The sequence below is a fragment of the Felis catus genome, chromosome B2, assembly GCF_018350175.1.
Source record: "Felis catus isolate Fca126 chromosome B2, F.catus_Fca126_mat1.0, whole genome shotgun sequence".
In the NCBI taxonomy this organism is placed as follows: domain Eukaryota; kingdom Metazoa; phylum Chordata; class Mammalia; order Carnivora; family Felidae; genus Felis; species Felis catus.
Window position 1 is genome coordinate 76749564 of NC_058372.1, and position 72089 is coordinate 76821652.

The 72089-nt window shown below is 39.5% G+C and overlaps 1 protein-coding gene, 2 long non-coding RNA genes, 2 other non-coding genes and 1 pseudogene across 8 annotated transcripts in view; 2 read left to right on the plus strand and 4 right to left on the minus strand.

The window, feature by feature from the left end:
* Positions 1 to 1783, minus strand: part of SYNCRIP (synaptotagmin binding cytoplasmic RNA interacting protein) — a 31832-nt gene extending 30049 nt beyond the window's left edge. Inside the window, exon 1 of one of the 3 annotated variants that reach the window (XM_045057809.1) lies at positions 1763 to 1783. The gene's annotated coding sequence lies outside the window, so the exon portion shown is untranslated. Of the gene's footprint in view, positions 1 to 807; positions 1011 to 1762 lie in introns of those variants that run through there. The other 2 variants (XM_023254165.2, XM_023254166.2) reach the window with 2 other exon arrangements.
* Positions 1784 to 6236: 4453 nt separating this feature from the next.
* Positions 6237 to 6351, plus strand: LOC111560646 (annotated as a pseudogene).
* A 28728-nt stretch (positions 6352 to 35079) lies between these two features.
* LOC102902588 lies at positions 35080 to 41517 on the minus strand. Of its 2 annotated transcripts, XR_440315.5 has the most exons (7): positions 41375 to 41480; positions 40775 to 40824; positions 40601 to 40679; positions 40436 to 40501; positions 40058 to 40127; positions 38780 to 39842; positions 35080 to 35094 (listed from the first exon to the last, which is right to left on the minus strand). It is a non-coding gene; the product is annotated as an uncharacterized LOC102902588 (long non-coding RNA). The 2 variants fall into 2 exon arrangements; XR_890328.4 differs by lacking the exons at positions 35080 to 35094; positions 40775 to 40824 and having other exon boundaries at positions 39440 to 39842; positions 40601 to 40718; positions 41375 to 41517.
* LOC111560694 lies at positions 39935 to 40004 on the minus strand. The gene has a single exon (XR_002742688.1). It is a non-coding gene; the product is annotated as a small nucleolar RNA SNORD50 (small nucleolar RNA).
* On the minus strand, positions 40252 to 40319 carry LOC111560695. Its single transcript, XR_002742689.1, has one exon. It is a non-coding gene; the product is annotated as a small nucleolar RNA SNORD50 (small nucleolar RNA).
* Positions 41518 to 41528: 11 nt separating the features above from the next.
* Positions 41529 to 47252, plus strand: LOC123385455. Its single transcript, XR_006597980.1, has 3 exons — positions 41529 to 42188; positions 43153 to 43246; positions 47041 to 47252. It is a non-coding gene; the product is annotated as an uncharacterized LOC123385455 (long non-coding RNA).
* The last annotated feature ends 24837 nt before the right edge of the window (positions 47253 to 72089 follow it).

Below are 72089 nucleotides of genomic sequence, written 5' to 3' on the forward strand. Positions count from 1 at the left end.
ACACGTGCTCTGCGCCTTCAAATGTCCTACAACTTCCTCCAACGGAAACCCACCGAGTCCCAGGCCAAGACGACCATCACCGACTCCCAACGTCAACCTGAAGCCAAGATCGGAGCCCCCAGAAAGCAGCAGCAGCACAACCTCGCCCCTCCACACCGAGGCCGCGGCGGCGCCAGGCCACAGGCTCTCCCCGCCCCCCCCCCCCCCCCAGCGCCGCCGTTTCCGCCGTGACACATGGCTCTCTCCGCCCCGGGCGCCGGCGACCCCCGGCCGCCCGCCCGCACCGCCGAGACCTGAGCCGCGGCGCATGGTGCAAGCCCCCACCCCTCTCCCGTCCGTGCAGTGACTGCGGCGCCGGAGCCAGCTGTCCCACCCCCAGACAGAGGCCAGTAACCCGGCGGAGTGAGGGCGTTCCGCGAACTGCCTAACGCCCGCCGGACCGCGAGCACCACCCAAGCTCGCCGCGCGGCTGCGGGACGGGACCAGCGCCTCTCCGCCCACTCCCGCGCCGCGGTGACGGCCACGACAGCACCAACTCCGCCGCCGCTCGCGGTCCGCGCGGGCCATGGGGCCGCCTCCTCCCTGGAGCGCCGCAGACAAAGCCCGAACGGCGGCAGCACATGGAGAATAGAAGGAAGTGGCGGCGCGGGCTGCGGCCTACTCTCAAGCAGCCCCAGTCAACGTGCTCCTCTCCCCCTTGGAATCCATTTTCCAGAAAAGCCGGGTTCTCCCCACACCTCCCTCGCCCAGCTCACTCCACAATGTCACGGTGCTCCCCTCCCAGACCCGGGTCCTGGCGGTCGTTACCTCCCCGTTGGGCTGCGGCGGAAGAATCCTGTCCGAGGAGATCGGGTTGCGGGAAACGCGTGCTCGCTGCTCCCTGTGTCCGGCGCGAGTGGAGCTGTTGTAAAATGGCGGCCGAAGCTCACGCCGCTGGCAGCAAACCCGATCCAGTTCCACTCGCCTCCGAGCGCGCTCCCGGTGCGCGCGCGCGCGCCCGCGTGACCCCCCCCCCTTTCCCTCCCCTCCCTCGCGCGTCCGCTTCTCTCACTCCCTCTGCCCCTGCCCTCCTCCAGCTCCTCCTTCTCCCCCTACCACCACCACCACCGCCACCGCCACCGCCACCACCACCACCAGCAGCCTCCGTCCGCCTCCTTCTCTCGGTCTTTCTTCTTCCCCTCCCTGCTCCTTTGCCCCACCACTCCCAGTCCCGTCCGCGGCCGCTCAGGCACGAGTGACCGCCTTTCCCCTCCTCGCTCAAACGCTCGCTCACACCCTCCCTCGCTCGCTCTCTCGACTCCGTCCCCCAGTCCCAGCCGAGTCGGCTCCTCTCTTTCTCTCTCCCGCGCTGACGTGACGACGTAGCCTACGCCTCGGGACGCGCGCCCGCGGGCTCCGCCCCCACGCCCCGCCACCTCCCTTGCTCCTCACCTCCCGGGGGAGGGGGACGCAAGACCCCGCCCTTCCGCTCCGGCGGCGACGGAGGGGCAGAGAGTGAATGAAAGACCCGCCCCTTCCCTTCCCGACACTCCCCCTCCCGCTCTCCTCCAGGCGGGGCGGGCCGGCTCAGCGTGTCCCACTCGTTCTCCTTTGTCAGGAGACAGGCATCTCCCCACCCCGCCCCACCCCACCCCCACCGCAGCACCACGCGCACGCCACCCCCACCGAGCTCCTGCCCGTCCCAACCCCCGCCCCGTCCCGGGCCCGCGAGGCACGGGGCGAGGGGCGCGGAACGCTACCGCAGCTGCTTGAGGACACCCACCGATCCGTGCGCGCCCGGCCCCCGCCCCCGGCGCCGCGGCCGCGTAGCCGTTCGCGGCGGTGTCCACGCCGCCGCCGCCGCCCGGCGCTCTTCTCGCTCGGGAAGCTGCAGGCGCACGTGTCCCCCGGGGCGGGGCGAGGCAGACAATGGGGCGGCGGGGGGAGGGGAGTGGCGCCGAGACCCGCAGACCTCTGGTTAACCTAGCCGGTGGGACTCGAGTACGGGAGTCGCTGCGGGGAGAGCGGTTCTCCCTGGCCGGACAATGGGACCTCCCGGGGCCCCGCGCCCGCGCAGCTTCACTTTCGCGAAAACCTTGGGCGGAGGGAGGGGTTCCCGCGGCTCGGACGAGGAAACCCTGGCTGCTTTTAGGAGGAACGGGGCTCATTCCAGCGGACCCAGAAGCGACTCCGGCCGTGGGATGATACGAAGGCCAGATTTGGAAGCGAAACCGCCCGGTGGTGAAGAGTTGTGCAATAGTCTGTTTCAGTCCCTGGCCTTTTAAGCAGTTAAGGGCTTCCTCATAGCACAGTTTGAGCAACTTGAAGTAGCACAAAGCTGTGTGGTTAGGGCAACTGTGAGGAACATATCTGTGTTTCTTTTTAAAAATCTTAGCAACTAAATGTTACGTGAAGTGACATTTCCTTTGTAGCCGTTTACTAGTACAAGAAAGACAAGACAAAGACGTTAGAATTTCAGTCGTGGTATGGATACTAACTTTATCCAATTCAACTGTAATCTAATAGTGTCCTTTTTTTTGAAAAGCTTTTTAAGAGCTCACTGGTTCCCGAAATAAGCTCTATGCTGTGACAACAAATCAGTGGTTCGAGGAAAAGTTAGATGAATACTCTTCAAAGTGATGAAGCACATAAAATGCTAGATTATTTTCCATAGGTAGCTGGAAATAGGAAATATTTGACCAAAGTACTATCTAGCCTATCTGTTCAGCAAGGATCTGACATCTCCGCTACCTAAAAATCCCTTACTATTAAACATATCTGCTATGGTATGCAGCTAATTCAGCAACAAGGATTTTAGCTCCTAATCCAAAGGTAGATAATCTTATAAATGAAAAACAACCCACATATTTACTACAAAAATAAAAAATGAGTAATCTTAGGAATTAAAGAATGAAAATAATGCATCTGAACCATCCAACGCTTTTTTTTAGACCTTCCTGGTGATGGACCTTCCTTAAAAAAAAAAAAAAAAAAAGAAGAAGAAGCCTTTACCTAGGCAATGTGCTCTACCAAATAACCAAGACTCCCAAATTAAAATCTCTAGCTCTTCTCTGACCTCTGATTCCTTTGTCTAACCATCCCTGGACCTTTATGTGGGTTTTCAGGCCCTCCAAAACAACATTTCAAAACTGAGCACATGTTCTCCCCCCAGCCACCCACCCAATCTTCTATCTTCAGAGTTCCCATCTTCATGAACATCGATCATTTGCATCCAGCAGCATTAGCTGGAAACTAAAGAGAAATCCAAGACACCACTTTCTCCCTCTCAAAGCCTTGTCAGTTAACCAAAATCTTGTCAGTTTTGTGTTCTAATGTATCTCCACTTCTCTATATATTGCAGCCAGAGGACAAGTCACCATCAACTACCACCTGGACTAATGATCTATAGCTTCTTGATCCGTTCATCCACCTTGCAGCTCTCCTAATCCATTCAAAGCCCAAGTGTCTTCTCCCACCCTCACTTCTCTTTTCATTGCAAATAAGACCCTGTGGAGCATCTGCTTAAAACCCTTCATTAGTTTCCCATTACACTTAGAACAAAAGCAAAAATCTTTAACTAGATCAACAAAGCCCTCCATGATCTGTTCAACCTGTCTCCTCAGCCACATTTCAGCCACTCTTCCAGCTTTGGCTGGCCTTCTTTCGATTCTGACACTTTTCAGGTTTGTACACACTGAGGACCTACACAGAGAAGTGACTGATCCCCTAACCAGGCCTGAGAAAAAAGCAATCAGCCATGCTCTCCATTTGACACCTTTTTCAGTGAAGCAATAGTGTAATTTTCTTCCTGATCTACAGAACTTATTCCAGGCTTGACTCCAAGAATTACTACTACTGAAACATAGGAATCCCTAATAATACTAAATAACACAATAAAACAAAGCAAAACAAAAAAAAACCTACTAGATTGATTTGGTATAGTAGATACATGGGGCTAGATTAAAATGTATATGAAAGATCTGCCACAAGAAAGTGCTCAATAAGTATGTCTCCCTACTTGCTGAATCTTCTTTAGTACTTAGCACAGAATGTTAACTAAATATTTGCTGAATAAAACCAAAGAACAATAAAAGCTGAGACCCAAACAACCTTGATTCCAATATCAGATCTGCTACTCATGGAGAGTGAGGTTGAATAAATCATTTTACTTCTCAGAATTTCTATTTCCCCATCTATTAAAGAAGTTCATTGAGGGGCACCTGGGTGGCATCAGTTAAGCATCTGACTCTTGATTTAGGCTCAGACCATGATCTCATAAGTTTGTGAGATCCAGCCCCATGTCAGGCTCTGAACTGACAGTACAGAGCCTGCTTGGGATTCTCTGTCTCCCTGTCTCTCTCATCCTCCCCATCTCATGCATGCTTCCTCTCTCTCTCTCTCTCTCTCTCTCTCTCTCTCTCTCAAAATAAATAAAACATTTAAAAAAAATTAAAAGAAGGGGCGCCTGGGTGGCGCAGTCGGTTAAGCGTCCAACTTCAGCCAGGTCATGATCTCGCGGTCCGTGAGTTCGAGCCCCGCGTCGGGCTCTGGGCTGATGGCTCAGAACCTGGAGCCTGTTTCCGATTCTGTGTCTCCCTCTCTCTCTGCCCCTCCCCCATTCATGCTCTGTCTCTCTCTGTCCCAAAAATAAATAAACGTTAAAAAAATCAAAAGAAGTTCATTGAAACAGATACTTTTTAAGATCTCTTCTAGCTCAAACATTTTATAATGTATAAAAAAAAAAAATCTCCAGGGCCTGGGTGGCTCAGTCAGTTGAGTGTCTGACTTAGGCTCAGTTCATGATCTCACAGTTGGTTCGTGAGTTCGAGCCCCACATTGGGCTCTGTGCTGACAGTTCACAGCCTGGAAACTGCTTCAGATTCTGTGTCTCAGTCTCTGCCCCACCCCACTCATGCTCTGTCTCTCTCAAAAATAAACATTAAAAAAAATTTTTTTTTTAAATTCTCAAACTCTTTCTCTGACTTCTCACTGCTTTAAAACTATTCACATGTCCTATCTGCCATTTAGGATCTTCCCCATTTGAATCCCAACTTCCCTTTATAGCAAAATAGCCTGCTACTCCCCTTATATGGACCCCTTTTCCAAACAAAATAAACAGCAAAGACAACAAAGATTGATAATATCTGATTGGAATATCATCCCTAGTGTAGATGTGGAGAACTCAACACACTCACTGTTAGTGAGAAGACAAATTGATATAACTTATAGAAAGTAATTTGCCTATAATGCTTATTGCACTATTGTTTTTAATCCTGTACATAATAAGTGTGTGTGTGTGTGTGTGTGTGTGTGTGTGTGTGTGTGTGTATTATTATATATATAACCTAAACATCCAGTAATAGGGGACTGACAGAATAAATTGTAGTGCATTCACATAGTGCATTATTCTGGAGCCACTGAAAATAATGAAATAGCTATGGATGTCCAAACATGTAAAGATATTCAGGTTACATTCTTAAATTAAAAAAAAAAAAAGTCAGGGTGCCTGGGTGGCTCAGTCAGTGAAGCATCTGACTTCCACTCTCCTAGTGATCTCCCCAGTTCGTGAGTTTGAGCGCCATATCAGGCTCTGCGCTGATGGTGTGAGCCTGCTTGGGATTCTCTCTCTCCTCTCTCTGCCCCTTCCCCACTTGCATACTCTCTCTCTCTCTCTTTCAAAATAAATAAACTTAAAAAAAAAGTCACCTATAGAATAATGTAGAGTGTGACATTTATTCATTCAATTGAGCACCTTCTGTGTACTAAGCTCCATTGTATGCACGAGGCTTATAATGATGTATGTCAAGATATAGTCATAGGTGATCCCTGACTCATGAAGCTTGCAGGTCTGTATGTATGTGTATAACCAGGTAAGCATGGCTATAAAGATTTTTGTTTCTATAGGAAATAATTACAATTAGAGATAAGGATGGGGTGGAGGGAGACCATCACTTTTTACTTCATACACTTTGGTTATACTTTTTACGATAAATATGTATTTTTATTTATTTTTAATTTTTTTAATGTTTACTTTTTGAGAGAGAGAGAAACAGACAGAGCATGAGCAGGCGAGGGGCAGGGAAAGAGAGGCAGACACAGAATCCAAAGCAGGCTCCAGGCTCTGAGCTGTCAGCACAGAGACTGACACAGGGTTCGAACTCGTGAATTGTGAAATTATGACCTGAGCTGAAGTTGGATGCTTAACTGACTGAGCCACCCAGATGCCCCAAATATGTGCTTTTAAAGAGTTAATCATTGTGCTTGCTTCAGCAGCACATATATTAAACTGGAAAGATACAGGGAAGATTAGCACGGCCCCAGCACAAGGATGACCTGCAAATGTGTGAAGCTCCCATATTAAAAAAAATTTTTTTAATTAAAAAAATTAAAAATTAAAAATTAATTATTTATGTGCCTCATGAGTGTCTTTTTATCCATGAAGTAGTGAAAGGGTTAATTTCACTACAGTTAATGAAATGCAGGCATATAGGCATGCCTGTTTGAATTTTTTGTCATCCAAAATTCTTCCACTTAGTGCCACACTGTTTAGAAAAAAATCATATTTTCTTTTTTCTACATTTTCTAAACTTCCTTCAATTGCCATATATTACTGTGCTAATGGAGAGGGGATCCCAGAATTAACATAGGAAAAATCCACAATACACCATCATTCTTTCCACAGAACCATAAAAACCTAGAACCAAAAGAGACTGGAAGTCATTCAATTCCATCTTCCTAGTAATCAAGAAATTTTTTGGAAAAAAAAGTGGAGCTTTTTTTTCCTTAAAATAGATTTTTTCCTTAAAAAGTGGATTTTTTTTCCTTAAAAAAGAATTTTTGCCTTAAAAAAAAAAGAAAGTATTTTGCAACATCCATGACATCCTATCTTTATGGTAATTAAAGAGCTGATGTGATAAAATTAATTCCTGCTTTGCAAAGACACTGCTAAAAGAATGAAAAGAAAATCTACAGACTGGGAGAAAATCTTTGCAAAGCACGTTATTTGTTAAAGGACTAATATCTAAAGTATGCAAAGAACTCTGGAGTGCCTGGCTGGCTCAGTCAGTGGAGCATGTGACTCTTGATCTCAGGGCTGTGAGTTAGAGCCCCAGACTAGGTGTAGAGATTACTTTAAAAAAATTAAAAATCTTAAAAACATATGTGAAAAGAATATTTAAAACTCAACAATAAGAAAGCAAAGAACTCTATTAAAAGATGAACAAAAGTTTTGAATAAATACCTCACCAAAGAAGCTATACAGATGGCAATTAAACATATGAAAAGATGCCCAACACCACATATCATTAGGGAGTTGCAAATTAAAATAGGGAAATACTACCACACACCTATTAGAGCCAAAATCCAAAATACCGACACTAAATGCTGGCAAGGATGTAGAGCAACAGGAACTTTCAATCATTGCTAGTGAGAATGCAAAATGGTATAGCCACTTTGGAAGACAGTTTGGCAGTTTCTTACAAAATTAAACATACTCTTGCTATATGATTCAGCAGTTGCATTCCTTGGTATTTACTCAAATGAATTGAAAACTTAAGTCCACACCAAAACCAAAAATGTACTGGGTGTTTACAGCAACTTTATTTATAATTGGCAATCTTGAAAGGAACTGAGATGCCCTTCAATAGGTGAATGGATAAACATACTTTCGTATTCATATAATGGAATATTATTCTGTGCTATAAAGAAATAAGCTATGAAGCCATGAAAAGACACAGAGGAATCTTAAATACATTTTGTTAAGTGAAAGAAACCAATCTGAAAGGGCTACAAACTATATGACTACAACTGTATGACATTCCAGAAAATGCAAAGCTATAGAAAAAGGTCAATGGTTGTCAGGAGTTGAGAGGGAGGGAAGGATAGATAAATGGGTAGAACACAGGGAATTTTTAGGGCAGTGAAATGACACTATTATGATACTATAATGGTGGATACATGTCATTATACATTTGTCAAAACTCATAGAATGAACTACCTAAAGAATGAACACTAATGTAAACTGTGGACTTTAGTTAATAATAATGTATCAATATTCACTTGTCAGTTGTAACAAACATACCAACTAACACACAATGTTAATAATAGGGGACACTGGGGTAGAGGAGACCTGGGGAAAGGAGTATATGGAAACTATATTTTCTGCTCAGTTTTCTTAAACCTAAAAATGCTCTTTAAAAAATCTATTAATTTAAAAAATGCTAATGTATTTAAAAAATTTTTTTTCGTGTTTATTTATTTTTGAGAGAGATACAGAGTGTTAGCAGGGGAAGGGCAGAGAGAGAGGAAGACATAGAATCTGAAGCAGGCTCCAGGTTCTGAGCTGTCAGCACAGAGCCCGACAAGGGGCTCAGACGTACAAGCTGTGAGATGATGATCTGAGTCGAACTTGGCCACTTACCTGACTGAGCCACCTAGGCGCCCCCCAAATGCTAATGTTTTAAATATATTTGAAATGGTAGACATTCCTTCCATTGCTTTTTAAAAATCTTAAAAAAAAATCTTTTTAGGAAGAGAGAGAGTGAGAATAGGGGAGAAGGGGTGAAAGAGAGAGAGAGAGAGAGAGAGAGAGAGAGAGAGAATCCTAAAAAGGCTCCATGCTTAGCACCCAACACAGGGCTCAATCTCACGACCTGGGATCATGACCTGAGCTGAAACAAAGAGTTGGACACTCAACTAACTGCGTCACCAAGGTGCCCCTCTTTCTATTGCTTTTAGCTTCCTTTTCTTTTTTTCTTGTTTTTAAATTTGAAGTCCAATCTCAGGGGCACTTGGCTGGCTCAGTTGGAAGAACATGCAACACTTGATCTCAGGGGTGTGAGTTCGAGCCCCACATTGGGTATAGATATTACATAAACAAACAAACAAACTTTAAAGAAAAAAAGAGCCCAGTGTCATTTTGGCTGTTTGCATTTAACTTGTACAATGAAAGGTGACTGATTAAATTATAAGAAGTTACAAACTTTATACAGGTAACTACAAAAAGAACAAGGATTATGTAAACATAAACCATAATGGTTTTATCAAAATATTCCCATTCTATTCTGAATGGACTCCCAGAATACAAGCAATCTTTGGTGGCTCAGATTTTCATGATGAATCATGGCACAAAAGAGGAAAATATAGTAATAATCTTATACTGAACATGTCCATCATGGTATGTCTGAAAGCTCTTTCCAAGGGTAACTTTGCCCAAAGTCCCTGCTAAGGGAGCAATCTAGGCTGTCAGAGTTTTACTCTGTATTACCACTCATCCTTGCCTTGCCACAGTTTATTAAACCAGCATCAGGCACCAGACCATTTCTAGAGAAAAACCAAAGATAGAGTCAGTATCTTGAGGAGGAAGTTAGAGCTGAACTATAGGAGATCATGTCAAACTAAAATTATAAGGAAACAGAAACCATAAATAAGCAGAAGGTAGGAGGAATCCACTTACTACATTCATCATTCCACGAACACATTTTGAGCACCAATTATGTGCCAGGCACTAAATTAAGCACTAGGAGAATAAAGCAGAAATATACCTCTTGCCTTCATGGAAATCACAGCTAAGTGAGAAAAATACAGAATAAATAAGGAAACAAAATATTTATAAAATATGATAAATGCAAAGAAGAAATTAACATAATATAGTGTTACAGAATGACAGGAAGGAGGACCTATTAGGCTGGTCAAGGAAGGCCTTTCAGAGGAAGTGACGTATAAACCAAGATCTGAAAGAGTAAACCAAGGGAAGTGAGGAATAAAAGGGAGCTGGAAGAATATTTCAATGAATAGCATGTGCGAAAACTCTGAGAGAAGAAAGAGCTTGGTCTTTCCTGAAAGGAAGCCAGTGTGGCCAAGCATATTTGGTAAAGAAGATAATGGCTCAAGATGAATTTTGAGAAGTTGATAGGAGCAGAGCTAAATTATGCAGGACTATGTAAGTGCAATGGGACACCATTAAATTTTTTCACATGTTTAGGAACAAAATAGATATTGGGGGATGATGATAGAGGTGGAACCAGCTAAGGATGAAGTTACTTGGACGAAGGTATTGCAGAAGAAGTAGAAAGAGGTGGGACATATTCAACAGTGTATTTTGAACCCAGTTTGCCAAGGACCAAGTAGTGGACTGAAAGTAGGGAGTTAAGGGGAAAATTGATGGATGTTGATGCCATTTCCTGAGTTGAGGAATTCTGAGAGAATAAGATTTCAGGAGAGTATCAGTTAAGAATCAACCAGGGAAGCAGAAGCACTATGAGTATTATGGAGTAAGGAGTTTATTATAGGAATAAGAATTCATATGATGGGAGAAGAATAGGAAGCAATGGTTCAAAAGGGAAAGTTGGAGGATGAGGGCTGAGTCACTAACCAGCCCTCCTGAAGCCTGGGTGAATAAGGGAGACATTGAAGGGGAATATAGGAAGCTGGGCACATCCAGTTGCTGGAGTGGGGTCATGAAGGAGAACTAGTGGAGAGCTATAGGGAAGGATGTTCTGTGGCCTGTGGCAGGCCTGGAGTCACTGTTGGTTAGTAGGATTAACAGTTGGGAAAAAGAGTTGGATGCAGACCAGGGGAGGCTGAGACTAAACTGAAACCAAACAGAACCTTTGCATCTGTTTTTCACTACATTTAACAAAATTCACACATTGCATTTTATTGCTTTTTTATTTCTTTCAACTAAAATTTTTTTAAGTAATCTACCCCAAGATCAAGAGTCACATGTTCTACTGACTGAGCCAGCCAAGTGCCCCTCTTTTGTTTCTTTTCACCTAGAACAAAAGTGTCCAATACGATAGCTACTAGCCGCATGTGACTATTCAACTTAATTAACATTGAATAAAATCCAAAGTTCAGTTCCTGAGTCACACTAGCCTCCTATCAAGTACTCAAAGCTACCTGTGGCTGGTGACTATGATATTGGGTAGCACTGATACAGAGCATTTCCATCACTGCAGAAAGTTCTATCAGACAGCACTAATCTATGAGCAATCACTCGCATTTTCAATTATCTTGTTATAAGAGTATTTATTTTCTTTTAATGTTTATTTATTTTTGAGAGAGAGAGAGAAAGCAAGTGGGGGAAGGGCAGAGAGAGAATGGGACAGAGGATCTGAAGCAAGGTCTGCGCTGACAGCAAAGAGCCTGATGTGGAGCTTGATCTCATGAACTGTGAGATCATGACCTGAGCTGAAATCAAGAGTTGGATACTTAACCAACTGAGCCACCCAGGTGCCCTTGCCTTTGTTTGTTTGTTTGCTTTTTAAATGTTTATTTATTTTTGAGAGAGACAGAGACAGAGAGAGTGTGGGAGGGGCAGAGTGAGAGGGAGACAGAAGATCTAAAGTGGGCTCTGTGCTGACACACAGTCTGTGCCACCCAGGTGCCCCTGTTTTGGTTTTTAAGATGGCAGAAGCATATTTATATACCTGTGGATAGAATTCAGTAGAAAGAAAAAGATGGAGGATACAGGAGAGAGAAGAGTTAACAAAGGAGTAAGGTTTTTGAGAAAACAAGAGTGAAAACAGTAGATATAAATAGTAGAAAGGGAGGGATTAGGCCAATGGGAAGCAGGAAGAAAAGAGACCAAAAATTCAGAGATGGACAAAAGATACTCTGAGAAAGAAAGACCATACACAGCAAGAGAGAAGACACAGAGTTGTCAGTCCCTTGAGCCTCCTGGGTCCTGTTGTCTCCCCAGGTCCAATTCTTGTGAGTGCTGACTGGACAATCAGTCTATCACTGAGTCTCAGATTCTTCAGTTCTACCCCGTGCCCCCAATGCTCATTCCCCTCCCATGTATCCTTCATGTAACAATCTATTTGGCTAAACTGAGTTCCTTGATCAAGCACAAAAGGGCCCTATTTGAATACTATCTAAGATTTAACACTTTATATGAATCCGTTGCATTACTTTGTCTATTTCTTCATCATAGCTGGTAAAATATGACATAATTTACTAGTTGTTTTTCTCCTTGTCTATGCATAGTGATTAGTGAAGTGGTAGAAAGGCCAGCAAGAAAAGTGTGAGGAAATATGGGGTGCCTGGGTGGGTCAGTCCGTTGAGCATCTGACTGAATTTCAGCTCAGATCATGATCTCATGGTTTGTGAGTTGGAGCCCTGAGTCCAGCTCTGCGCTAATAGTGTGGGGCCTGCGTGGGATTCTCTCTCTCCCTCTCTCTCAAAATAAATAAATAAACATTAAAAAAAAAAAAAAGAAGCATGAGGAAATAAAAGTCCTAGGTAACTGGGTCACAGAATCTTCCAATAAGAGAAAGATCATCATATAGTTTATCAGACTACTAACTTGTATATCTTCAGTTTTGTTTGCATTTTAAATATATTTATTATTTTTTTCTTATAAAAAATAATATATGCTCTTAATGAGAATTCAAGCGTTAAATAAATACATAAAATAGAACTAAAAATGTCCTAGAACCTCATTTTTAGGGACAATTACTGTATAAAAATACAATTTTCTGATTTTTATCTCTCCAGATACTAATATTATATTCATATATTTGACAATAATTGTCTCATACCATATGTGTGTGTGTGTGTGTGTATATATATATATATATATATAACCGATATAAAATGCTTTTTTCACTTAATATGTGTATTTTACCTACTTTTCACATCATCACTAATTATTGCAATATTATACTCTTACAATAATAAATATACTATTATACTTCAGCTGACTGATAGGATTTCCATATATAAAGCATATGGTTTTTTCCTACAGGAACCTCTAAAATGCTTGTCCTAAAAACAAATATTAAAAACATATCCAAATGACCCTTGTACACATTACTGATGTACCAAATCTGATTAAAAATCATAGTAATATACATGACCGCATGGTCATTAGTTTCACACAAGTTCAGAGCTGCCTTGAATTTTTTTGAAGTCAGCATTTGACAATTTAGTCTTCCACAGGCTAAAGGTCAAATGTAATAGTGTAACAGCAGATTTTAGCCTCATTCCAAAGCCAAAGCCAAATTTCAGTGTAATATTCATAGCAAAATGTGTAGGCTGCAGCCAAAGCTTCACTTATAGGCAAATTTATGATGTTACGTATTTCCACTGTGGGAAAATACAGAACGATAATAAATGAACTAAGCATAACATTCCAATCAGAAATAGAGAACTATGGGGGCACCTAGGTGGCTCAGTTGGTTAAGCATCTCACTCTTGATTTTGGCTTAGGTCACAATCTTACAGTTCATGAGATTGAGCCCCACGTCCAGCTCCATTCTGGCAGCACAGAGCCTGCTTCGTTGGGATTCTTTCTCTCTCTCTCTCTCTCTCTCTCTCTCTCTCTCTCTCTCTCTCTCTTTCTCTCTCTGCCCCTCCCCTGCTTGCTCTCTCTTGCTGGTGTGCTCTCTCTCAAAATAAATAAAATAAAATAAGAAATAAAGAACTATAAAATAACATAAGGTAAAATTTAAAAAGGAAAAATGAGGGTGATGGGCACTGAGGAGGGCACCTATTGGGATGAGCACTGGGTGTTGTATGGAAACCAATTTGACAATAAATTTCATATTAAAAAAATAAATACATAAATAAAAATTAAAAAAATAAAAAGCAAAAATGAGGAAAAACAGAAAAAATTCATTGAAAAATAGGAGAAGAATGTAATTCATTTATATACCCCAAAACTATTTTTCCTTCTAAGTAATACAGACTAAAGTCAGGCAGCTTAATTGAGGAAAGAGGGTAAAAACACAATTCAGAAAATTAAGAATGATAATACAATTACATTTACAAGATTTTGTTTTTAATCATGAATACTTTATGTACTACTCCATAATGCTGCGCTGTAAGTCTGGAAATTTGATAAAATTGAACATTTCCTAGGAAAATGTGTTATCAAATAAGTGAAGTAGAAGACAGAAAAGAATTAAAAACTAAGGGAAGGGTGCCTGGGTGGCTCAGTCAGTTGATTTCTGCTCAGGTCATGATTGCACAGTGGACAGATTGAGTCCTGCATCAGGCTCCATGGTGGGCATGGAGCCTGCATGGGATTCTCTCTTTCTCCCTTCCCTGCCCTTCAAGTGTGCATTCGCTCTCTTTCTCAAAACAAATAAACATTAAAAAAAACACAACAGGAGAAATTAAAAAGATAAAGAATTAACTCCTCAAAGGGTTTTGGGCTTAGATAGTTTGAAGAGTGGATTCTTTCATGAAAAATACAATTATACGTTATAGAAATGGTTACATAGAATGGAAAAAGAAAGTCTCTTAGTTCATTTTATAAAATCAGCATAAACTTTGATTTAAAACCTGACAAAGCACACACACACAAATTCAGAACAATTTCCACCATTAAAGAAATGTAAAAATCCTAAATAAAACAAGTACTTGCAAGTTAAATTCTCCAATTGGTTAGAAACATGGTCAAGTTTATCCTCAAACACCTGATCTAATACATCACATCAAGAGGTCAAATAGATCATTGCGACAGATGCCTAAAATGCATATGAAGGGGCACCTGGGTGGCTCAGTTGGTTGAGCATCCAACTTTGGCTCTGGTTGTGATCTCACGGTTTGTAAGTTTGAGCCCTGCATTGGGCTCCATTGCTTCGGATCCTGTCCCCCTTTTTCTGCCCCTCCCTCTCAAAATAAATTAACATTTAAAAAAGGCATATGATAAAAATAAAACCTACTTTCGAGTTTTGTTTTGTTTTGTTTGAGCGAGAAAGAGCGAGAGCATGAGCAGGGGAGGAGAAGAGAGAGAGGGGGACAGAATCCCAAGCAGGCTCCACAAAGTCAGTGTGCAGAGCCCCATGTGGGGCTGGAATTGTCCAAACTGTGAGATCATGACCTGAACTGAAATCAAGAGTTGGACGCTTAACTTACTGAGCCACCCAGGTGCCCCTGAGTCTTTTTAAAAAGTAATCTCTGTACCCAGGCTGGGGTTCAGAGTCACAACCCCAAGATCAATAGTTGCACACTCTACCAACTGAGCCAGCCAGGAGCCCCCTATATTTGAGTTTTATTTTTTATTTTTAAATTTTTTAAAAATTTGCTTTAATGTTTATTTTTGAGAGAGAGAGAAAAAGAGAGAGAGAGAGAGAGAGAGAGAGAGAGAGAGAGAGAGACAGAGCATGAGTGGGGAGGGGGGCAGAGATAGAGGGAGACACAGAAACTGAAGCAGGCTCCAGGCTCTGAGCTGTAAGCACAGAGCCTGATGCAGAGTTCGAACTCACAAGTTGTGAGATCATGACCTGAGCCGAAGTCAGACACTTAACCAACTGAGCCACCCAGATGCTCCTTAAATTCTTTTTAAAGTTTGTTTATTTGAGAGAGAGAGAGAGAGAGAGAGAGAGAGAGAGAGAGAGAGAGAGATGGACCGTGCACAGGGGAGGGACAGACAAGGGAGAATCCCAACGGGACTCCACTCTGACAGCATAGAGCCTGATGTGGGGCTCGAACTTATGAACTAGGACATCATGATCTGAGCCAGTCAGATGCTTAACAAAGTGGGCGCCTTTTGAGTTTTCATAATAATAAACCAGAAAGTGAATAAAAATTCCTTAATGGGGCGCCTGGGTGGCGCAGTCGGTTAAGCGTCCGACTTCAGCCAGGTCACGATCTCGCGGTCCGTGAGTTCGAGCCCCGCGTCGGGCTCTGGGCTGATGGCTCAGAGCCTGGAGCCTGTTTCCGATTCTGTGTCTCCCTCTCTCTCTGCCCCTCCCCCGTTCATGCTCTGTCTCTCTCTGTCCCAAAAATAAATAAATGTTGAAAAAAAAATTAAAAAAAAAAGATAATAAAAAATACTTTCATGAAATATAAGAAATATCACAGTTAACACTGAAATACTAGTATTTCTGTTAAAGTACAGAATACAAAGGGGATCCTGCCCTTACCAGTATTTAACAAGTTTAGGAGGGTTGCCTTGGTGGCTCAGTCGGTTGAGCGTGACTCTTGATCTCAGCTCAGGTCATGATCTCAAGGTTGGTGGGTTTGAGCCCCACATCGGATTTTGTGCTGACAGCCTGCTTGCAGTTCTCTCTCTCCTCTCTCTCTGTCCCTCTCCCTGCTTGTGTGTGCACTTTCAATTTCTCTCTCAAAATAAATAAAGAAAAATTAAAGAAAAAAACAAGTTCTGGAAATTCTAGCAATAAAGTGAGATGTGAAACAAACAAGAAGCATAACTGTAGAAAAGAGAAAATACATACATTATTATTTACATATAAGGTTGTGTACATCTATAACTAAAAGATCAATACAGCAGCCAGATAAGAAAGCCATCACCAATTCTATTAGATTTCCTATATGCCAGCAATACCTGGTAATAAAAATATGGTGGGAAAGACTTCAGATTCACAATAATAAAACTTTACACATGTGTGTGTATTCACACACACATACACAAACATATATAAAATGCATATAAAAAAATAAAACATATAAAAACATATAAACATCCCTTTAAAAACATATAAACATCCCTTTTAAACATATAAAAATCCCTTTAAAGGGATTGTGAAGATCATATATCAGGAAAATTATAAAACTTATATTCAGTGCTCTAAAAATAAGACTTGTATGGGGCGCCTGGGTGGCGCAGTCGGTTAAGCGTCCGACTTCAGCCAGGTCACGATCTCGCGGTCCGTGAGTTCGAGCCCCGCGTCAGGCTCTGGGCTGATGGCTCAGAGCCTGGAGCCTGTTTCCGATTCTGTGTCTCCCTCTCTCTCTGCCCCTCCCCCGTTCATGCTCTGTCTCCCTCTGTCCCAAAAAAAAATAAATAAAAACGTTGAAAAAAAATTAAAAAAAAAATAAATAAAATAAGACTTGTATGAATGGAGAGATATAGAGATATATATTCTAAATGAGGTTGACTATTGTAAAAATTATCAATAGTTCCTAAATAGATTTGGGACAATAAGCCTCTGGAAATGAAGTTAATATATGTCGAGGATTTTAAAAGGAGTATGTTATTTAATGCAGTAATAATTTTGCTTCTAGGGCTTTATCTGAAGAAAATAATCACAGACGTTGAAAAAGATTTAAGTACAATGAGATGCATATATAATAGTGTAATATATTTTACTTAGAAAATAGAAAATATGTGGGGCACCTGGCTGGCTTAGTCAGTAGAGCATCTGATTTTTTTTTCAAAAAAAATTTTTTTTAAATGTTTATTTTTGAGAGAGAAACAGATTATGAACGGGAAAGGGACAGAGAGAGAGAGAGACAGGAATTGGAAACAGGCTCCAGGCTCTGAGCTGTCAGTACAGAGCCCATTGCGGGGCTCGAACTCACAAACCTTGAGATCATGACCTGAGCCGAAGCCAGACGCTTAACCACCTGAGCCACCCAGGCGCCCCTCAAAATTTTTTATTAAAATTTTTTTTAATGTTTATTTTATTTTATTTTATTTTATTTTATTTTATTTATTTATTTATTTTTATTTTTTTTAACATTTATTCATTTTTGAGACAGAGAGAGACAGAGCATGAACGGGGGAGGGTCAGAAAGAGAGGGAGACACAGAATCTGAAACAGGCTCCAGGCTCTGAGCTGTTAGCACAGAGCCCCACGCGGGGCTCGAACTCACAGACCGCGAGATCATGACCTGAGCCGAAGTTGGATGTCCAACCGACTGAGCCACCCAGGCGCCCCTGTTTATTTTATTTTTGAGAGAGAGAGACAGAGCGTGAGCAGGAGAGGGGCAGACACAGAATCTGAAGCAGGCTCCGGTCTGTCAGCACTGGGCCCTACGTGGGGCTCGAACCCATGAACTGTGAGATCATGACCCAAGCCGAAGTTGGACGCTTAATTGACTGAGCCATGCAGGCACCCCTCAAATTTTTTTTTATGTTTACTTATTTACTTTGAGAGAGAGAGAGAGAGAGAGAGCGCGCACAAGCTGGGGAAGGGCAGAGAGAAGGAGAGATAGAATCCCAAGCAGGCTCCATGCCATTTGTGCAGAGCTCAATGCAGGGCTCAAACTCACAAACCATGAGATCATGACATGAGCTGAGATCAAGAGTTGGATGCTTAACCAACTCGGCCACCCAGGTGCCCTAGAGCATTTGACTCTTGATCTAGAGGTTGTGAGTTTGAGACTCATGTTGGGTGTAGATATTACTTAAAGGAAAAGAAAAAAAAAGAAAAGGAAAAGAAAAAAAAAGGAAAAGAAAAAAAAGAAAAGAAAAGAAAAGAAAAAAGAAAAGAAAAGAAAGGGAAAGGAAAGGAAAGGAAAGGAAATAGGAAATGTGTTTATAATTCAATGCAACATTATTTATTGAGCACTTCCTATATGCCAGATTCTGTGCTCAACAATAGAGGATCAGATAAATAAAATAGTCATTGTCGCTTCCCTCACAAGACCAAAGTCAGCTGAGCAGTTATACAATATGGTGATGAATTCAATGCTAGGAGAAAGGATTATACTGGATCCTTTAGAAGAGTGACTCACCTGAACTTAGGGGGTCAGAGAAGGATTCCCAAAAAGGTGATGTCTATACTAGATCTTTAAGACTGAGTAGGTGTTATCTAAGTGAAGAGATAAAGAAAGAAGATTACAGGCTGAAAGAAGGCATATGCAAGCACTCAAGGGTAAGAGAAACATGGTGCCTTCTAGAAATTGAGAAAAGTTCATTGCAGTTAGAATGCAAAGTGCTGGGGCACCTGGGGGGCTCAGTCGGTTAAGTGTCTCACTCTTGATTTCAGCTCAAGTCATGATCTCACTGTTCTTGACATCGAGCCCCACATGGGGCTCTGTGCTAACAGCACAGAGCCTGCTTGGGATTTTCTCTCTCTGTCTCTCTCTCTCTGCCCATCCCCTGTTCCAGCAATAAATAAACTAAAAAAAAAGCAAAGTGCTTAGATAGGCAGAAGGCAGGTCTGGGAAAGGAAAATTAATATTGTAAGATGTGATAGTGAAGAGATAATCCACAACCTGATTATGAAGTCCTTTACCATCTAGAACTGAGGCTTTCACACTTTTTTGACTATGACTTAAAGAAAAAGATAGTGGGGTGCCTGGGTGGCTCATGTGGTTAAGCGTCCGACTTCAGCTCATGATCTCACCATTCGTGGGTTCAAGCCCAGCGTCATGTTCTATGCTGACAGCTCAGAGCCTGGAACCTGCTTCAGATTCTGTGTCTCCCTCTCTCTCTGCCCCTCCCCCACTGAAACTCTGTCTCTCTGTCTCTCTCTCTCTCTCTCAAAAATGAATAAACACTAACAAATTAAAAAAAAATAAAATTGTCAGTACTGGAATATTATAAAGAGAAAAAAAATTTTAAAAAGAAAAAGATATAATTCACAATGCCACCAGTTTACAAATTTCATAGATATGTATACATGAACCATATTTCATGATAATATTTTTACTATGTGCAAACACTCCTATATTTTCTATTTCATCCTCAATTTTACTTTTAAAAAATGCTGTTTGCATCCCATGAACTTACACTAAGCCTTTGTGTGAATTAGAAATAAGCATTCACTCTGGGCAGTTGCAACTTGGAGACTCCAGGCCTGGCCTTGGAGAGTGAAAAGGGCAGTGGAGGGTGTCATTATCTAAAGAAGATGCCACTTCCTCATGGTGGATGAAACTCCACAGACTTGCCCCTAACATTTGCAGAGCTTAGGGCAAGAGTACAATTAGAGGCCCACATCTTAAAGTTGTAGATCACTCTAATTTACTATTGTGTTGTTCTATTCTAAATGTGTTCTATTCTTCTAACCTGACATTTATAACTTCATAATGACCTAAAAGACCAAGTTCAAATTCAAAATTCTTAGAATCAGAGTTCAATGTTGGCATATGACTTCAATCCTGGTCCTCTTCTCTTCCTACTTCCAAGTCCATTCTATACCAAAAAGGGCCTCATTCGTATACATGTGGACTTCTTGATCCACTTGTCTTAGTTCTATTCACTATTCCCCTATCCCCCAGCAAACAGTTAGAAATAATTTCAGAATTGTTTGGACAGGGAATTCTATAGTTCTGGGTATCTGAGCCAAAATGGGATTTTTATATGAAAGTGGCATTGCCTGAGGAGCCCAAGAGTAGGGTTCTCTAAAGCCTTGCTACTCAAAATGTGGTCCATGCACCAGCAGCATGAGTATCACATGAAAGCTTGCAAAAATCCAGAATATTGGTTGGCACCTGGCTGACTCAGTCAGTAGAGTATATAACTCTTATCTAGGGGTTGTGAGTTTGAGCCCCACATTGAGTGTACAGATTACTTAAATAAAATCTTTGGGGTGCCTGGTGGCTCAGTCTGTTAAGCATCCAACTTAAGCTCAGGTCATGATCTCACGGTTTGTGAGTTAGAGCCCTTTATCAGGGTCTCTGCTGTCAGAGCAGAGCCTGCTTCAGATCCTCAGTCTCTCCCTCTCTCTCTGTCCCTCCCTCACCTGCCCCCCCCCCAAGTAAAAATATAAAACTTAAAATAAAAATAAAATAATTAAAAAAAAATGCAGAATCTTGGGCCTTATGCTAGACCAACAAAATCAGAATCTGTGGTTTAACAAGACCTCCCATTGATTTGCATGCACTTTAAATTTAACACTACTACAAATCAAGCAGGCCAGGGTAGGGGCCTCTCCCAGGTCTAAGGTCAGTATCATACCACATGTCAGGGTGTGGTATGCAGGGCAAAGAAGGGCAGGTAGGGTGCAAGCTGGATTTCAGATCCTTTTCTCTTCCTTGAGCATCCTTGTGTAGAGTGCAACTGTAGGGTAAGGTTTTGACAAATTTCAGAAAGGCTTTAAACAAGAAAATGACTTAATAATGTTTATAATTTAGTTCATACTTGCTGTAGGATGGATTGGTGAAGAGCAACCTGAGCTGGCTACATAATTTGCTGGGTCTAGGACAAAATATATATGTAGGGCTTCTTGTTGAAAAAAGCAGGAGAAATGTGTTATAGGTAATAAAATATAAACCTTTTTTCATTCTTCTGCAGTCTTTTTCTTCATTTGTCATGGTACTTTCTATTTGTTATTTAACATTCTAACTAGAGAAAAATTAAAAATTTAAATTATTAGCATAAATTTTACCATTCATCTTTATATTGTGCAAAGTCAGTTTTAGATGCAAATATAAGAACAGTCAACTCATGAAGAATCATTGAAATTATGGGGCGCCTGGGTGGCGCAGTCAGTTAAGCGTCCGACTTCAGCCAGGTCACGATCTCGCGGTCCGTGAGTTCGAGCCCCGCGACAGGCTCTGGGCTGATGGCTCAGAGCCTGGAGCCTGTTTCCGATTCTGTGTCTCCCTCTCTCTCTGCCCCTCCCCCGTTCATGCTCTGTCTCTCTCTGTCCCAAAAATAAATAAACGTTGAAAAAAAAAATTAAAAAAAAATAAAAAATAAATTAAAAAAAAAATAAACATAAAAAAAAGAATTTCAAGATGGCAACTTCAGAACATAAAACCAAGTGAAGGGCTCTTTTGAGTGAAGATTCTGCATGACTGCACAAGTCATCTGCCCCTGACACTGGCCCTAAGAGCAACGACAGAGGAAGGAGACAAATAAAGAGGATGGTGTAATAATTGAGATGAAAGAAGATTGTGGCTGATCCTAAGGAGTAGCCTTGAAAATGAGGGAAAGCAGAGTGTCAAGAAATATTTGGACACCCAGACCAGTAGCATGTGTAGATTGCTTGGTGGTAGAGGGATAAGGGAAAGGGAAGTGAGGAATAAGTTCATGGTATGGTTTTGGCAATGGGAAGAATGGAAATGTTGTTTTCTGGGAATGTTAGAGAAAGAACTGGAATGGAGGGATGGGAAGGAGGTTAAAAATGTTAGTCTGAGGTACATGTATCATATGTTAGTGATGTTTATAGACAGGATATTCAGATCTGAATCTCTGGAGAGAGATATGAACCAGAGTTATTGACTTGGAACTATAGTTATTGATTTGCTTAGGAAGAGTGTGCAAAGTAAGAAAAGAAAAGGACCCAGCATACTATCTTGAGGGACATCAACATGTATATATATGGAAGAAACATCTTCAAAACAATCTGAGAAGGACGAGCCCTGCATTGGGCTCTGTGCCAACAGCTCAAAGTGTGGAGCCTGCTTCCCATTCTCTGTCTCCCTCTCTCTCTGCCCCTCCCCCACTTGTGCTCTGTCTCTCTTTCTTTCAAAAATAAGTAAACATTTAAAAAAATTAAAAAAAAGAATCTGAGAAGGAACAGTCACAAAATGTGGAGAAAATATAGGAAAGAATAGCTTTTCAGACACCAAATGAAAAGAGAATTTCAGGAAGATAGAATGGTCAACATGGTCAGATACTGCTGACAAATCAAGCAAGGAGGGATTTAAGGTTCCCCTGGCTTTAATGACAAGTTCATCTGGGGACCTTGGCAAAGGGAATTTCAGTGGAATGGGGAGGAGAAAGGTGAGAATACAAAGGGTGAAGTGTGAGTAGAAGATCAATATATAAAGCAAGTATAGATGACTATTTTAAGAAATTTGGCTGTAAACAAGGAGCAAGGAATAACTGGTCAGTTAGAAAGGAACACGAAGGCCAGGGATATTTTAATTTCTGCATAAAAAGATACTGGACACTTAAAGTTGGGAGGAGCCAGGAGAGAGGGAGAAGTCAAAGATAGAGGAGAAAGAAGGGATTATTTTGATATGCAGGTTTTTAATGTTTATTTCTTTCTGAGAGAGAGAGAGACAGAGCATGAGTGGTGGAGGGGAAGAGAGAGAGGGAGACACAGAATCGGAAGTAGGCTCCAGGATCTGAGCTGTCAGCACAGAGCCCAACGCGGGGCTTGAACTCACAGATGGTGAGATCATGACCTAAGCCGAAGTCGGATGTTCAACCGACTGAGCCACCCAGGTGCCCTAATATACAGGTTGTTAAGAAGGCAGGTAAGCTCCACAAACAGGCCAGGGATTGTTGCTTTGTTCACTGTTTTGTGCCTACAGCAGTATATTTGTTTCCTCAGACTGATGTAACAAAGTACTGCAAGCTGGGTGGCTCAAAACAATAGAAATTTAATGTCTTACAGCTCTGGAGGCTCGAAGTGTGAAATCAAGGTATTTTCAGGGTTATGCTCCCTCTGGAACTTTCCTTGCCTCTTCGTAGCTTCTGGTAGTATGCAGATAATCTTTGGCTTTCCTTGGCTTGCAGCTGCAGAACTTAAATCATTGCCTTCATTGCAACATGACATTCACTCTGTGTCTCTGCTTTCACATGATCATCTTCTTATGAGGACACCAGTCATATTGGATCAGGGGGTCTACCCTACTCCAGTATCACCCCATCTTAACTAATTACATCTACAATGACCCTATTTCCAAGTGAGGTCACATTCTGAGGTACTGGGGTTTAGGTCTTCAACGTGTCTCTTTTTTTGGGGAGGAGGGATATAACTTATAACAAATATAGGAAGTGTGGATTCAATATTTATTGCAAGAATGAATGTGATTTGTAGAACTGGAGGCAGAATTTGCCTTAGACCAGAGGGGGACACCATTCCATTATAATGAGATGGAAGGAAAAACTGGCTACATACAGTGCCTGGCATAAGGAAATCGTGTCAGCTGAAGTCTTTAAAATTCTCCATGAAGAGAGGGCTGAAATCTCTGAGGTGAAGGGACAGTTGAGGTAGGGGAGTGAGGAGTTGGGAGGTTTGGAGGAAAAAGTAAGTCTGAAATGGGGGAGAAAACTAACAAGGGAAAGGGTGACTGCCGAGAATCACTGAGGGGCTGGTTGAGAGTAAAGACCATGAATATATAATGGCATAAATCTGCCTGGCTGTATCATTTTTTTTTTAAAAATGTTTATTTATTTATTTTGAGAGAGAACATGCGTGAACAGTGGAGTGGGGCAGAGAGAGGGAGAGAGAGAATTTCAAGCAGGCTCTGCACTGTCCTCAGAGTCCTATGGGACCCCATGAACCGTGAGATCTTGACCTGAGCCAAAATCAAGAGTGAGATGCTTAGTCGACTGAGCCATCCAGGTGCCCTGGGAGAGTCCCCAGCCCTGCTATGCGATTTTTGCAGCAGGGCAAATGGCTGGGGCAAGTCAGCCATTTGGGGCATCAAATACTGTATATTTGATATACTGTAGTTCCCCCTTATCCACAGTTTTACTTTCTGTGGGTTCATTTACAATGCCTACATCATTCACTTCACTTCATCTCACATCATCATGAGAGGGGTGAGTAGGGTACAATAAGATATTTTAAGAAAGAACATGTTCACAGAAATTTTATTATAGTATTTGTTATAATTATTCTATTTCATTATTAGTTATTGTTATTTTTATTTTAAATTTTTAAAAAAGATTTTAGTTTTACTAATCTCTATACCCAATGTGGGGTTCAAACTCACAACCCCAAGATCAAGAGTTGCACACTTTACTGACTGAACCAGCCAGGCACCCCTTAGTTATTGTTGTTAATCTCTTAATGCGCCTGGTTCATAAATTAAACCTTATCATAGGTATGTATGTATGAGAAAAAAACATAGCATATATAGGGTTTGGTACTATCCACGGTTTTAGACATCCCCTGGGGGTCTTGGAAAGTATCCTCTGCAGATACAGGGAGACTATTGTATAATGAAGAGGTTCTTAATTATTTGTGCCGTGGACTACTTGCCACTCTGGTGAAGCCTATGGACCCCTTTTGAAAAAAATATTTTTAAGGGCATACAACAAACTACATAGGATTACATATAAAGTCTTACATTAAAATACAGTTATAAAACTATTTAAACAAATTAAATGTATGCTATAGTAATGTAGGTGTGCCATGGCCTGAATGTTAGTGTTCCCCCAGAACCCAAATGTCATAATCGTCACACCAATATGATGGTGTTAGGAGGTTGAACCTTTGGGAGATGATTAGGTCATAAGGGTGGAGCCCCCTCTTATAAAAGAGACCCAGGGGCATCTGGGTGGCTCAATCAGTTAGGCATTCAACTTTTTTCTTGTTTTCATTTTTAAGGACAATTTTTAACAAAATGGGGAAAAATCTTTGAAGTTATCTCTACCACACAGATGTATGCTAACTTGGCAACTAGAAGACATTGGTCAGAAATTTTACACTTGGAACTGTAGTTTTCTTTTTATTCATGGAGGAAAATTTGTCATCACAGAAAGAGTCATAATCTGGATAAAGTGAATGAATATATAGTTTACTTTCAAATTGAAGAGTAACTGACAACATGATTTTTAACCTTCTCTTTTAAAAAATTTTTCTCACATTTATTTATTTTTAAGAGACAGAGAGACAGAACACGAGTAGGGGGAGAGGGCAGAGAGAGAGGGAGATACAGAATCCGAAGCAGGCTCCAGGCTCTGAGCTGTCAGCACAGAGCCTGACCCGGGGCTTGAACCCACGAACTGTGAGATCATGACCTGAGCCAAAGTTGGACACTTAACCAACTGAGCCACCCAGGCGCCCCTAACCTGCTCTTTTTTTCAAGACTGATCACTACCAATTAACAATATTGTTGTCAATGCTATTAATAATGCTGTTAGTAAAATTAGAACACTGAATGAAAAGATTTGATTATGGGATTTTGCTTAAGATTTGATTATTTGATTATCATGACTTATGTGCATCAGAACCCCAATCCTTTATTTGGGGGGATTTCCCACTTTAAGAATCTCGGAATTGACATTTGGATGCATTTGCTCTGAATATTGAATTGGGAGAAACTGACGCAATGAAGCAGGGACCACAGAAAACTCATTTTGATGGTGGTGGCAGACGATGTAGTGATGTCAAGACCAGCAACATTCAGAAGAATGAACCTGGACTACTTTCTTATGCCATACACAACAATAAATTCAAAGTGGATGAAAGACCTAAATGTGAGAGAAGAAACCATCAAAATCCTATAGGAGAAAACAGGCAGCAACTTCTTTAACCTCAGCCACAGCAATTTATTTGACATGTCTCCGAAGGCAAGGGAAATAAAAGCAAAAATGAACTATTGGGATCTCATCAAGATAAAAAGCTTCTGCACAGTGAAGGAAACAATCATCAAAACTAAAAGGCAACCAACGGAATGGGAGAAGATATTTGCAAATGACATATCAGATAAAGGATTAGTATCCAAAATCTAGTACACACAAAACAAATAAGCCAGTGGTGAAATGGGCAGAAGAAATGAATAGACCCTTTCCCAAAGCGTCCATCTCTTGATTTCTGCTCAGGTCATGATCTCACAGTTTGGTTCATGGGTTCAAACCCTGCATTGGGCTCTGCACTGACAGTGCGGAGCCTGCTTGGGATTCATGCCTCTCTCTGTCCCTCCCCCACTCTCATGTGCACTCTCTCAAAAATAAATAAATGTTAAAAGAGAGAGAGAGAGAGAGACCCCAAAGAGCTCCCTCACTCCCATCCATTATGTGAGGATATAATGAGAAACTGTGACCCAGAAGAGTGCTCTCACCCACCCATGCTGGCATACTGGATCTTGCACTTCCAGCCCCTATAACTGTGAGAAATAAATTTCCGTCGTTAATAAGCTACCTAGTATGTGGTATATTGTTATAGCAGCCTGAATGGACTAAGATAATGTGCTTCCTTGCATTAAACAAGATCTAGTGGCAGGCTTAAAAAGGACCATAATTCCTAGGTAGAAATAAGCATAAATAAAATTTTTTAATTATTTGTATATGATAGTAACTGAAATGCAATGTGTATAAAAATAGCTGTGTTTTCTATTGGTGATAAATTCATAGATACTGCTAATAGTTCTCTGGTATATTGCCTACTTTTGTTATTGAAATAAACATTACGTTTCAGTTGATTCTTCATGAAACTGAAGATAATAGCTTTTTCCCTACCCAAGTTCATAGACCCCTTGATTTCCATCATGGCTCCTTGAAGGCCAGTAGATCCCAGGTAAGAGTGCTGGGTGTAGAGAGGAGAAAATGGAAGAAATCAAAGAACTGAGAAACCAAATTGTTAAGACACTGATGTGCAGACATTGGAAACAGATGATACAGAATAGCACAGCAAAGCTGGTCCTCAACTCCTCAAAATTTAATAAGGGTAAGTAAGTAGACAGTTGGAAAATAATAGCCTTAAGGCAGGACACAGGGTGGCCAGTCAGGTGGAATGAACATGAAAAAAATCAGGGGGTTGTACATAAAGATGGAGAAATAATTGTCAAGAAGTGGCAGTAGGGTGCAAGGAAGATACTGGATTTTAACTTCCACACATGAGGGAAATGGCTTCAGAAGTCTGCAAAGCGGGGCACCTAGCTGGCTCAGGTAGTAGAGCATTTGACTCTTGATCTTGGGGCTGAGTTTGAGCCCCATTTGGGTATGGAGGCTACTTAAAAAAAAAAAAAAAAAAGGATGCAAGGGGAAGTGGTGCCCTCAGGAGAGAAGCACAATTTACTTAAGGCAAGGAGCTGGAAGGTATGTATAAAAACATGGTTAAGGATGTTAGGTAGTTTCTTACCCCTATAGACTGAGCAGTGTAAAAGACTGGGAGAGAGGGTACATGATGGGGTGCAGTATGGACTAGAATGGCTGCAAATGGATGTGAGAAGATACATTATCAGAAATGTTTAATTCATGGATGGTAATATAAACCCACTATCCAGAAATAACCAGTGTAGCATTATTGTTTGGAATATTTATTGCTGTAAAATTTGTCATCATGACAAAATTCAAAGCAATCGAAATTTTCAGTCTTAGGGAATTGGTTAGTTATTGAATATCCATAAAAATGAAGTTTCCTAGATGTTGCCAGTGAGAACAATGAGTAGAAGAATTTTTAGAGGCATTGAAAATTATCACTATAGGGGCGCCTGGGTGGCTCAGTCGGTTAAGCGTCCGACTTCGGCTCAGGTCATGATCTCACTGTCCGTGAGTTTGAGCCCCGCGTCGGGCTCTGTGCTGACAGCTCAGAGCCTGGAGCCTCTTTCAGATTCTGTGTCTCCCTCTCTCTCTGACCCTCCCCCATTCATGCTCTGTCACTCTCTGTCTCAAAAATAAATAAAACGTTAAAAAAAAAAGAAAAAAAAAAGAAAATTGTCACTATAGAATATTAAGTAAAAAAAAAAATTAGGGGGACCCCTGGGTGGCTCAGTCTGTTGAGCGTCCGACTTCGGCTCAGGTCATGATCTCATGGCTTGTGAGTTCAAGCCCCGTGTCAGGCTCTGTGCTGACAGCTCAGAGCCTGGAGCTTCTTCAGATTCTGTGTCTTTCTCTCTCTCTCTGCCCCTTCCCCACTCACACTCTGTCTCTCTCTGTCTCTCAAAAGCAAATAAACATTAAAAATTTTTTTTTAATTAGGATAACAAACCATATACAGCATAACTCAAATTTTATTAAAATTTATATCTGCATACAGAAATAAATAAAACATTTTTTACAGTGGTTATCTCGGATTTGTGGAATTATTAGTTATTTTCATTTTACTCTTAATACCTTCCTTCTTTTTACATTTTTATATATTTTATAATTTTTTCTTTTTATAATTGTTTAATAGGTAAAAAAGAAAAACAAAAATATAACTTTTAGGAAATTAGATACATTTAAATACTCCAGAACCCGTGCCTAAAGTTGAAAATGTATATTTTACTTATTCTGGAAGTTCGTGTTCTGTACATCATTCTTTTTTTTTCTTCTTCTTTTTTTTAGAAAGAGCAAGTGGCATGAGAGCACATACAGGGGAGAAGGGGGAGAGAGGACAGAGGGGGAGAGAGAGAGAGAGAGAGAGAGAGAGAGAGAGAGAGAGAGAGAAAGAACCCCAAGGAGGGTCCTCGCTCAGTGCAGAGCCCAATGTGGTGCTTGATCTCACGACCCTGGGATCATGACCTGAGCCAAAATCCAGAGTCAGATGCTCAACCAACTGAGCCACCCAGGCGCCTCCATTCTTCATTCAAGTTAAAAATTGATAAGTAATTTAAATTTCTAGTAAATGGCAAACAGAAAACTGCATAGGAGACAGTTTATTTTTTTTAATTTTTAGATATTTATTTATTTTAATTTTTGAAAGAGAGAATCTTAAGCAGGTTCCATGCTCAGTGCAGAGCCCAATGTGGGGCTCAGTCCCATGACTCCAGGATGATGAACTGAGCTGAAATCAAGTGTCAGATGCTCAACTGACTGAGCCACCCAGGTGCCCCAGGAGATGGTTTCTTATATTTGGATTTCACTGGATCTAAATTTTTTTTTTAATTTTTTTTTTAACATTTATTTATTTTTGAGACAGAGAGAGACAGAGCATGAACAGGGGAGGGTCAGAGAGAGGGAGACACAGAATCTGAAACAGGCTCCAGGCTCTGAGCTGTCAGCACAGAGCCCGACGCGGGGCTCGAACCCACGGACCGTGAGATCATGACCTGAGCCGAAGTAGGCCGCTTAACCGACTGAGCCACCCAGGCGCCCCCACTGGATCTAAATTTAAGAGGTTGTATTTATTCTATATTAAGAAGAATGTTCAAAGAAATTTGGGGTACTATAATATGAATCATCTATGAAACATTTATCTAGAATAAACATTACCATGGTATTGAGCATATTTCCCTTCCTGAGATATAGCTGTTTATTGAGGTAGACAATGATACTATAGTCAGGACTGTTATCACGAGCTGACAGAAGAGTTTAAAGTGTATGAAACAAACTCATCTCCCCAAGATGCAACTGAAGTTGAAGTGATAAATCTCATGCTATTTTATTCATGTTAATAACTAGTTTTCTAGAGTTTTGTTAGACTCATTCAAGGAACTCTTTTTGGGGAGACTGGTGAGACATCTTGCAGATGTGTGACATTATTGCAAAGAATGGAGAGTGCTAATATCTTAGGGTAAATATATCACTTTTAATGGAAAAAAAATATTTAAAGCATATTTCCTGTGGAAAGTGGCTCTTTAAGTATCAGTATATCATTGACATGCCTCAAAACATCCAATCAACTACTTATATTCAGTTTGCTTCTCTTTTTCTTGATGTTAGCAGCCATTGACGATCATCACTTAGATACATTAACTCATTAGATGTTTGCAAAGTGGTGACATTCTAACTATGTCAATCTTTTTCATTTATTAACTAGAATACATCAATAAAGAGAAACTTTCTTACCTTCTATTTGATTATCTGTTACTAGAGTTGGTGTTGGAAAGTCCCTTTATTTGCCAGTTCTGAAATTGATAAATTGGTTTACCAACATCCTCTAACAGCATCAAAATCAGTTTTGTTTTGTTTTGGTATCATTATGAATTCATAGATTTGAACATATTTTATGTGTTTCTATCTATTGTAGTTATTATCCTTTGTAATAGTCTACATTACATCTTCGGATGGTAGAAGATACTCCAGGTTGGCTCCTTAGTTCTTTTAATACAATCTTAGCAGTCTTTGACAGCTTTCTTGCTCTCTGCTATAGCAAAGGTGTACCAGGTTCATCTTATACATTTCTTGCCTCAGATCTGCAATCAGTCATTTCTCCAATGCGCCTTGTTTCCTTTTAATGGTAAATGATAGAGACTACAATCTGGGCCCTAGGGGGTAGAGTTCACATGTTTTGATGCTGTGAATCACCCTTTGAGTTTCTGTTTCCTTTTTTTTTTTCTTCTTTATTTTAGAGAGAGAGAGCGTAGGGGCGGGAGGGGAAGGGGCGGAGGGAGAGAGAGAATCTCAAGCAGGCTGCAGGCTCCACACTCATCACAGGGCTTGATCCCACAACCCTGGATCATGACCTGAGCTGAAATCAAGAGTCAGATGCTTAATTGACTGAGCCACCCAGGCACCCCTCTGTTTTCTTTTACAGTCGTTCCCAATTTACTCAGAGTAAAATCTTTTCTTTTTTTTTTTTTAATTTTTAACGTTTATTTATTATTGAGAGACAGAGCATGAGCATGGGAGGGGCAGAGAGAGGAGGAGATACAGAATCCGAAGCAGGCTCCAGGCTCTGAGCTGTCAGCACAGACCTGATGCGGGGCTCGAACTCACAAACTGCAAGATCGTGACCTGAGTCAAAGTCAGACACTTAACCGACTGAGCCACCCAGGCGCCCCTAGAGTAAAATCTTTTCAATGATCCATAAGACTCTACATGAGACGCAGGTCCATTGATTTCAAAACTAGCCTAACATTTCTGGGTATATGATCAGACTCTGAGCAATGTTATTGCATTCATTTTTGAAAAAGAAATGTAATATAAGCTGAAAGTCTTCATCAGTGATGAAACTAAAAGATGAGAATTGAGATGTACCAAAGAATATAGCTTACTATTGCCTCAGAGAAGTTTAGTGAGTTTAATGTCTATGTTCTAATGTAATTAAATTGATCAACTATTGGCAACATTTTTTTTTAAATTTTTTTTCAACGTTTATTTATTTTTGGGACAGAGAGAGACAGAGCATGAACAGGGGAGGGGCAGAGAGAGAGGGAGACACAGAATCGGAAACAGGCTCCAGGCTCTGAGCCATCAGCCCAGAGCCTGACGTGGGGCTCGAACTCACGGACCGCGAGATCGTCACCTGGCTGAAGTTGGACGCTTAACCGACTGCGCCACCCAGGCGCCCCAGCTATTGGCAACATTTTTGTAAAAATGGTTTATTAAAGTGACTTGTGGGTGCCTGGATGGCTCAGTTAGTGGAGCATGTCTCTTGATCTCAGGGTCTTAAGTTTGAGCCCGACGATGGGTATAGAGTTTACTTCAAAAGTAAATAAAATCTTTAAAAAAAATATGGATTTCAAGGGCGCCTGGGTGGCTCAGTTGTTTAAGTATCTGACTTCAGTTCAGGTCATGATCATGTGGTTTGTGGGTTCGAGCTCCGCATCAGGCTCTGTGCTGACAGCTCACAGCCTGGAGCCTGCTTCGGATTCTGTATCTCCCCCTCTCTGCCTCTCACACTCTTTCTCTTTCTTTCTTTCTCAAAACTAAATTAACATTAAATTAAAAAAAAACAATATGGATTTCAGGCTACTATTGATATAGCAGGGTTAAGCTTAATCTGAGATTCAGATTTGTCTGGACTCATGAGGCTGAACCTTCCAGATTCTTAGGATGAATTGCAGGGTGAGAGTCTGCTAAGAAGAGATTAGAGATGTGGCAGAGAAAGATAGGGAAGTTCTAAACCCAAGCCTGACTACAGGCACCAGGTCTTAGTGCCATGGAAAAACATCTAGGATACGTTTTTATTTTTTATTTTGTTTTTTAAAGTAGGCTCTACTCCCAATGTGGGGCTTAAACTCATGACCTCATGACCAAGAGTTGCATGCTCTACAGACTGAGCCAGCCAGGTGCCCCTCATGGAAAAACATCTATGAAAAAAAGCTGAAGGGACTGTTTTTTGAGGGGCTTTGTGAGACAGAAGGAACAAGAAGAACTGCACAGATTTCTCTTTTATGAGGCATAGCAGTAGGAGAAGGATATGAGAATACAACACCTCTCTGGACCATGATAGTGTCAGCAAGAAAGGAGACTTTGATGCTTAGTGGGAGGCACTGGATGTATGGGGGTACCTAATAAAGGGGCCATAGTAATAGGCAGAATATCAGGAAGAGCATTGGGAGACTTATTTGTGAATACATGTGAAATACTCTAATGGGCCTCTCTGAAGGAATTTTATACGGGCTAGAGGTCCTGTGTTAACAGATGGGCAGTGAGCCGGTACAACATAATGTGATTTTACCCACTCTCACGGATTAATGAATTTTGAGGAAATTTATATTACCACTGGAAAAAACTGGGACATTACACTTATTGGACTGAATATTGGACTGAAAAAGGGATAGAAGATATTGGTTGTCATTTTGGACATTAAGTAGCTGGGTTACCTTGGGCAAATCAAAAATCTGAACTTAGACTTAGAAGGGTCTTCAAAGTTGATTAGGGCCAGCCTCCTTCCTCCAACTCACACTGACAAGAGACTATAATATGGAGGCTGCACATTCTCATATTGGGAACTCATTTTTAGGCTCGTTTGTGGATGGTCTCTTTTTATTTATTTCATTGATCTCCTTTATGCCTTCTAGAGAAACATTTAACTACTCCTTTGGGGAAGGAATTTAGTGGGGTAAGAACACCATCTCTGGACTTAGACTGCCAGATTTTAAATTCCAATTCCTTCACTTCCTATGCGACCTTCATTAGGTTACCTTTCTAAGTTTCAATTTCCTCATCTGTAAAATGTGCATACTAATAGTACCTACTGATGCTTGGATGGCTCAGTTGGTTAAGCGTCCGACCCTTCATTTCAGCTCAAGTCACAATCTCACAGTTTGTGAGTCTGAGCCCCATATTGGGCTCTGTGCTCATGGCATGGAGCCTGCTTAGGATTCTTTCTCTTCTCTCTCTGCCCCAACCCTGCTCATGTTCTTGTGTGCTCTCCCTCAAAATAAGTAAATAAACTTAAAAAAATTAATAGTACCTATCGCATCGGATTATTATTATTACTATTACCCCATCTGATACACTTTCAAATATCTAAAACTAGTCATCGTGTTTTTCATTTTTTTGATGTTTAATTATTTGGGGGGGGGGGTGCAGAGCTCAAGCAGTGGAGAGGCAGAGAGAGATGGACACAGAATCTGAAGCAGGCTTCAGGCTCTGAGCTGTCTGCACAGAGCCTGATGCAGGGCTCAAACCCACAAGCCATGAGATCATGATCTGAGCCAAAGTCAGATTCTTAACTGACTGAGCCACCCAGGCACCCCTAAAATAGTCATCATGTTTTCCCTTGACTTTCATTTCTTCAGGTTAAATATTTCCAAGATCTAAAAGATCACCCAAAATGACATGGTTTCTAGAACCTTTGTCTTCTTTTTTTTGATACTTCCTAGTTTGACACTGTTTTCTTAAATGTGGCACCAAAACTAAAAAACAATACAAAATACATTAGATGATGAAATCATTCCTTCCACTGACCTGGAACTTAACCAGCTTATATTTTAAATATCTCAATCTTAGTTTATCACATATAAAATAAATGAATACTAAATAATGCCTACCTTATCTACCTTCCAGGGTTTCTCTGGGGGAGAACCCAAGATAATATATGTCAAAGTATTGTGAAAAATAAAATGAGCTTTGAAAGTGTCAGTAACTATTTTATATTAAGCATCTTTCATTAAATAGGGAACAATATCATGATAGGTGTGACCTATCAGTTATAAAAAATGTTAAGTTAAAACTTATTGTAATCTTTTTTTTTTTTAAGTTTATTTCATTTATTTTGAGAGCGGGAGGGGAAGGGAGAGAGAGCGTGAGCAGGGAGGTGCAGAGAGAGGGAGAGAAAATCCTAAGCAGGCTCTGCTCTGTCAGCACAGAGACCTACATGGGGCTTGATCCCACAAACTATGAATCATTGCCTGAGCCAAAACCAAGAGTCAGATGCTTAGCCAACTGAGCCACCCAGGTACCCCAAAACTTACTGCAATCTTAATGTTTCTATAGAAAAAGGAAATTTTAGACTGAAATATTTAGTAAGCCTAAATAATTTGTTATATGAGGTGATTATGAAAGAAGTAATTTCATTTATATTAAAAAGTTTTTCCTGTGAAGCATAAGACCTCAGACAACATTCACTTTCTATCCAAGATAGTTTCATTTCAATTTCTGGTTTCTTTACTGATTTATTTTTATTTTTATTTTTTAAGTAAGCTCTATGCCCAACATGGGGCTTGAACTCATGACCCCAGGATCAAGGGTCACATGCTCTACTGACTGAGCCAGCCAGGTGTCCCTCTTCCCTAGTATTTTTTATTGAGAAATTACCTACTTCTCAAATAATTGAACTTGATGATGAAACAAGTGGAGAGGAAGCTTTGTGACTAGCAGCTGTGTTTGCTAATATTCAATAAGAAAGTACATTGTAGATTTAGTTCCAGTGTAATAAATAGAAACCTAAAGGGAAAATGTATAAAGCCAGAGAGATTACATTGCATGGGCTTTTTTCATAGTTATTACTCATAATTCTTTAGCTAAATATAAACTCCCAAAATTATAGCAGTGGCCATTTATCCTCTGCTTCTTAGTCTGTTAGAGCTGCCATAACAAAATATCACAGACTGGGTGGCTTAAACAATAGAAATGAATTTTCTCTCACAGTTCTGGAGGCTGGAAGTTCAACATTCTGAGGCCTCTTGTCTTGGCTTGTGGGTGGTCACCATCACACTGTGTGCTCATGTGACCTCTTCTTTGTGGGTGTGCTAGGGGAGAGGGAGAGAGTGAGTTCTCTGGTGTCTTTTTTTATAAGGACACTCCTCCTCCCAGATCAGAGCCTTACCCTTATGAGCTTATTTAAACTCAGTTAACTTCTTTTGAGCTCTGTCTACAAATATAGCCACACTAGGGTTAGGGCTTCAACATATGGATTTGGGGGAACACAAGTATTTGTCCAAAACACCTTCCAACTTTTATTTCTTTTACCCCTTTTGGAGAGGTTAAATCACATCATTGTTGCCCACCTTAGATACACAAATTGAATTCCATTTAGACAATTTCTTATGGGAGTCATTACATTGTTCTAGGCAAAATTTGAGATTAAACGGCACAGTTTATTTTTGTAAAGGATTCACATTCTAGGGCCAGAGAGAGAGAAACCAACAATCAGAATACAACACACTATGGGTCATTTTGTGGTATAACTGGAGAGGGCCTTATTTTACCTAGTTTTCAACAGTAAGTTTTCATGGTACATATGATCTTTGTCTCACTTGGGACCCTCACTTGTTTTGTGTTTTTCCCTAATCAGACTGGATCTCAAGGTTAATAATTTTAATAACACTTTTACCAAATCAATTCTGTTGGCTTGTTATTGTTTTGCTCTTCCTGGCCACTTTATTCCTAATTTTGGATGAATCCACTGATCTGCTTCCTGCTCCCAGGCAGATAAGTCCCATAGGAGAACAGTGAATAATTATGCTGATTAACTATTAAAATCGGTAGTTTTTAGCCTCAGCAGGCACTTTGGCTCTGTAAGACAAACCTCTAACTTGTCTGTAGCTAACTCCACTTCTCTAAGTCTGCAGTGTCTGATGAAAACCCTTATCATACTTCCTAAATTCCTTATCTTATTCTTTCCTGAAGACTACTTTGCCCGATAATTTACAAAGTCTTTCTCAGATATTAACTCCTTCAATTTCTATGCTAAGGCTCTGCATTAAATCAAGGCTATCTCCAGCCCTATAGCCCAATTATTTGCTTAGTTTTCACCCTTGCTCTTATTCCAAAACTCCTTGATTTTCCATCTAGTTCCTTTTCTTGATATAGCAGTTGGACTTGACAATAGATTTCTGCTTCTCAATTTTTGTCCCAGGCACAAAATAATCTCCAGGATTTTAACTAAACCCAGAATCCCCTACTCTTAGAATGTTCCAGGACTTAACTCTTGGACTACTCCTTTTATCTATATTCACTCCTTTGGTGATCTCATGTAATCTTATGGCTTTAAATACACCATCCACATGTGGATGATTCCCAATTTTATTTCTCCAGCTCAGATCTCTTAACTCTGTACTTCCCTAAAACTTATGTTTTCACGGGTGTGTATCAAAGGAAAAACTCATCAAACTGTACATTTAAAAATGTACAATTATACTTTATATAGTTAGGAGGCAAGGATATGTCAAAAGTTTACTGACCTAAGTAACACATTATATGTGTAAATGTTATTTTCCTCAAATGCTAATTTCTGAGTATTCTTAAATGCTTTTTACATTATTAATACTATTTTGAAAAGAATTAGAATCAACTGAATGGGCATAATTAAGTTCCCAAAAAGGTTCAATTATAGTGTACTCAGGGGTTCTGTGACATTAACTCATTTTGTTGTAACTCAGCCACATGGCATGACAGGACTCTAGCAGTGGACTAGTAATAAGGGGAAGAGGCCAGGTCTTATAAGAATGAGACCAAGGAGTTCTATTGTCATTTTGAAAAGATACCCTCTCCTCCACCCCAAGATGGTCCATAAACCTTCCAGCACCTCATGGCAAACTTGTGCTTTGATCTGATCTTCATACATATCCAAATTAGTAGAATCAGTGAGGTGCAGCAAGGCCAGAGGCAGTGGCAATATTCAGTCAGGCAATTATAATTACTATACTATGCTGTGAGTGCTACTTGGATCCAGAACCAAGCTTCTGGGAGGAAAGATAAGAGAGTCCCCACCTAAAGGGAAGAAGGACCAGCAAAAGATAAGCAGACTATCCTAGAAGGCTGGAATTCAAATAAATATTCTAACTGGGAAATTGGGTGTTAAAAACCTGAGCACAACCAAGATTCCACACAGGATGGGTAAACAGTTAAGGATTTATGAAGTGTATTATCAATTCAGAGAGCACTTGATTGGGAAGTGCAGTTGATACTAGATTTCTGGCAACAGAATTTTAGAAAGCACCAAATGGTAGGTTTGAGCCTACTATATTTGAAGATAACCTGGAAGCGTGATGGAAGGCATAAAGCATTCCTATCGGTTAAAGCCACTAAAGCCAGACACATGTAGGTTTTGCTTTCAACTTCTGGTATCAGTCCTAACGAAGCAGATCCCAGTCTATTATAGCCGTAGTCTTTTATTCCTCAGGTCTTGAAGGCTTTGTCTCCATTAAGTTCTCTATTAAATTGCACATATGCTCAGAGGGTTAAGTCCCTTAGCCAGGGACTTGAAAGGAATACCTGGTATGTTAACATTCATAAAACAGAAGGCTAGTAGAATGACAATCCACACCACGTTGTATGAATGAAAAATACCATTTAGGTATATCACAGGTTTGAAACATTTAGTAATTTTAATCGCAGCTGACGTCAATTATAACATGTTGAGCTTTCAAGCTTAATTCCACTAAAGCGTACCTTTTTGGACCTGACTTACTTGTTCAAGTGTACACTCTGTATAGTCAAAGGGACTAAATGTGATTTTCTGCTATGTGCCTTCCCCCTGAAAAAAATGTTTTAGGGAATTCAAATAACCATAGGTTTTTACTGTCACCCCAAAACATTTCAGCCTATCTTCTACCTTGTTTGTCCTACATCTAACCACACAATTGATACCTAAATTTCAAATTCATCATTCTGAGGTCCTGGAGCATAGAATCTTTGCTCCAAGTGTTTATGCCAAAAATGTTATCTTTCTCACATCTCATCTGAGATGGTTTTGACTCAAATCCACTTGTTCAATCTCAAGACATTTTTTCTCTCACTTTCTTTATAGCCTGCCTTTGGTTTTCTTGGCATTTCATGTCGCTATTAACAAAATGAGGACATAGGAAGTATGTTTTACTTCTAACCTCCTTAGCAGAGCCCAGTAACACTGCAATCCATAAAATGCACATTATAATAAACTAAAGACATGTGACATATTACTAGATCAATTGAGAGGGTAAGGAGCAACAATATAAATTGCAGGAAGAGGTCAGAGTGCTCCAAACCAAATTTTATCTATTTCACAACTTGTTTTGAAGTGAGGTGCCAGCTTTGTCAAAAAGGGTAGACAGTTTCTTGAAAAGGTTGTACAGACCCCACTTTTCTTTTGTTAATATAGCAAAATCCCATTACACGTGTAATCTGTTATACCAAATGGCTTTTCCCTTTGCTGGATTTTAGCAAGCCTTAAGGCCTTTGCATTAAGGGGACCACACCTTGGTGTCTCAGTTTAGGGAACTCTTGCTTCCTATGAATAATCCATGTAAAGCATGGTTATTTCCTGCAGACTTACAGTTCATTCTACATGTTCTCATGACTGTATGGCCACTGTGGAATTCCTTGCACCTACCATATAGGTGTGTGGAGACCCAGATTATTTGAAGTCTGACAGCATTAATACCTATTTTAATATGGCTTCAATAGAATTTTGTACGCCATTGCAATACGTGAGCAAATCTACTATGTACCTACCCACTAAATGGCATGGTTGTCACTGAGCCTCTTAAACTACATGGGTCCAACGTTGTATTTTCACTAAGAAAACATTTTAGGAAAAAAGGTAGTTCATAATCATAAACTGACAAGAATATTCTCTTGACTAACACTGAAGTATAGGCTTAGCAACAATTTATTCATGTAGCTATTTAGGGAAAATGATCATGCATGGGGCCAAACCATCTTGGTTAGATCAGATGCTATTACTGTCTACACTAAATCCATTCTATGCAATGTTTGGTTTTATCAGTGAACTTCCCCCCATGACCCGTTGTCATGCTGTGCTCTCTTCATTTTCAGCATTCCACATTTTCCCATCTTTTTAAAAGTAGGTTTCATGCCCAGCATGGAGGAGCTGAGATGTTTTACTGAGCCACCAAGGTGTCCCTCACATTTTCCATCTTAAGCATCCTTTCAAACTATAATTCATTAGGACCAAACATTCCAGAATTCAGTAATTAGAACCAGTAATACCTGGTATTTTCCCCTCCCCCAGTAATAGACTCAGTCTTTCCCTTTTGCTCACCACTAATCCAGTAATATTCAGTACGCTACAAAACCCAACATGATCTGTACCGTGTGATACTGCCAAAATGAGTCATCTCTCCATAAAAATCTAAGGACTTTTCCACAATATTCAGTGTAAATTTTCACTCAGCTTTAATTACAATCGTAGATTTTAAATTCAAACAGGTGGCCAAAGGTGAAACATTCACAATAAGCTGATTACAAGTCTGGTTAACTGAAATCAAAGACTTCTCCATTAAAAATATGTACCTTCCTTTGCATTCCTGTATTTAAAATAGAAATAGATCTACAAAGTAATCTGCTTAACAGGTTAGGATTCTCTAGGGCAGTATGACATAAAAAGTAATGGCTTAAATCTTACAAATACATTAATCTGAATCTGATGCGGTTTCATAACGTGTTTACAGAAATAAAAAAATATCGTCTTGATTTGTAGGTTTTCTTCCCATGTCAGTTAAATGAAGAGCTTTTCCTTATCGATTTTTCACAAGTAAATCTGGTGGTATTAACCCTAGAAAAGGAAAAACATTTGAGATTTACAAGACTACCAACATCAAAAGAGCCAAAGAATTTTTAAAAATATCATTGTCCTTATAACGGTCTATCTCAGAAGCCAGATCCGTATAAGTTTTCTCAACAGATATTCAGGTTCGGGATAAGATCATCATGGATTAAGACCAAGGACAAAGTACTGATGAACTGTTAAGGGAAAAAATCTCTACTCACAGAAACGGGTTACATCTTAGGAAGGTCACAGCAAACTGGCCTCTTTCAATGGAAAGACAGCGACCCCTCACTGTTGGCAGAGGAAAAAAAAAAAAACCCACAACACATTGAGGTAGCAGTTCTCCCCCTACAAGATTTATAACCTAACAGAACCCTCTCAGTTATAAAATCCAGACTATAAAAACTTCAGTCTTATCTCAGAAGCCGAATCCGTATGTTTTTCTTCAGGTGGTCAGCTTCGGGATAGATTTCATCATTGATAAGACCATAATTCACTAAATTATGTTACAGTGAAATTTACTGTAAGCCAAAGCAACTTTAGGAGGTAAGCACTATATTAGAAACACTACAGTTGATCTTGTAAGTCACACAACTTACTTTAAAAATTACGTTGCTAGCCAGTGACATTTGTAGGTCTGTTAGTATTCATCAACTCCCAGGATGCTGTTCAAGGACAAAAAAAAATTTCATTTTAATCTACATATGGACTAATCGCACTGAATCAAAGTAGCCCAACAATCAAATTATTAGCTCAACACATACCTGGGTAAAATGGTCAGGTTCCAACCAAGTAATTTCCCAGCAAATATTCCCTCACGTATTTTCTAGTTTTCCTTTGTATCTAGTAGGAAGCAAATTTCAAATGATGCACCATCTTTTCCTGTAAATCAACAGGTTTATTTCTTCAGTTTAAAAACTAAGCTCAACAGTACTTACGTGAACATCTCCAGGTAACAGCTCCGTTATGCCACTGAGAGCCATTGTTCCTGAAGGGGACCAAAATATTTAAAACTAAGCATTCTTACAGAATGAAGAATGACAATTGAAGGTTTTCAGTACTAAAATCTTCCCAATCACTAATCTGGTTTGCACACAGCGCCACCTGGGCACAATACAACTCAATCTCAGGCAACGTCAGGGCTGCCCATTTTCAAATGACCTTTTGATCCGCGACGAGAAAACGACACTCTCCTTATTAAAGGCCTCTTGCTCAACGTAAAACTCCCTGCCCCAAATACCGGGAATATGGTTTTCCCGCCGCCGCTCAGGCTTGGCCAGCCGGATGTCGGCGTTTAGCAAGCAGGCCGCGCACAGCGCTCGTGGCCATCAGCACCAGCCTCCACACGCCTAAGCTCGAAGCCTGCCGCCACCACTACCACTCAGGACACGTGCCGGCCCGGCTGCGTGTTTTCCACGTGCAAGTTTTCTACACACAGCACCCTAAACTCAAATCTCTAATCTTCTCACAATACTGCAGCGAACCTCAGTCTATTCCAAGACGGCCCGCTCGGGTCCTCGCCCACAGCGCCCACTCACCGAAAATCGCACAACGCCTCCCAAATCCAGACGTAAAAGACCGAGCTGCGCTGCCAGCAGTTCCCTTTATAGCCTCCCCTGAGTCAGACCGAGGCCGCCCCACCCTCTCGCGTCTATTGGACTCGGGAGATGACGGGGGCGTGGCCGTTTCCTGAGGGGAGAGAGCGGGAGCGCGCGCGGCGGCTCTTTTCTTTCGGGGGCTGCTTCCGGGGCGTGGTGCGCGCGTCGCCCGCCCGCTGCACGCCCGCCCAGTCCCCGGTGCGCGCCCGCTGCGCTCGAAGATCCGTCGCTTCCGAGTATAGCTCTACGTGGCGTGGGAGTGGCGCCAGAATTCAAACTAACAGCCGCAGTTGGAGGCGAGTCTACCGCCTGCCCCGGGCCAAATGCGCCCTGAACAGATTGGCCGGCTTGGGGCCGCGAGTGGGCTTGAGTTTTGTAGCGCAGGACGGCCTCAGCATTTGAGCATCTCGAAAAGTCGGGCTGACTTGGCGCGGCGGGAGTTGACGCCCAGCGGGCGCCGCAGGAGCTGGCGGGCACTGGTCTCCGCACTCACAGAAAGATAAATTGGCGTGCAGAAGTGCTTAGGTGAAAAAAGTATGTGAAAGCACCGCCTTTCTCCTGCGGTCCATGGCGAGAATACCGCGCCTCTGCGGGACAGCCGGCCCGCCGCGCCGCGCGCGGCCCAGTTGCGCCCCAGTGCGGGCGTCCGCGCCCCACCCGCCCCACGCCATCCCTGTTCTTCATTGTGCCAGGCGCTGCTGTTGGGTTACGCGGTCTGCGCTTAGTGTTCTCCCCGACGCAGCCAACCCGAGAGGTAAATACCCCATTTGGTGGAGGAGAAAATTGAGTCCTAAAGCAGCTAAGTAATTTGTCTAAATTGACACAACTGAAAAGCTTTGCTATTTTTAATTTGTTTGGCCGAGTTCGTTATAATGAATGCAAGAGAAAATTTAGTTTGAGAAATATCCCAGAATGCTATATACAAACGACTCTTAAAAAATTCAGTAGCCAAGATTGTATTAATTAATATGTGTAAGTGAATACATGTGTATGCACACACAAGCACACATGACATTTGAACATTCTAGCATTTGAAAACTCAGGCCTTCATGGCACTCATTACTAATTATTATTTATGTCTGGGTTTGTTTATTGTCCTCCCCATGTCTAAGGAACACATGGTTTTGTGTCCACTTTTTATTATTCGGCCTTAGAACAGTGTTCTGTCCAGCATAAAGTAGGTTGTCTGTAACTATTGGTTGAATGAATAAATGAATATATGTGGTGGCCTTTTAGAAAATTAAAATGAAGACCAAATTGCAGCTTAAAGGATAATAGTGTAAATCAAATTTCTGTAACAGGAACCTAAGTGATGAAATATTTACTTGGCTAGGTATTACATAGATATTTTAACAGTTTTGTAATGTAAATGTAAATTTACATGTTGGTCATAGTAAAAAAAACTAAAACAGTACAAAAGGATATAAAAAGCAAAAAGATCCTTTCCATATTACTGGGAATCACTGGTTAGTAGTAACCACTATTAACAGTTTTTGAAACTTTTGAATTGCATATGCATATACAAATATTTCTATGCAAATACAAATACATATTTTTTAATATTTTATATGTACAGGTAAGATCTGCATACTTTTCTGCAACTTTCTTGCCCCCTCATAAATCTAAACATTTTTTCATACCAGTACTTATAAATGAACTTATTCTTGTTTATAGCCTGCATAGTATTCAGTTGGATATATCATAATTTATTTCCTCAGTTTCCGGTTTTTCGCTATTTCAAATTGTGCTGAAGCGAATTACAGATATATTATAGGGATCTTGTTGGAAGATCTGCAAGATCAATTTCTAAAGGTGAGTCAAAGGTTATGTGCACTTAAGTTTGTGATAGATACTGCTTAATTGTTTGTACCATCCTTCCACTACCACAAAATAGTCGTGTTGTGATGATATATTGAAGAGTGTTTTGCTAATTGAAAAACATGCATATTACTTTATGGGATGGCAGTTATTACACAATCAAAATTGAAAACTATTTCTCCGTGTTATCTTTGAATCACTGCTGTGTTGAAGACCATCAAAAGCAGTACAAAACAATAATTCCCTACCATGACTTATCAATTGAATTACTTGGAGAGCTAAAAAAATATCAGATTTTTGGGCCCTAATGTGCAACAACCAAAGCAGAATCTCTAAAAATGGGACCCAGGGAACTTTTTTTTTTTTTTTTTAATGAGAGAGACAACTGACAAGTGGGGGAGAGGGAGAGAAGAGGGAGAATCTTAAGCAGTCTCCATGCGGAGCATGAGCTTGATGTGGGGCTCAGTGCAGGGTCTCCATCCCGTCCCTGGAATCATGACCTGAGCCAAAATCAAGAGTTGGATGCTCAACCGACTGAGCCACCCAAGCACCCCAACCCAGGAAACATTTTTAAACAACCATATGAGCCAATGCTGTTCAACAGGAATATAACATGAACCACAAATGAGAATTGCATATGTAACTTTGAATATTATAGTAGCCACATTTTAAAAAATAAAAAGATTTGGATATAATTGATTCTAATGCATTTTATTTAACCCAATATAACTAAAATATTTTCATCTCAACATCTGATCAACACAAGTTATTGAGATATTTTCCATTCCTTTTTTGTACTCAGTCCTTGCAATCCAGTGTGTATTTTACAGTCACAGCATATCTCGGTTTGACTGTCCACATTTCAAGTGCCCCTTTGCCATATGGTTAGTGGGTACTTTATTGGATGGCACAGGTCAATGGTGATTCATATACATATAGAAGTTTGAGAATCACTATTTTAGGGTAAGTGTGGTACAGCATACCTGAAACATATTCCAGTCTTTAAAGAAAAAAAATTTTTTTCCATATTAGCTTTTGATTCCAACTAATAACTAACACATGCAATGCAAAATAAAATGAATCCAGAACTTGCTTATTGACAGCACTGCCCTCCAGTGAACATGAGCGATGACTGAAGCTGTTACACAACTCCTTCAAGGTGTTTATCTCTTCAAGAAACAGAAAAACAGTGAGGGATGAAGCCATCAGTCATTGCTCCTACACCTAAAACAGTCAAGCAAATTGCTACCAAATATTTGAAATGATTAAAGAAAGACCATATAAAGGTCAGAACTGAAATTTAAGTGTCCTTGAAGAAGGGATACAGGTGTGCTCTTTCAAAGGGGCACACGTACCCCAATGTTTATAGCAGCACTATCATCAATAGCCAAAGTATGGAAAGAGCCCAAATGTCCATCGATGGATAATGGATAAAGAAGATGTGGTATATATATACAATGGAGTATTACTCAACAATCATAAAGAATGAAATCTTGCCATTTGCAACTACATGGATGGAACTAGAGGGTATTATGCTAAGTGAAATTAGTCAGAGAAAGACAAATATATGACTTTACTCATGAGGACTTTCAGATATAAAACAGAAGAACATAAAGGAAGGGTAGCAAAAATAATATAAAAACAAGGAGGGGGGCAAAACATGAGACTCTTAAATACAGAGAACAAACTGAGGGTTGCTGGAGGGATTGCGGGTGGGGGGATTGGCTAAATGGGTAAGAGGCATTAAGGAAGACACTTGTTGGGATGAGCACTGGGTGTTATACAAAGGGGATGAATCACTGGAATCTACTGAAATCATTACTGCATTATATGCTAACTAACTTGGATATAAATTTAAAAATTAAATAAATAAATAAATAAAAGTATCCTTGAAGAACTTAACATGCTAAAAATAGTTCTCATACTCTTAACATACTTTTAGATGAGATCATCATTTTAATAATTTTTTGGAGGAAATCTTCATTGAGCTTCTGGTGGATGTCGTGTGCTTCAAGGAAAGCTAATACAAATACACAGAAGTCCTTGTCCTTCCTGAAAGAGTTTATAGTTTAATAAGAAGTCTGTAAGCTTAATTTTAGATATCTCTGCTTTAAAAATTAAAATCATTAAAGTCTTTTTGATGAGATCATAATGTGAACCAAATAGTGTTTTAGGAAGTGTTTGGAGGAAAGATTAAAAGCACAGTTTAGAAATTAGTGCAGTCATTTAGATGAGATATTGTGAAGGACACCACTATAATGTTGGCAATGGAAATGGAAGGCAGGGAAGAGAAGAACACAGAACTTATGTGGTGTCAAGTTCTTATGTGTATTAGATCATGTAATCTTCAAAACAATCCTGGTATGTATTTTTAACCTTGTATTAGAGGTTAAAAAAAAAAAAGAGGCATAGAGATCTCAGTGAACTCACATTCCCAAGTCTTTCCCCGAATTCATAATGTCATGAGGGCATGATATTGCTGTGTTAAAGGAAGAAAAAGTAGGATGTGATGATGAAATGTGGGAGAAGAGAGAAAACAATGGAGCCCAGGCAGCCAAGAGAATGACAGCTCCATTGAGAGGAAGAGGTAAGTCAGAAGTTACTGATTTGGGAGAAGTGAAAAGAAGATTCATTTTTGCTTGTGCTAAATATGGGGTAGAACATTTAGTTCTATTTGTCCAGTGGATAATCAGAAATGTAGAAATGAAGCCCAAGAGAAAAGTCAGGGCTGGAGAAGGCTCATGGAGCAAATGAATGTAAAGAGGATGATTGAAGTTTTGTGCACAGACAAGTGTGGGAAGAAAAAAAAACACCAACAACAGTAGCCTAGAACCAGTACCATAGTGTAATCAGATATACTGCAGTAGACAGCTTTTGAAAACATTTCAATACACACAAAGATCTGGGTAGATAATTCATGAGAATAAAGTTCACTATTATAACTTTTTCTTAAATCATGGTAGAAGTATATATACCATATTAAATAGCGTAAGCATAATTATTCCAAAGCAGAAAAAAAAATCAGACTTCCAATATTAGAATTAAAGAATCTTCTCTTAGTACAATGTTCTTTTGTTTTCCTAGTTTCTAAACTGAACTCGTCAGTAAATTCTAGGTTTGATGGCAGAACAGACAAATGTAATTTGAAGAAAATCTTGTGAAAACTCTGAAATAGTAAGGTGTTAAGTTCATGGAATAAAATTAAAGAACTTAAATTAGAGGAAAAGCCTTGTATATGTGGCAACATCAAGGACAGTTTGATACTTGAGTCCGAAGTTCAGAGGAGAGGTCAAGGCTTGAGTGTCTTTGGCATGAGTAAGATATTTAAAACATGACACTGAGGTCATCAGGGAAAGAGTATAAATAAAGAGGAGAAAGCCCAGGACAGAGCAGAGCCTTGGTGCCCTGCTAACTTTAGGGTTTTAGTAGAGAAGGAAGTGACAGCAAAGGAAACCCGCCTAAGGGGAAAACTGGAAAGTGTGATATCTCTGAAAGAGGTAAACAGGGAGAGAGATTCATTTATTCATTTGGGATGCTCCTGAAAGGACAAGTACGATAACAGAAATAACCTTTGGGTTTGGCAACATGAAGATTACTGGTGATCTTGTAAACATGGTCTCAGTGAAATAGTGATGATGAAGAGATGAAGATGAAGATAATGCCTTGGGCCTGGAACATTTGCTTTCACAAAGATAAGGAGTCCTGATAGCCTGTTGGGCATATGGACTTATCTGGGATTATCTTTCCTGATTCAGGATTTCATATTTCCTTCTTTGTTTTGCTTAAAGCATGTGCATCATAAGGCACCACACCAGCCCTACTGCAATATCTGTTTCTGGTGGGAAGGGAAGAGTGTTCTTCACCTGCTACATAAGAGGATTGAGTAGAGACTATCTCCCTGTGCCAACTTTGGGGCAAGATGCGCTGGCCATGATGGACTGACACTCAGTATTGAAGCTGATCTTGCTCTATCTCTGTGAATAAAGTATTATTCCATCCAGTGCCTGTGTGAGTCTTGTCTTTCTTGGCAGTGCCAATACCTGAAAACTCTTGCAGTAGGTTGCCATCTTGCCACTGCTTTTCCTGGTGTTTGGTAACAGGTGTCAATTGCTCAACAGTTTAGTGCAGTGAGCAAGGTCACCAACCATGTTAGTACATGATGCAGATGCATGGCGTTCCTCAGTCCAGCCATCCTAGAGTGATGTCAGCTTCCTGGGGGGAGGAGGGCCTGACTGAGATACTGTGCTGTCTCTGGATGAGTGGGAATAAGTGAAATGCAGGCAGTCTCCCTGTCATCAAGGATAAACTGGTGTGATGGATGAGGGCAGAAATGCAAGAGGTGGGCCCTAAAAATATTGGGAAGTTAACCTGGCTTCTGGCCATCTTCATACTTCTGCACTGTCCTCTAACTTCCACATGCCAGGAGCTGCAGATGACACCCAAGGGGGGTCAAAGGCCCCTGTGTAGGAAGCTCTGTTTGATCCGAGTTGCTTAAGAGCCCCAAGTAAGACTTGTTTTCACTAAATGCAAACCACCAATGATGTTGCTGAACATGAAACTGATCAAATGAGATCCTTTTTGGAGAGTGAAATACAAAAACTGAAAGATAGATTTGGGCGGAGGCCAGGGAATTCTCATGCAGCTTGGTTGGTGCCCCTGTTTGACGAGAAGGCCTTGCAGACCCAAATGTCCTAGGCTGAATGGTGCAGTCGAAGCTAACCACTGACCTTTTGCTGCAATGCATTTTAAAAATCTACATTGAGTAGGGCAACCAACAGGACGAAGAGTGCATGTCACTCTTTTTTTTTTTTAATGTTTATTATTTTTGAGAGAGAGAGAGAGAGAGCGAGCAGGAGAGGGTGAGAGAGAGAGAGGGAGGCAGGATCTAAAGCGGGCCCTGTGCTGACAGCAGAGAGCTCAATGCAGGGCTTAATCTCACAAACTGTGAGATCATGACCTGAGCTGAAGTTGGACATTCAACTGGCTGAGCCACCTAGGTTCCCTTCAGTCCATGTCACTCTTGATCTAGATTGCAAGGAGTATGAGAACAATATTCTTAACTGTGAGGACTTCCCTAGGACTAAGACCCCCTGGAAAGCCATTCATAAAGCCACAACTGCATTTCAGGTAAAAGCCATACCTGATTATGTGACCCTGTGTCTGGGTACATGGATGATGTATTGGAGGCCTTCATGCAACAGGACCATTCCCAGTGGAGGACCCCGCTATCACTGCTGTTGACCCTGAAATGACTGTGAGGGAAGCAATGGAAAAGCTCCACTGAAAAGTCTTGCTTGGGATAAAAACAAAATGATTTCAATGGTTTCCAACAACTTGGGCTGAACAGATAGAAAACAAACAAGGGGAAGCCATGCCCAGAGGGCCAAAAGGTGAATTCAAGAGATTACAAAGGGGGAAAAAGGAGAATAGGGTTGATCCGCAGAGCAATATGGCTTTGATTGGTAAAACTGGATAGATAAACGAAAGTAATGAGATTCCTACAGAAGACTTCCACCCATGCTATGTGGTAGAGAGAAGTCCCTCTAATTTGGGGGTTAAGGCCCTACTTCCATATTCCCATGTGATAGCCTGAGTGGTACAGGTCTCACTCAGACCTCCAAGCCATCCAAAACCAACAAGACTCAACAAACTCACTAGCTAAGGTGGTGATGAATAATTGAATAGCCTTGATTATCTGTTGGCAGAACAGTGAGGCATTTGTATTATTGCCAACTGTTGTAGACTCTGGGTCTGGAGTTCTGTCTTGTCCAGCAAGAAAATGGGATGCAGGATTTAAAAATGCGAGAGGCTAATGTCTGGGAGGAGACAAGAGCCCAGAGTAAGGGTCCTTGCTCCATTTTTATTAGGATAAGAGGGCTTAGAAACATGGTAATGGACGTGCACAAAGAGACAATGAAATCGTGAACATTAATTAACTCATGGGCATGAGGCAAAGGGGGTTTTGAAGATGTGTGGTGTTAGGGGTTTGGGTCAGTACAAAACAAAATCCTGGTTCCTGGTGAAGGTTGTTTACAGAGGACGTGAGGCCCCATGTCTGTTTACCTAAACTGGCCTAGGGGACAAGAAAGACAGCATGCTACCTCAGGGTCAACAAGGCTCCGCTCTGGGCAACCTCCCCCACCGCCCTATTTACGTGTTTACCTAATTTGGTCCTTCCTTCCTGTGAAAGCAGCTTTCTGCTGTTGTACTAAGTTGGGGGGCATTTCTACCCTGAATATCTAATCTTGTTTACCTCATTTTGGATGTTTTCATCCTGAGATACCCTATTCTTATACCTTTGTCCTATACTGGGGGTCTTTGCACCATTTACCTAATCTTATTTACCTAGTCTTGTTTACCCAAACTTGGGGGTGTACATCCTGTGGCTTTCTAATTCTTTATGCCTTGTTAACCCATCTGGTGCAAGCTCAGGGAATTCCTAAGCTTATTCCCCACAGCCAACAACTCTTGTGTATATATCAATAATTCAGATAAGGCAAAAACTAAAGAACATCCATGCTCAGATGGGATGATTATTGACTATCTACCTGCAGTACCCCACCAGACTCCTTAGTTGGTTTATTCCAAGCCCTTGGGTCTCCTAATTAGAGACTGTCCTCAAGCGTAGGCTTGATCATCATCCTGGGTCTGGTTCTCCTAATGATCCTGATGAAGTGCTATCTCAAAATGATAGGTCTCTGCAGGCAAACTGCATCTATATACATTGTTCAAGGGCCCCATTAGACCCAGCTCTATCTCTAAATTTGGGGCAAACAGTGGTCCTACCAGATTTTATGTACTTTATCTGCTATTTAAGCAGCTGAACAATGGTTGGTGGACTGTTGAACAATGGTGGACTGTTGGGAAAGGCAGTCATGCACAGTCTGTTGACCCTTGTGTGGCTGCATAACAGTTCTTTGGACCTGGTTCATTTCCTTACATGGAGATAAAGAGCCATCATACCCTGTGTTGGCATATAAAATTGTTTGGAAGTATCTTTCCTTATTCCAGATTTGATATGTACTTCTTTCCTCTGCTTAAAATGTGTGCATCATAGGGCACCTGGACAACCTCACTATTATATCTGTTCCTGGCAGGGAGAGATGGGGATCCTGCACTTGTATCACAGGAGGGGTATAGGTAGATCATCTCCTGGCTATAGTGATTGGTCTGCAGGTAGAAACAATCCAATTTGAGCTAGTGAGAGTCAGATTTGTCTCATCCAATTGTGGAGAAAAAGTCCTATTACATTTGAACATAGAGGATGTGAAATCTAGGAGTGCTACAACCATCTCTCTTATTTTTTAAAAAGTTTATATATATATATATTTTTTGAGATAGAGAACCAGCATGGGAGGGAAAGGGAGAGGGGTTGCAGAAGATCAGAAATGGACTCTGTGTTGACAGCAGTCTGATGTGGGGCTCAAATCCACGAGCCATGAGATCATGACCTGAGTCTAAGTCTGACACTTAACTGAATGAGCCACCCAGGAGCCCTGATGATCTCTCTTTAAAAAAAAAATGAAGTATAGCTGACACACAATGTTACATGAATTTGGGTGTACAACATAGTGACTCAACAAGTCTATACATTATACTATGTTCACTACAAATGTAGCTACCATCTGCCATCATACACTATTATAGTAACATTGACTGTAGCCCCTGTGCTGTTACCTTTCATCCTCATGACTTATTCATTCCATAACTGGAAGCCTGTACTTCCCATTCCACCCATTTGCCCGTCTCCCAACTTCCTCCCCTCTGGCAACTGTCACTTTATTCTCTGTATTTATGGTTTTGTTTCTGCTTTTTGTTTGTTCATTTATTTTGTTTTTTAGATTCCATATTATGAGTGAAATTGTGTGGTATTTGTCTTTCTCTGTCTGACTTATTTTACTTAACATAATACCCTGTAGGTCCATCCGTGTTGTCACAAATAGGAAGACCTCATTCTTTTTAACGGTTGAGTAATATTCCATTGTGTGTGTGTGTGTGTGTGTGTGTGTGTGTGTGTGTGTGTATCATATTTTCTTTATCCATTCGTCTATTGATGGACACTTGGTTTGCTTCCATATCTTGACTATTGTAAATAATGCTGCGATAAACTGGAGTGCATATTTTTTTTTTTTTTTGATTTAGAGTTTTTGTTTTCTTTGGGTAAATACCTAGTAGTGGAATTACAGGACCGTATGGTATTTCTATTTTTAATTTTTTGAGGATCCGCCACACTGTGTTCCACAGTGGCTGCACCAATTTACATTCTCACTAACAGTGCATGAGTGCTCCTTTTTCTCCACATCCTGCCGCAACCATCTTTTTGACCACAAGAGGAGAACCTCTCTGAGAATTAAGTCAACACACAGAAGGGAAAAGAGTAGAGCTGAATTGAGAGGCAGAGAGAATTGGGTTGTAGGAATATCATTTGAACATGATTGATTTCTGTAGCACTGGAGGTTAGCCATTCCTCAGTCAAATCAGGTTGTGTTCATTTATCTATTGCTGCATAATAAACCACCCCAAACTCAGTGCTTACAACAAAAACATTTACTATTTCTCATGATTCTGTGGGTTGACTGGGGAGTTTTTCTGAATGGGCTTACTCATGCTGAGGTGATCTGCTGAGGGCAAGGCTCAGCTGGGACATCCAAGACAGCTGGGCATCTCTTCCCACATGGTATTTCATTCTGGGCATCTTCATGGCCTAGACATATCAGGGCAGTATTCCAAGAATTTGCCTATTAACTTTTTGCTTGTATTATGTATACTGATGTTTCTCTTGTTCGTATCAAGTCATATGGCCAAGCCCAAGGTCAATATGGAAGGGGTGGTGAACAAGCATGTGGATACTGAGAGATGTGAATACTGAGAGGTGTGATTTGCCGGGGCCATTACTGTAACAATCCATGACAACCTACTTCTACTAATTCTTAAATTCCTTGAAGCTCCTTCATGGACCAAAGAAGATTTTTTTTTATCTCATTAAAAAAAAAAATCTGCCAAAAAAAATTTTTTTTGTTATGCAAACTATCTTACATTTCTCACTCTAGAGCCACGCTTCAACCTTCTCCACCTACTTTATGCTCTGGGAAGCTGACCTAAATTGATTGCATCAATGAATCCCGTGTCCTCTGGTTTCCCATTGGTTTGGGCCAATAGGGAACACGAGCAGGAGATCAGAGGGAAGAGAGAGTAGCTGTTAGCCTCCACTAAAGGGATAGCTTCTTTTAAAGTGTCCCACTTCACCGTTCTCTTTCTTCCCTTGTCCCTTCAGACCTAAGGGTAATAAAGCTCAACTAGGCCCAGGATACTGTTCTTTTTGGTTTTCCTACATCTTGCCATCTTGTTAAACTTACTGAACTTTTCTTAGATTTTCCATATGTTTTCTGTTGGGACCCTGAATAATATTTACGTGTAAAATCCTGGTTTAATTAAGTAGGATTAAGTATATTTAAATGTATACATATACTCATGTGTATAATAAAAGATATTCTAGTCTTGTCAACTTTGCCAGAGTGAATTAATATTTTGGTTTCTGCATACCAGCTTGACTTGGTGGCTAGTCTCTCTCTCTCTCTCTCTCTCTCTCTCTCTCTCTTTTACCTTATTCTCCGAGATAATGTAACACTGTTTAAATGAAAGCTGTCTTACAATGCATCTGTGAGAAGCACATTACAACTGCCCATTCTACTATAGTTCCTCACAAATACATTATAGTTAGTATTAAATAAGATGTTCAGATAATTCTTAAGCCCTGTTTATAATGGCTGCAAACAAATGATTGCCTGGAAACTGATTGGAAAATCTTATAATAACTGAATTTCATACCTTGTCAGTAAATGTATACAATTGCTCTTAGTTATCATTTTAGGATAACTTCAGGGACATAAAGTCCTAGAATCATAAATTTTCTAAGTCAGGTTTGTAAGATGTTATATCAACCCTTTTACCCTTTAGCTTTATAATCATAACATGTGTTATGTATTTTAAACTCTGGTTTTAGAGAATTTAATGATTCTTTAAATGATAAATAGCTAGGTGGCAAAAAACTAGTATAGATTTCTTAAAGATATATCAAAAGGATGTAATCATAGCTGTGTTTTGTATCCTGTTAGTAATTTCTCAGCACACTACTAAGTTTTGCCAATTGTCTTTTATCATATAACCAATGTGATGATTGACTATATTTTGTAAGTACTTAAACTATTAAATATTAAATATCATGAATATCATAAATGGTTGAGCAATTAGAGTTGGGAATTGGTTACATCATGTGATATACATGTTTACTTTGCTATCCTCACACTGTTACTTTCCTTTGATGTTCTGAATGTTCTGTGATGTTCTGTATTTCAGATGTATGGAGGAACCTGAAATGCATGTACTATTGCAGGGCAAGGCCATGGATCAAAAACCTTTATCTTAGAAACCTTATTTTTTATGTTATTTTTTCATTTAAAAATTTTTAAAAATGTTTTATTTGTTTTTGAGAGAGAGAGAGAGAGAGAGAGAGAGAGAGAGAGAGAGAGAGAGAGGAGTGGATGGGGGAGGGGCAGAGAGAGAAGGAGACAGAATCTGAAGCTGGCTCCAAGCTCTAAGCTGTCAGCACAGAACCTGACACAGAGCTCAAACTCAGGAACCGAGATATCATGACCTGAGCTTAACCATTGAGCCACCCAGGTGCCCCTCGGAAATCTTATTTAATGGCCTGTCAGAGAAGGAATTTTCCTAACTCATATTGTGTAGGTAATTAGAACTTGTCAACTTTGTAAAATGATTATACAATGAGGGTATTGAATTGGAAGGATACTCAGAGTTTATTTCTGAGAGATATTTATGTATAAGAATAGAAAATGAAAGATAACCTTTGGGAAAGACACTTTGAAAATCAACTTGAAAGAGTTCGATTAAATTCAAAGATTCATTAACCATGATATACATTATGAATAGACTATGTATATATTGCATGCTCTGAAGATAAAGATCTTCAACGCATACCTATCATTCTGATTAAGAATTAGCAGATATGCTTGAGCAATCTGAAATCTGGATTGAAAAACTGAAGAACAATAATATAAGCTATAACTTTTTGGCAGTTCAAGGAAGCCATGTGGAGACAAATCTGATGGAGATATTTCTTAGAGTATTTTACACAATAAGAGCCAGTTTACTGGCTCAGTCTACAGTCATTCAGTAGAACAAAGATGTGTGATAATGCCAGTGAAGGTCACACTATATTTTTTAATATGTCAAATTTTTGCCATATTTCAAGACCTGCACTTGTTGGGGACTTAGTTGAGAGTACTTTGGCTCATGATACCCAACAGAGAATATTTCTAAGGCCCTTGTCAAATATCAGTTGGGGGGCCGCCTTGGTATGGTAAAGTACAATGAATTAGTTTCATTTCCTCTGACTCTTAGATTCTAGATGCTGAGAAGGAGAAGAGAGGGCCAAGTTAGCTTTTGGTAAAAGAGTGAGGTGGGAGAGAAATACCTCTATTGTGCTGGTCCCTTGACTCCATTCTTGCCCCTTGTTCTCAGTTTTAGGAAAAATTGAATAATTCACACAAGCTCTTTATATGATACATCCTTTTAAAATCAGCTTTCAGATTTTTCCACTATTTGAAAGTTTTTCATTTTTCATCCTTTAAATTTTTGCATTAGAACCTTAAGTATAGATGTATCTATTGCTTCAAAATATTTGCAGTAACCTAACATCTTCTCTTCTGTTTTACATAGCAAGTGATCTCTAAAGTAGATTCTCAAGTATTTACAACTGAAGTTCTCTTACACAGATAAATGGAAATTGCCCTGGCATTCAGGGGATATAATGGTTAATTTTATGTGTCAACTTGGCTGGGCCATAGTGCCGATATGTTTCATCAAACATTCTTCTGGATGTTTCTTTGAAAGTGTTTTTTGGATGAGATTAACATTTACATCAGTGGACTTTGAGTAAAGCAGATTACACTCTATAATGTGGATAAATCTTACCCAATCAGTTGAATGCCTTAATAGAACAAAAACTGACCTCTTCAGAACAAGAATGAATTCTGCTAATTCTGCCAGAAGAACTGCCTTTGGGCTAGAACTACCACTCCCCTGAGTCTCCAACCTACTCGCCCACTCTATAGATCTCTCTCTCCCTCTGTGTGTGTGTGTGTGTGTGTGTGTGTGTGTGTGTGTGTGTAGATAGATATACATATAGATATAGATATAGACATAGATATAGACATAGACATATCTATCTAATCTATCTATATCCTATATTTCCTATTGGTTTGGTTTTTCTGGAGGACCCTAATGCATATGATTTGTCTTATTTCTATTTGTTATTCTTTCTTTCCCATTGCTACTAGTATATTTGCCTTTTCTTCTTCTTCTTTCAAAACTCTCTCTTGTGCTGTGTTCATAGGAATTCCTCCAGCTTCTTTATTTTTTATTAAAGTTTATTTATTTTGAAAGAGAAGAAGAGCATGAGTGGGGGGGGGCGCAGAGAGAGAGGAGAGATAGAGAATCCCAAGCAGGCTCTGTGCTGTCAGTGCAGAACCCGACGTGGGGCTCAGTCCCACAAACCGTGAGATCATGACCTGAGCTGAAATCAAGAGTCATTTACTTACCAACTGAGTCACCCAGGCATTCCTAACTTCTTTTTATCTAAATGTGTGTGATGCTTATGAATTTTAGTCCAAAATATTGGCACACAAAGAATGTCACATTCCATAATTTCTCTAAAACTCAAATCTGCTTTAAGCCTCCACCTGTAGCATGGCACTCACCTCTGGGATCTTCTTCCCATTCCTTTAGTTTAGACAAGGATGTCAGTCTTATCATCACACTAGGGGATTGATTGATTAATCCAAAGTGGTTGGCAGGGTCACTGGAATTTCTTCTACTCAATGAAGCTTTTCTTTTTTCTTTTTTTTTTTTTAAATTTTTAAATGTTTATTTATTTTTGAGAGAGAGAGAGAGAGAGAGAGAGAGTGAGCCAGAGTGCAAGCTGGGGAGGGGCAGAGAAAGAGGGAGACACAGAATTTGAAGTAGGATCCAGTTTCTGAGCTGTCAGCACAGAGCCCGATGTGGGGCTCAAACCCACGAGCTGGGAGATCATGACCTGAGCCGAAGTTGGATGCTCAACCGACTGAGACACCCAGGTGCCCCTCAATGAAGCTTTTCTAAAGGTGGTCCTCTAGTTTAAGTCAATCATTTTTTGAGATGCATCTCTCAAAAAATGAGAGTCACCTCTCACAGTGACCATAGATCTTCTTGAAAAGAACTTTACTTTTGCTCTCAACTTTGTGGTGTTTGGTGTTTATTTTCTTCTGTAAGCATATCATTGGAACAATTTCACCTGCAGTCTTTTATCCTTCATCCTTGTGGGACTGACTCTCTTCCATGTTTAATCCTACTTCCAAACCTTATGCCTCCCCTTTGTCTTAGAGAATCTCCTCCAGGCCTTTGGTTTGCCTAATATTGCTTCACTCATTTAAAGGATTTGTCTCCATGTCTCACTCTTAGAGATGACTTAGCTTTTTGGAAAAGTTGGAGTTGAGATGGTTTCCTAGAGGCAAACGCCATAGTTTTTATGGCTACCTGACTAGAATAGAGGAGAGAAAAATACTTTCAGCTGAGAGAGCAAATTAATATACCAATAGATTATGTTGTTATGTGTCTGCACAATATTATGTTTCCTCATCGTTTCTGTTTTTGCTTTTGTATAGATCTCTTTGTCATTATTTTCCATGATTTCTTCCTTAGAATCCTATTTCTTCCCTATTGAAGTACATATTTTTGTTAAGTATGAAATTTGACAACTATGACAGTTTGAGGACATGATGCTTCTGATCTTATCTATTCCTCATTTCAGTTTCTGTTTGATACTTAGCATTTCTAATTCTTCAGCAAATTTAAATTGTCACTTCCAATTTCTTCTTTGAGTTCTTCTTTCTATGTGTGCAATACTTTTTCCAACTCTTATCTTTGGTCTTTCCCCTTGATGATTTGTTTCAGTGATAATAATTATGGAGACATCTGAGAAATTGTTTCTGTGTCATTTACCATACAATTTGATTCTATTTAGTCCATATTCCTGAGGTGCCTCTGGCAGGAATTCCAGGCACAAAAGGCTGTCTCAAGGGTGGAGCCTCAGGGGGTTGGGTTGGATGAGCTTTTCCTAGAGCAGTTGGAAGCTTCTCAATTCAAGAGGTAGGTGGAGCAAGGGGAGACCTAAAGTCAGTACCAGCTGAAGAATATCAAGCCATCAGGTCCAAGGAGCAAGTTCTAAACTATAAGCAGTAAATGATGTAAGGATTCAAGAACCAAATTGACCAGGACACTTTCCTGTCTGGCTTCTGGGACACTTCTTTTCCTTTGTTCAGAAGATTTCTTCACTGCTTTCTCTTTCCCTACTTGTCTCTTAAATGTAGGTGCTCCCCATGGTTTTATCTTTGGTTTTCTTCTCTTCTCATACTATTTATTCATTCTTTCTAAGTAATTTAATTTATTGAGTATCTGCTATGTGCCAGGCACCGTTCTAGGAGCAGGGGCTGTGGCAGTGACCAAGTCAGACAAGTTCTTCCTCTCAAAGAGCTTTTGTTCTAATGGAAGACACAGTCAGAAAAAGGAAATTAAGCAAGGTAATTTCAGATAATGGTAATTACTATAAAGAATATAAAACAAGATGATTTTTGTTTTATGGATTCTACAGAGCAGAAGCACCCTTCATTCAAAATGTAGGGGGAAATTGCTCTAAACAAAGGAAACAGTTGGTGTGAAGTCCCAAGACAGAGGGAAGAGTTAATGTAAAATAAAATTGCATTCTCCACACCCAGCATGGAGCACAATGCAGGGCTTGATCTCATGACAAAGAGATCATGACCTGAGCTGAAATCAAGAATTGGACACTCAGCCGACTGAGCCACCCAGGTGCTCCTATAATTATAGTCACCATGCTGTACATTAGATCCCCAGAACTTATTCATCCTGTAACTGGAAATTTGTATTCTTTGACTATCATCTTCCTATGGTCCCCCACTCCCCAGATCCTGGTAACCACTGTTCTAGTCTTCATTATATGAATTCATTTTTTTTCAGATTACACATATAAATGCTATCATACAGTGCTTGTCATTCTCTGCCATATTTTACCTAGCTTAATGCCCCCAAGGTCAACTCATATTGTCTCAAATGGCAGGATTTCCTTTTTTATCATTGCTGAATAATAGTCTATTGCATATATATACCACATCTTTATCCATTTATCTGTTGATGAACACTTAGGTTGTTTCCATATGTTGGCTTTTGTGGGTAATGCTGCAATGAACATGGAAATGCAGAATATCCTGTTTTCATTTCCTTTGAATATGTACCCAGGAATATATAAATATTTTTGGATCATATGGCATGGTTCCCTTTTCTCCACATCCATGCCAACACTTGTTATATCTTGTCTTTTGATTATATCTTGTCAGAATGTCATCATTCTGACAAATGGGAAGTAATATGGTTTTGATTTGCATCTCTCTGATAATTAGTGATGCTGAGCTGTTTGCCATGTGTATATCTTCTTTGGAAAAATATCTATTCAGATTCTCTGCCTATTTTTTCATCAGATTTTTTTGTTGCTGAGTAGTTCCAGTTCTTTATATTATTATTAGATATATGATTTGCAAATATTTTCTCCCATCAAGCTGCCTTTTCATTTTTCTGGTGGTTTCCTTTGCTATACAAAATCTTTTTAGTTTGATGTGGTTGCACTTTTCATTTTTGCTTTTGTTACCTTTGTTTTTGGTGTCAAATCCCAAAGTCACTGTCAAGATGAATGTCAAGGAGCTTACCCACTATGTTTTCTTCTAGGAGTTTTACAGTCTCAGGTCTTACGTTCAAATATTTAATCCAATTTGAGCTGGTTTGTGTGTATGATGTGAGATAATGGTTCAGTTTCATTCTTTTGCATGTGTCTATCCAGTTTTCTCAGCATCATTAATGAAGGGACTGTATTTTCCTATTGTATATTCATGTAACCTTCATTATAAGTTAATTGACCATACGTGTGTGTTTTATTTTTGGGCTCTCTGTTCAATTCCATTTATCTATATGTCTGTTTTTATGCCAATACTGTACTATTTTGATTATTGTAGCTTTGTAATATAGCTGGAAATCAGGAAGAGTGATACTTCATCTTTGTTCTTATTTTTCAAGATTTCTTTGGCTATTCAGTGTCTTTTGGTTCTATACAAATTTTAGGATTGTTTGTTTTGATTTCTGTGAATAATACCATTGCAATTTTGATAGGCATCGCATTGAATCTGCATAGGTGGACATTTTTTTTTTAATTTTTTTTTCAATGTTTTTTATTTATTTTTGGGACAGAGAGAGACAGAGCATGAATGGAGGAGGGGCAGAGAGAGAGGGAGACACAGAATCGGAAACAGGCTCCAGGCTCTGAGCCATCAGCCCAGAGCCTGACGCGGGGCTCGAACTCACGGACCGCGAGATCGTGACCTGGCTGAAGTCGGACGCTTAACCGACTGCGCCACCCAGGCGCCCCTGCATAGGTGAACATTTTAACAACATTAGTTCTTCCAATCTATGAGCATAGAGTATCTTTCTATTTATTTGGGTCTTCTTCAATTTCTTTCATTAACATATTACAGTTTTCAGTATACAGATCTTTTACCTCCTTGGTTAAATTTGTTATGAAATATTTTATTCTTTTTTGATATAGTTGTAAATGGAGTTATTTTATTGATTTCTCTTTCTGATAGTTTGTTGTTAATGTATAGAAATGCAACTGATTTTTACATATTATTTTATATTCTGAAACTTTACTGAATTCTTTTATTAGTTCTAAGTTTTCTTTGCAGAGTCTTTATGGTTTTTTATATGTAATATCATTACAAATAGAGACAATTCTACTTTTTCTTTTCTAATTTAGATGACTTTTATTTGTTGTTCTTGACTAATTGCTGTGGCTAGGACTTCCAGTACTGTGTTAAATAGAAGTGGCAAGCGTGGGCATACTTGTCTTGTTCCCATTCCCAGAGGAAAAGCTTTAGCTTTTCAACCCTGAGTTCAGTGATGTTAGCTGTGGGCTTGTCATATATGCCCTTTATTATGTTGAGGTACATTCCCTCTATACCCAGTTTGTTGAGAGTTTTTTTTTTTTTAAATCATGAGTGCATGTCGAATGTTGTCAAAAGTTTTTCTGCATTTATTGAGATCTTATAATTTTTAATTTTCATTTTGTGTGTGTATCACATCGATTGATTTGTGGATGTTGAAACATTGATTTGTGGATGTTGGATCTCTGTAATAAATCCTACTTGGTCATGGTGTATGATTCTTTCAATGTATTGCCAAATTTGGTTTGCTAACTTTTTAAATAATCTCTGTGCCCAGTGTGGGGTTTGAACTCACAACCCCAAGATTAAGAGTGGCATATTCTACTGACTGAGCCAGCCAAGTGCCCCTGGTTTGCTAATATTTTGTTGAGAATTTTTGCATCTGTTTTCATCAAGGATATTGGTCTGTAATTATCTTTTCTGGTAGTGTCCTCATCTTGCTTTGGTATCAGGATTATGCTGGCTTCATAAAATGAGTTTGGAAGTATTCCTTTTTCTTCCATTTTTTGGAAGAGTTTGAGAAGGATTAGTAGAATCCTTAAATGTGGTAGAATTCACTAATGAAGCCATCTGGTCCTGGGCTTTTTTAGGAGGTTTTTGATTACTGATTCAGACTCCCTACTAATAATAAGCCTGTTCAAATTTCCTGTTTCTTCCTGATTTAGTCTTGGTTTGTTTCTAGGAATTCATCCACTTTTTTCCTAGGTAGTCAAATTTGTTGACCTTTAATTGTTCATGGTAGTCTCTTATGATCATTTGTATTTCTGTGGTATCAATTGTAATGTCTCTTCTTTATTTTCAGTTTTACTTGTTTGAATCCTCTTTTTTTTTGCCCCCTGGTATGTCCAATTAAATGTTTATTTTTTATTTTTTTAATCTTTTCAGAAAAACTAGCTCTTAGTGCCATTGATTGTCTATTGTCTTTTTTAGTCATGATTTTAATTATTTCTGCTCTGATTTTTTTGGTGTTATTTCCTTTCTTCCTCTTTAATTTAATTGTTCTTTTTCTAGTTCCTCTAGGTATAACTTTAGGTTGTTTATTTGAAGTCTATTTTTTTTTTCTTAATGTAGTTTTAGTGCTATAAACTTTCCTATTAGAAATAATTTTGTCGCATCCCTTAAGTTTTGGTATGTAGTAATTTCATCTTCATTTTTCATTTTTAAATATTTTTAAATGTTTATTTATTTTTGAGAGAGAGAGAGTGCATGAGCAGGGGTGGGTGGGGAAGAGAGGGATAGAGAGAGAATCCAAAGCAGGCTACCCGCTGCAGAGCCAGATGTGGAGCTTGAACCCACGAACCATGAGATCATGACCTGAGTTGAAATCAAGAGTTGGATGCTTAACAGACTGAACCACCCAGGCACCCCATATTTTCATTTTTATTTCCCTTAAAACATTTTCTGATTTCTCTTTTGATTTATTTTTTGACTCATTGGTTGTTCAGGGGACTGCTTTTTAATCTTCACATATTTGTGAATGTTTTAGTTTTCTTGTAATTAATTTTTAGTTGCAAAACATTTAAGTTGGAAAAGATACTTGATATGATTCCAGCCTTTTTAAATTTATTATGGCTTGTTTTGTATCCTAACATATGGTCTATCCTAGAGGATGTTCTGTGGGCTCTTGAGTAGAATTCTGCTGCTTTTGGATTGAATGTTTTGTAAATGTCTGTTAAGTCCATCTGGTCTAATGTGTAGTTTTCTTGTTGATATTCTGTATTATCTATCCATTTTTGAAAATGTGGTATTGCAGTCCCATACTATTGTTGTGTTGCTGTCTATTTTTCCCTTCAGATCTGTCAGCATTTGCTTTATATATTTGGATAAATTCATGTTGGGTGCATAAACACTTACCATTATTATATCCCTCTTGTTGGATTGACCCCTTTATCATTATATAATGAACTTCTTTGTCTCTTCTTACAGTCTTTGGCTTGAAGTGTATTTTATCTGATATAAGTATAGTCAATCCTGCTTTCTTTTGGTTTCCATTAGAATATCTTTTCCATCCCTTTAACTTTGGTCTAAGTGTGTCTTTAAAATTGAAGTGAGTGTCTATAGGCAGCCTATAGTTGGGTCTTTTTTTTTTTTTCTTCAACCATATCTTTTGATTGGAGAATTCAATCCATTTACATGGAAAGTAATTATTATTATTAATTTTATTTTACTTTAAAGAGAGAGAGAGCACGCAAGTGGAGGAGAGGGGGAGAGGGAGAGAGCGAGAAAGAGAATCCCAAGCAGACTCCACACTCAGTGTGGAGCCTGACGTGAGGCTTGTTTTTACAACCCTGGGATCATGACTTGAGCGAAAATCAAAAGCTGGGCACTCAACTGATTGAGCCACCCAGGTGCCCTAAAAGTAATTATTGATAGTTACAGACTTACTATTGTTATTTTATTAATTGATTTCTAGGGTTTTTTTTGTTTGTGTTTTATTTTTATTTTTTTTAATTAATTAATTTTTTTTGTTTTGTTTTGCTAATTCCTTTGGTCCCTTCTTCCTCTTGCACTACTTTTTTGTGATTTGATGATTTTCAGTAGTGATGTGATTTGATTCCTTTCTTTTCATCTTCTGTGTATCTATTGTAGGTGTTTGCTTTTTGGTTACCATGGAGCTTACATAAAACATCTCAAATTTACAAGAACTTATTTTAAACTGATAACAAGTTAACTTTGAGCTACACTAAAGTTCTCTATTTTTACGTTCCTACCCCCCCCCCCCACTCATTTTATCCTTTTTGTGTCACAATTTACATCTTTTACACTATATATTCATTAACAAACTGTTGTAGTCATAGTTATTTTTAATTAATTAATTTAATTAAAAATGTCTATTTATTTTTTTTGAGATAGAGAGAGAGTTTGAGTGGGAGAGGGGCAGAGAGAAAGATCTCTGACCTGAGCTGAGATCAAGAGTCTGATGCTTAACTGACTGAACCACCCAAGCACCCCATTTCTTTTTCTTTTAACCTTCATACTGGGGTTATAAGTGATTTACCTATCACTATTACAACATTAGGGTATTCTAAATTTAAACTATATATTTACCTTTACCTGTGAATTTTATAGTTTAACATGTTTTCTTGCTACTTATTACCATCCTTTTGTTTCAGTTTGACAAAGTCCCTTTAACATTTCACTTAAGGCTGATCTAATGGTTGGGGCACTTGTGTGGCTCAGCTGGTTAAGTGTCTGACTTCAGCTCAGGTCATGATCTCATGGCTCATGAGATCAAGCCCCACACTGGGCTCTGTGCTGACAGCTTGGAGCCTGCTTGGGATTCTCTCTCTTCCTCCTCTTCCCCTCTCCCACTCTTTCTTTCTCTTTCTCAAAATAAATAAATAAAAACTTAAAGAAAAAGACTGATCTAATGGTGATGAACTCCTTTAGCCTTTGTTTGTCTGGAAACTCTATCTCTTCTTGAATTTTGAAGGACCCCTGGTTGGGTAGAGTAATTTTGATTGGCAGGTTTTTTCAACTCCTTGAGTATTTCATCTTACTCACTTCTGCAAAGTTTCTGTTGAAAAATATGCTGATAGTCTTACAGGGGTTGCCTTGTATGTAACAAGTTGTTTTGCTCTTGCTACTTCTAAGATTTTCTTCTCATCTTAAACTTTTGACAACTTAATTACAATGTGGCTTACTATGGGTCTCTTTAGATTATTTTATTTGATACTGTCTGGACTTCCTGGATCTGGATATATGTTTTTCCCCCCAGGTTTCACCATTATTTCACCATTGTTTTCACCAATAAGCTTTCTACCCTTTTCTCTCCTCCCGGGACCCCTATAATGTATATATTGGCTTGATTGATGGTATCCCATAAATCCCTTAAGCTGTCCTCACTCATTAACATTCTTTTTTCTTTTTGCCCCTCTCATTGGATGAATTTCACTTCCACTTGGTATAGTTTGTTGTTGAAACTTTATATTGAATTTTTCAAATCAGTTATAATTTTCAGCTCTTTGAATTCTGTTTGATAATTTTTTCTTCAAGATTTTATTTAAATTATAATTAACATACAATATAATATTAGTTTCAGGTATAGAATTTAGGGATTCATCACTTACATACAACACCCAGTGCTCATCACAAGTATACTACTTAGTACCCATCATGTATTTAACCCATCCCCCTGCCCACCTCCCTACAGGAACTCTCAGTTTGTTCTCTATAGTTTAGAGTCCATTTTGTTGTTTGCCTCTCTCTCCACCCCCATCATGTTAATTTGTTTTGTTTCTTAAATTTAACATATGAATGAAATCATATGGTATTTGTCTTTCTCTGACTGACTTATTTTGCTTAGCATATAATACATTTTAGCTCCATCCACATCATTGTAAATGGCAAGATTTCATTGTTTTTGCTGGTATATATATATATATATATATATATATATATATATATGTATATATATATATATATATATATATATATGCCACATCTTTTTTATCCATTCAATAGTCAATGGACATTTGGCCTCTTTCCATAGTGTGGTTCTCATTGATAATGCTGCTGTAAACAATGAAGTGCATGTATCCCTTTGAATCAGTGTATTTGTATCTACTACTTTGGATAAATACCTAGTAGTGCAACTGCTGTGTTGTAGGATAGTTCTATTTTCAACTTTTTGAGAAGCCTCTGTACTGTTTTCCAGAGTGGCTGCACCAGTTTGCATTCCCACCAACACTGTAAGAGTATTCCTATTTATCTGTATCCTTGCCAACCTTTATTGTTTCCTGTGTTGTTAATTTTAGACATTCTGACAGGTGTGAGGTGGTGTCATTGTAGTTTTGATTTGTAGTTTCCTGATAATGACTGTTGTTGAGAATCTTTTCATGTGTCTGTTAGCCATCTGGATGTCTTCTTTGGCAAATTGTCTACTCATGTCTTCTGCCCATTTTTTAACTGGGTTATTTGTTTTTTTGGTGTTTAGTTTGATAAGTTCTTTTTAGATTTTGGATGCTAACTCCTATTATAATATATGTCATTTGCAAATATCTTCTCCCATTCTGAAGGTTGTCTTTTGTTTTTGTTGATTGTTTCCTTTGTTGTACAGCAGTTTTATCTTGATGAAGTCCCAATAGTTGACGCTTTTGTTTCACTTGCCTAAGGAGATGTATCTAGTAATTGCTGCAGCTGATATCAAAGAGGTTATTACTTGTGTTCTTCTGTTGGATTTTGATAGTTTCCTGTCTCACACTTAGGTCTTTAATTCATTTGGAATTTATTTTTGTGTATGGTGTAAGACACTGGTCCAGTTTCATTTTTCTGATGTTCAGTTTTCCCAAAAGCATTTGTTGAAGAGACTGTCTTTTTTGATATTCTTTCCTGCTTTGTAGAAAATTTAGTTGACCATATAGTTGTGGGTCCATTTCTCAGTTTCCTATTCTATTCCATTGATCTATGTATCTATTTTTGTGCCAGTAACATAATGTCTTGCTAACTACAGCTTTGTAATATAGCTTGAAGCCCAGAATTGTGATGCCTCTAGTTTTTTTTTCTTTTTCAGGATTGCTTTGGCTATTTGGGTGCCATACAAATTTTAGGATTATTCTAGCTCTGTGAAGAATGCTGGTGTTATTTTGATAGGGATTGCATTAAACGTGTAGATTGCTTTGCGTAGTAGAGACATTTTAACAATATCTGTTCTTCCAATCCATGAGCATGGAATGTTTTCCCATTTCTTTGTGTCCTCTTTAATTTCTTTTCATAAGTGTTCTATGCTTTTCAGAGTACAGATCTTTTACATCTTTGGTTAGGTTTATTCCTAAGTATCTTATGGCTTTTGGTGCAATTGTAAATGGGATCAGTTCCTTGATTACTCTTTCGGCTGCTTCGTTAATGGTGTATAGAAATGCAATCGATATCTGTACATTCATTTTTGTATCCTGCAACTTTGCTGAATTCATGTATTAGTTCTAGCAGTTTTTGGTGGAGTCTTTGGGTTTTCTACATAGAGTATCATGTTATTTGAAAATAGGGAAAGTTTGACTTTTTTTTTTCCATTTTGGATGCCTTTTATTTATTTTTGTTGTCTGATTGCCAAGGCTATGAATTCCAGTATCATGTTAAATAACAGTGGTAAGAGTGGACACCCCTGTCTTGTTCCTGACTGTAGACGATAAGCTCTCAGTTTTTCCCCATTGAGGCTAACGTTAGCTGTGGGTCTTTCGTATATCACCTTTATGATGTTGAGGTTGTTACATCTATCTTACTTTGTTGAGGACTTTCATCAAGAATAGATGCTGTATTTTGTCAAATGCTTTTTCTGCATCTATTGAGAGGATCAGATGTTTCTTATCCTTTCATTTATTGATGTGGTATATCACATTGATTGATTTGCAAATAGCAAACCAGCTCTGCAGCCCAGGAATAAATCCCACTTGATCATGGTTTAATGTAGTGTTGGATTTGAGGCTAGTATATCTTGTTGAGAATTTTGCATCCATGTTTATCAGGGATACTGGCTTGTAATTCTCTTTTTTAGTGGTGTTTTTGTCTAGTTTTGGAATCAAGGTAATGCTGGCTTCATAGAATGAGTTTGGAAGTTTTCCTTCCATTTTTATCTTTTAGAACAGTTTGAGAAGAATAGTATTAACTCCCCTTTAATTTTTTTTTTTTTTTTTACATTTCATTTATTTTTGATAGAGACAGAGCACAATTGGGGTAGGGGCAGAGAGAGAGGGAGACACAGAATCCGAAGCAGGCTCCAGGCTCTGAGCTGTCAGCACAGAGCCTGACGCGGGGCTCAACCTCAGAAACCACAAGATCACGACCTGAGCCGAAGTTGGACGCTTAACCGACTGAGCCACCCAGGCACCCTTAACTCCCCTTTAAATGTCTGGTAGAATTTCCCTGGGAAGCCATCTGGCCTGGACTTTTGTTTGTTGGGAGATTTTTGATTACTGACTCAATTTCTTTATTGGTTATGGTTCTGTTCAAATTTTCTATTTCTTCCTGTATGAGTTTTGGTATTTTGTGTATTTCTAAGAATTTATCCATTTATTCCATATTGCCCAGTTTGTTGGCATATAATTTTTCATAATATTCTTTTATAATTGTTTGTATTTCTGTGGTGTTGGTTGTGATCTCTCTTCATTCATTCATGATTTTAGTCATGTGGGTCCTTTCTCTTTCCCTTTGATTAGTCTGGCTAGGGATTTATCAATTTTATTGTCTTTCAATGAACAGGCTCTTAGTTTTGTTGATCTGTTCTGCTGGTTTTCTATCTGTTTGTTTCTATAGCATTTATTTCTGTTCTAATATTTATTATTTCCCTTTTGTCCTGCCTTTAGGCTTTATTTGCTGTTCCTTTTCTAGCTCCTCTAGGTGTAAAGTTAGGTAGTGTATTGGAGACTTTTCTTGCTTCTTGAGGGAAGCTTGTGTTGTATATACTCCCTCTGAGGACTGCCTTTGCTGTATCCCTAAAGTTTTAGACCGTCATGTTTTCATTGTACTTTTTTTATTTCTTCTTTAATTTCCTGCCCATTCATTCTTTAGTAGGATGTTCCTTAACCTCCATGAATTTGTGGTCTTTCCAGATTTTTTCTTGTGGTTGATTTCAAGTTTCATAGCATTGTGGTCTGAACTTGTTAAGGCCTGATTTGTGACCCATTGTTTGATCTATTCTGGAGAATGCTCCATGTATACTTGAAAATAATGTGTATTCTGTTGCTTTAGAATGAAATGTTCTGTGTAGATATGTTAAGTATATCTGGTCCAGTGTGTTATTCAAAGCCATTTTTTCCTTGTTGATTTTTGGCTTAGTTGATCTGGCCATTGGTGTAAGTTGGGTGTTAAAGTCCCCTACTGTTATTGTATTATTATCAATAGTTTCTTTATGTTTGTGATTAATTGGTTTTATATATCTGGGTGCTCCCAAGTTGGAGGCATAAATATGTACAATTGTTAGATATTCTTGGTAGATAGACTCCTTAATTGGGATATAGTGGCCTTCTTCATCTTTTCTTATAGTCTTTGTTTTATGTGTTTTTTTTTTAAGTTTATATATTTATTTTTGAGAGAGAGAGAGAGAGAGTGAGAGCACATAAATGGGGTTGGGGGTGCAGAGAGAGAGACAAAGAGAGGGAGAGAGAAACCCAATCAGTGCTGAGACCAATGCAGGGCTCGAACCCATGGTCTGTGAGATCATGACCTAAGCTGAAGTCAGATGCTTAACCAACTGAACCACCCAGGTGCCCCTACAGTCTTTGTTTTAAAATCTAGTTTGTCTGATAAGAATATGGCTACTCTAACTTTCTTTCAACATCCATTAGCATGATAGATGGTTCTCTATTCCCTCACTTTCAATCGCAGGTGTCTTTAGGTCTAAAATGAGGGTCTTATAGGCAACATATAGATGGGTCTTTTTTTAAAAATCCATTCTGAGATCCTGTGTCTTTTGATGGGAGCATTTAGTCCATTTACATTCAGAGTGATTTTTGATATGAATTTAGTGCCGTTGTGTTACCTGTAAACTTGGTTGGTGTGTTTGTGATGTTCTCTGTTCCTTTCTAGTCATTGTTGCTTTTGGTCTTTCTTTCCCAAAGAGTCATCTTTAATATTTCTTGCAGGGCTGTTTTAGTGGTCACAAACGCCTTTTTGTCTGGGAAACTATCTCTCCTATTCTGAATGACAGCTGTTCTGGATAAAGGATTGTTGGCTGCATTTTTTTTTTTTTTTTCATTCAGCATGTTGACTATATCATGCCACTCCCTTCTGGCCCGCCAAGTTTCTGTGGACAAGTATGCTGCAAACCTGATTCTGTTTTCCTTTATAGGTTAGGGATTTTTTTCCCTTGCTGTTTTCAGAATTCTTTCTTTGTGTATTTTGTAAATTTTACTATATATATTGGTGTTGGCTGGCTTTTGTTCATTTTGACGGGCATTCTCTGTGCCTTTTGGATTTTGAAGTCTGTTTCGTTCCCCGGATTAGGGAAGTTTTCAACTGTAGTTTGCTTAAATAAACCTTCTGCCCCCCCCTTCCCTCTTCCTAAGTCTACATTTGTAATCCAAAACTTTTCTTTCCCTCTTCTTTTCACTTCATTTTTTCCCGTAATTCTATCTTCTATATCACTGATTCTTTCCACTGCTTTATCCATCCTTCTCAGTGCATCCAGTCAGTTTTGTATCTCGATTATAGCATTTCTTATTTCAGCCTGAGTAGTTTTCAGTTCTCTTATCTCTGCAGTAAGGGGTACTCTAGTGCCTTCTATTCTTTTTTTTTTTTTAATTTTTAATTTTTAAAAATTTACATCGAAATTAGTTAGCATATAGTACAACAATGATTTCAGGAATAGACTCCTTACCCATTTAGCCCATCCCCCCTCCCACAACCCTTCCAGTAACCCTCAGTTTGTTCTCTATTTATGAGTCTCGTCTGTTTTGTCCCCCTCCCTGTTTTTATATTATTTTTGTTTCCGTTCCTTTATGTTCATCCATTTTGTGTCTTAAAGTCCTCATATGAGTGAAGTCATATTATTTTTTTCTGGCTGACTAATTTCACTAAGCATAATACCCTCCAGTTCCATGCATGTAGTTGCAAATGGCAAGATTTCATTCTTTTTGATTGCCAAAGAATACTCCATTGTATATATATACCACATCTTCCTTATCCATTAATCCATCGATGGACATTTGGGCTCTTTCCATACTTTAGCTATTGTTGATAGTGCTGCTATAAACATGGGGGTGCATGTTTGTACATGCACCTGTATCGAACTGCACACTTCTATCCCGCAGACAAATAACTAGTAGTGCAATTGCTGGGTCGTAGTGTAGTTCTATTTTTAGTTTTTTGAGGAACCTCCATACTGTTTCCAGAGTGGCTGCACCAGCTTGCATTCCACCAACAATGCAAAAGAGATCCTTTCTCCTCATCCCCGCCAGTATCTGTTGTCGTCTGAGTTGTTAATGTTAGCCATTCTGACAGGTGTAAAGTGGTATCTCATTGTGGTTTTGATTTCTGTTTCCCTGATGATGAGTGATGTTGAGCATTTTTTCATGTGTCAGTTGGCCATCTGGATGTTTTCTTTGGAGAAGTGTCTATTCGTGTCTTTTGCCCCTTCACTGATTATTTTTTTTCGGTGTTGAGTTTGATAAGTTCCTTATAGATTTTGGATACTAACCCTTTGTCTGATACGTCATTTGAAAATATCTTCTCCCATTCTGTCGGTTGCCTTTTAGTTTTGCTGATTGTTTCCTTCACTGTGCAGAAGCTTTTTAGTTTGGTGAGGTCCCAGTAGTTCATTTTTGTTTTTTGTTTCCCTTGCCTCTTGAGTAAGAAGTTGCTGCAGTCAAGATAAAAGAGGTTTTTGCTTGCTTTTTCCTTGAGGATTTTGATGACTTCCTGTCTTACATCGAGGCCTTTCATCCATTTTGAGTTTATTTTTGTGTATGGTGTATGAAAGTGGTCCAGGATCATTCTTATGCATGTCGTTGTCCAGTTTTCTCAACACCATTTGTTGAAGAGACTGTCTTTATTCCATTGGATATTCGTTCCTGCTTTGTCAAAGATTAGTTGGCCATACATTTGTGGGTCCATTTCTGGGCTCTCTATTCTGTTCCATTGATCTGAGTGTCTGTTCTTGTGCCAGTACCATACAGTCTTGAAGATTACAGCTTTGTAGTATAGCTTGAAGTCTGGGATTGTGATGACTCCTGCTTCGGTTTTCTTTTTCAAGATCGCTTTGGCTATTTGGGGTCTTTTCTGGCTCCAAACAAATTTTAGGATTATGTGTTCTAGCTCTGTGAAGAATGCTGGTGTTATTTTGATAGGGATTGCATTAAATATGTAGATTGCTTTGGGTAGTATTGACATTTTAACAATATTTGTTCTTCCTATCTAGGAGCATGGAATCTTTTTCCATTTTTTTGTGTCTTCTTCAATTTCATTCATCAGCTTTCTATAGTTTTCAGTGTATAGATTTTCACCTCTTTGGTCAGATTTATTCCTAGGTACTTTATGGTTTTTGGTGCAATTGTAAATGGGGTTGATTCCTTGATTTCTCTTTCTGTTGCTTCATTGTTCGTGTATAGAAATGCAACTGATTTGTGTGCATTGATTTTATATCCTGCAACTTTGCTGAATTCATGAATCAATTCTATCAGTTTTTTGGTGGAATCTTTTGGGTTTTCCATATAGAGTATCATGTTATCTACAAAGAGTGAAAGTTTGACCTCGTCCTGGCTGATTTGGATGCCTTTTATTTCTTTGTGTTGTCTGATTGCAGAGGCTAGGACTTCCAATACTACGTTGAATAACAGTGGTGAGAGTGGACATCCCTGCCTTGTTCCTGACCTAAGGGGGAAAGCTGTCAGTTTTCCCCATTGAGGATGATATTAGCATTGGGTCGATCATATATGGCTTTTATCATCTTATGGTATGATCCTTCTATCTCTACTTTCTTGAGGGTTTGTATCAAGAAAGGATGCTGTATTTTGTCAAATGCTTTCTCTGCATCTGTTGAGAGGATCATATGGTTCTTGTTCTTTCTTTTAATGATGTGATGAATCATGTTAATTGTTTTATGGATATTGGACCAGCCCTGCATCCCAGGTATAAATCCCACTTGGTCATGATGAATAATTTTTTTAATGTATTGTTGGAGCCGTTTGGCTAGTAACTTGTTGAGGATTTTTGCATCCATGTTCATCAGGGAAATTGGTCTATAGTTCTTGTTTTTAGTGGGGTCTCTGTCTGGTTTTGGAATC